Raw genomic sequence first — 70,754 nt, forward strand, 5'->3', positions numbered from 1 at the left:
TATATATATATATATATATATATATATATATATATATATATATATATATATATATATATATATATATATATATATATATATATATATATATATATATATATATATATATATATATATATATATATATATATATATATATATATATATATATATATATATATATATATATATATATATATATATATATATGAATCATATATATATATATGAATCATATATTTATATGATTGATAACATGATAACATAATAAATTGTTCAATTTGTCATTCCATTTTAGCAAATTAAATATATCTCTTCTATCGTTTACTTTCTGCCTTCTCCTATCCTCTAAGTAATGCATCTGAAACTAGCGGGACGGGTTAAAAGCCTGCGCCTACTAGTGGAAGAAACCGGTGCGCTATACGGTCTAGCGCATATCTCAAGTCACCTGAAAATCTTGAGATAACGGATAGGCTTGTAGGTCCTCACCTAGCATGTAAATGTAGATGGGCGGACGCTTGTCTGCCAGGGTGTGGTCCGATGAATTACAATTACAATTACAATTACAAAAGACCTTAGTGTACTGACAGTCTCTTTCAAGCCGGCATTCGAACAATTTTGAAAATCATTCGAATATTTTTTTTTACCAATAAAAAATATTAATCATTCTTGTTTACGGTCATATCCGATATTCATACGAATAGCTTATTTCACATGAATTCCATAATGGTATTCTCAGCTACGATTGAGCTGAATAAGAGGGCGTGGAAATAGAAATCTTCGATACTCATGTGAAAATGTAATTCTAACATAGGCAAAGATAGGGTTGATTACTCGCCATCGCACCTAGTTCTGCATCATAGCACGTTAAAATAGAACATTAAACTGGCAAACATTTTCGGATCATGAGTTTGGAAGCTTCCGGACAAAAAATTGCCTGTCTACACCGAGTAAAGAATGAACTAAGCTTTAGGGGAGTTGAACCATGAAAACCACTATTAAGTTTAACAGAAAACCTTATAGACTTTCGATGCATTAAACATAAAGTTTATTAAAAAATTATCCCTAAACAATAATATTTATAAAACAAGTAAGTATTTTAGAACTGTTTTTCATCTTTGGTATCATCAAACAGACTTGATAAGGTCCGGTTTTTCACTAATAGCACTACTCGATAAACTGCACAATCCTCCGGTTGTAGGAGCTGGAATCACGACGACCGGTCGCATTTCGGTTCCGGTTGTATTTTGAGATTTCTCCTGATTCTCAAAGTGAGCCAGACATTCACGAATCCCGTACAAGAACTGATCGGCGTTCTCTGCGCTGAATACCATTGGTGGCTTCAGTTTGATAACATTGTCATCAGGTCCATCACTGCTCACAAGAATTTTGTGCACAGTTTTCATTCTGTCGACAACGGCTTTCGCAAGTTTGGTTGCCGGTGTACGAGTCCTCCTATTCGAAACTAATTCGATTCCGATGAACAGACCCGTTCCACGTACATCTCCAACCGCGTCGTACTCATACTGCAAGGCCCAAGACTGGTCAAGAAGATATTTGCCTACGTGAAGTGCATTTTCTTGGAGTTTTTCTTCGTCAATGACGCGCATAACGGCATTTGCGATCGCACAAGAAACTGGGTTACCACCGTACTAAAAAGAGCAATTTTATTGCATGTTATCGAGAGTCCAATGTGTTCTTAAGATTACCGTATTAAAATAGCAAACTCCGGTCGAAGCGAAGCTTTCAGCGATCTCAGGTGTAGTCACGACGGCACCAACCGGATGTCCGTTACCCATTGGCTTGGCTACCGTGACAATATCTGGGACTACCTCGTGTGGCTCGAAGGCCCAGTAATGTGTACCAATACGTCCAAACCCAACTTGAACTTCATCAGCTATAGTTACACCTCCCGCACTTCGGACAAGGCTAGAAAAAAGATTAACTAAATTAGATATTTGAAACCAGTCTATTCTGTACCGCATACTCATAGACTTTTTTAAAGTAATTTTTAGGTGGGATGATTTGTCCGCCGCAGCTTTGTAGACTCTCAGCTATGAAGGCAGCGATTTTGTTTGGGTTTTGTTCGATCAACCGAGCAACTTCGTCAGCGTACAGTTGTCCCAAGTCAGCATCTTCAGGGTAATCACAATCCCGATGTTTACCACGATAGACATCTGGACAAGGTGCCTTGTGGAAAATGGAAGCAATTCATAGGTTTGTGTGGCGCTCGGTGTCATCGCACGAATTGGTAGTATGGTGGATTCGATTCATATATGATGCATTGATTCAAATATGGACAATGGAGGGAAACCGTTGAGTTCAAGTTTCGCACAACTCCAAATACTTACAACATGTACGAAGTCGGGCTTCGGATCACCTCCCGGTTGGTTGAATTTGTACGGGGATATTTCCATTACAGCAGAAACATGACCGTGATAGGCACTGCGAATGAGAACGGAAATTACGCTGATAGTGTGCTATATTGACGCGCGTAAATCGTAGAAACTCGTCCAGCATCGCAAATTGGACGCCATAAGGGGCATCAACAGTGAGACACTAATCGTGCAATCATAAAATTTCGCTACTCATATTTTATACTAAGCATGACCTGTATACCCTGGACAATCTTCTCCCAGCGCACGCGCCATTATCTGCTTTATCGTTGCGCAGTACAAACAATCTCAGCGAAAAATAGCTCGAGGATGAGGGTATGAATTATTGCTTTAACGATTGTTACGTGAAAGTAGCATTTAGATAACGCGTTATGAAAATTTGTTGTGTGTACTTACTGATCCAGAGTAATGATATCGTGCCGTTTGGTGTGTTGCCGGGCAAGTCGTAAGGCCAGATCGTTAGCCTCTGATCCCGAGTTGACGAAATAGCAGACGGAAAGACCCGAAGGCATCTTTTCTGTGAGCGTTTGGGCACACTTCACCAGCTCGTCGTGCAGAAAGCGATTGTTGGTCGATAAAGTGGCGATTTGACGCATGCCGGCTTCCACCACCGTTGGATGGCAATGGCCCACTGTTGGATGGAAATGATAATAAGTATGGTTGGATGCTGTGAAGACGCTGATCGGTTACGATTAGAAATCTTCATAATTTCAAATATTTTTTCTTTTGCATTCATGCGCACCATGAGAGTAAATTCTTTTCTTGAGAAAACGAAACGAATACTCATCTACTCATTTGGGCTAGACGATTTAAATTATTTTCTTGAATTTTCTATTATTTTTGATGTTCTTGAAGGTTCATGAGTGTTGATTTTTTTTCGTCGAAGCCTGAGCGTGTTGATGTTTACTTTTCGGTTGTTTTACTGTAAAGGATCACACAAAAACAGGCTTTACAGTATTACCATATAGTAAAGAACCATAAAATAATAATAAAAATTACGTGACGCGCTCAGGGAAAGGATTGAGGTGGGGGGTCCTTATTAATGGACGCAGTTGTGTTTTGGCTCTACAGAAAAGAAAAAAAAATATTCCGGAACAACACAAGGAAGCATTCTGGAGCGTTTACTATTTTCATGATTCATGAATTACAAGCTGAGTTGCTTGATGTTGATTGGTTGAACTCGAATATTGATATTCTATATCTTTATTGAATCTATAATTTTAAGCTGGATTGTGAAAAACATCATTTTGCCGTATGAACTAATTCGCCTGAAATAAATCAATCATTTTCCAAGTTTCTTTTAATAAATCAATGCCTTATTGTAAATCCTTGCTCCCGTTTAGGAGAGCTCAGACATCCTTTCCCTAGTCCGGTGGATGTAGCCACCGTAGAGTTCTATAGGCTCACGTAATTTTTTTGGAAGTGGAATGTTCCGCTCTCACGAATCGTATTGTGATATATTTTACTTAGATACCTACATTTCTAGTTATTGTGATGTTGCGAAGTGTATTAATGATAATGAATGTCATAGAATTTCACTTACAGTAATAAATTACTCAGAAAATTCCTTTTTCTTCTACATAACTTTACTCTCTTCTTCCCGAACTTATGTTTTTATCATTTCCATTTTTTTTTCTAACAAAATCTCTCATTCACGGTCTTGATAACTCTCTCTTCCTCTTTCTCTGAATGTCTCTATTGCTTTCTAGAGGATTAGGACCGTTTGAACAACGTCGCAAGGATATTGATCAGCACTGATCATAAACTGTTACCGAGCGCTTTTAGCTGTCCTATAGAGGGTGTACAGGGTGTTCAATAAGTTTGAACACAACCTTTAATCGTTGTATAGGTGCGCACCATGTACATTCTGTGTATTGGTATTATTGGTATAAGTTTAAGCCTAATATATGATCTAACCGACGCACATAGTGTCGACTTGCTGACATTTGTTGTTTGTTTACCGCGCACGATGAAAGAGTACCACGCGGTCGTAGTAAAGTTGTTTGCGGCACGCAGATTAAAGGTTCCTGTTTTCTGATGACAAGCTCTTTATCTTGAAACAGCCGCACAATGTTCAAAATGATCAGCTAAGGACGCTGCCTCATAAACATTCCGCGGCTCCAGAGCGCCGCGTCGGAAGGCCGTATCCAGGCGTGGAAAGCTCCCTCTGGTATTCATCGAGAAAAAACGTAAAAATGAACGCCGCGTACTATAAGGCCGATCGAGAAGGACCAGGACCACAGGCCCTTCGGGATCTCTACGGGAAGGGTCATTACGTCCTTCAACAGGATGATGGACCAGTCCATACGGTGAATATCGTCCAAGTGTGGCACATAAGACGGTCACCATATAGAGGAACGGCCGAAATTACCAAAATATGAATTTCAGAATCAGTAAGTTTTGATCACATGATTTTGAAGTTTTTGATCTGAACTTTCATAATTTCTGAATGACACCTTAATACAAGTTACCTCTCTGAGAAATGAAATTTTTTATGTGTTGGAATATAAAAATCCTACTAAAGCTGCTAAGGTATGTTTGTATACAATAAGGAGCTTGTAGTTTCCTAAAACTAGAAGAGTAATGAATTTTAATCCCACAGAGTCTGCCGTAGTAGGCAACATAGAAAACATGTCAAATTTGCATAATTTTGACTATCGAAAACATCAAATGTCAGCCCGTGTAAGCAAAGTTCCTAATAGTGTGCCTGATTGCCCCACTTGTGCCCTTCATAAATCTATGAAAAAAGTTGGCAGAAAATTTTCGTTTTTGTAGGAAGATTTGATTGGAATTTTTTCATTTTTTTTTGCAAGGTTTGAATTTTTGGTTGACTTATTCACGAAATTCATCGTGTACCTATCATGGCAATTGAAAAAAACCTACAATTAGTATTTTTATTCTTTTGTATACACTTTTTGTTTTTCGAAAAAATTAAGATTTGCCTCGGGTTACGTAGTTTATTGGCAGCCCATTGTCATTACAACAATTTTCTCATATGACCAAATCATCTACAGCAGAAAACCAACAACTTGACAGAGAAAAAACTAATTTTGACCGCAAATCTTCATTTTCCGACCATTCCCGACTATCCCAGCTCCCCGGACCTTAATCCCCTGGACTTTTATGTATAGTCGTACATGCTGGCCAAGCAGAGCAAACATAAAGTGAGAGCTATTTAAAAAGCTTATTTTCAAGATTTGGGACGAGGCATCGGCCCAACCAGGTGCATGCCGCGTGCAACTTTTTGAAAAACATCTCAAGCTCGTCATACAAAACAAAGGGCGTGTGCTCCCTGCTAATTTACGACATATTATTGATTCAGGCACGAGTATCTTGCATTTTCATTTTTAACACATTTTTAAAGTGTATTCAAAATTATTGAATACCCTGTAAAACAATGTGTTTTGTTTCTCCAAACTGTAAACCTTCGCATCTGGTTGTTCAGACCTGTGATCACTTCTGGCTTTTTGCCGATTACGTTCAGCAGCTTCTCCCAATTTTTACTCATAAATGAAAAGTATAACTAACAGCAAGTTTAAAACATACAATAAGTATTCAACTGAATATTTGTCCAGCTGCTCAAAATGCAGCATTGTATCAAAACAGCGATTTGTTCATGTTTTCCTCAATGCGTGGCACTAACACATTCGTACGTAGATAGGTCTATTGTGTTGTATTGTTCCCTTGTTGCTTCAATACAGTGTTATTGCCCACTTCGCGACCGCAACGAAACTATCAGAACCAACTACGGGCTACGTTAATCAATTCGTCACAGATTTCGTTGCAATATAATCGATCGCGTTTATCTCTTCAAGCGCAGTATGCAGTTCAAAAAGAAATTCATTTTCCTATCTCAATCCCATGTGAAAATCAGGCACTAAATTAGGCAATGAAATTTCTTCTCATGGGCAGTACGCAGCTGAAAAGAAACCATAAAGTGAAAGGGAAAACAAAGTTTACTTGGTGTGAACATTGCTGTGAAGCGAAATGTCACATTTTCTTGCGCGGAATAATGAGCACTGACATTGTTCAGGCACTGAAAAAGTCAGGCAGTTGGCTGGTCGTCTCTGTCGTCTCACACCAGATCGTCGCATTTTGGTAAACAAGTGTGTTCAAGTGTTTCACGATTATTTATTACATTATAACATTAAATTCATCAAAAATACCGGAGCATATAGGAGTATATAAGTAAGTTTTACAGATTTTAAATAAAGTTTTTGCATAATTTAATTTGGATTCTGTTTTTTTTGCAGAAAAATGGAAGCAGAGGACAGCGTACAATTCTTCGATGAAAGCAACAGCTTCAATGGTGAGGAGTATATTGTATATGAGGAATCCGTAGATTTACTAACGAATTATACAGTAGGTAGCTCCAAGGAAAAAAAAAAAAAGCAAAAGGGCTTATTCTCACCAGAAGAAAAAAACAGCTGGCCGTGGAAGTAAAAAATCGCCCACAGCTCTAGTATCTTGCCAATCGAAAGCATTATAACAATAATAATGTGAGCGTTATAACAATAATAATGTTGATATGTTAATCGTACGACACAACAAAAGGAAAAAAGCAAAAAATCATTCGCTCACTGACGTCATATATCGTTACTGTGAAGCATTCTCAGTTGTCAAAATTCAGTTTGGTAAAAAGGGCAAAATTTCATGAATCTCTTTTCTTTTCAACTGTGTACCACGCTTAAAGCTTGGTATGCAGCAAATATCTTAAAATAACAATATAGTTCACTCTCGAATTTCCCATATATTCCCGTGAAGATAGATAGGGAACACCCCCTCTCGTGGTGAAAAAGGTAACTAAACTCATTGCACAGTGGTACAGTAAGGCAATTTAGGCGGACATAAGCTTTTCGCTGCGATTTTGGTTTGCCATAGTTTTTGTAAAGAGTTGTTTCTTATACATAGTCCTCTATTTATGTGCGAATGAAAATTAGGGTGGTCCTAAAATCAACGAAATAAAAACAAACTTACTTGTTTTTATTTGCATAAATAATTGTAAACATTCTTTGGCAAACTTGTAGACCAACTAATTCTAAGTCACTTTGTGAAAAAACTTTTTTGTAGACATGAAATTTGGTTTCCAAAAACACAAATATTGTGAAGAAATACCGAAAGTTGCTTAAAATTAGTTGATCTACAACTGTACCGATGAATGTATACATTTATTCATGCAAATAAAAAGTTAGTTTTTTCATTTAGTCGATTTCAGGACCACCCTAATTTTCATTTGCACATAAAAAATAGACTAAATATAAAAAACAAGTTCTTAGAAAAAAATTTATTCTAAAACCACAAAATCGCATCGAAAAACTCATGTCCGCCTACATTGCCTTACTGTACCACTGTGCATTGTTGTTGAATTTCTGTGAGCGTGTGACATTCTCATACACGAAACTGAATTTACTCAATTTTAGATTTAGTTGACTCAATTTTATACTTTCACGAAAAAAAATGTTGCAGATTTCGTGCGTATATTGTTGGTATGTAAAACCAATGCCATTCCGGGAGTTAAATATTGATAATATAATAGATGTAGCTTATCGAGGCACGAAGATGAAATATTCAAATAATCAGGCCGCGACGTGTAAATGGTAAACTAATCCCAAGTTGCTATATACGTGGTTCCCTGTGTAACTTCACTAGCTTAGATCCATCACGGGAAGCAACTACGAAATGTGCGGCCGTCAAGCTCAAGCTCAATAAACAGGCCACGAAGTGTACAATTGAATGAATATTTCAATTACCTCGTGAAAAAGATAAAAGGAGAAATCGCACAATGGTTGTCAATAGTCGTATATGGTTGTTGTGCAACTTTTAGCTTAGATAACACTGAATGTTCTATCAATTTAACAATTTAAGTATGGATACATATGATGTTGTAATTAGTTTAAAAGCTTTATTATATTATATATGAAAGATATTTAACTAAACAAACATAATTAGTGATAACAACTGTTATGCAAAAACCATGGGCGCAACTAAGGCAAATTTCTAGGGGGGGGGCTAGTTTTCATAAACTTCATTTAAAAAAATTGGAAAAAGAGTTACAATGCGCCTATTTAAAAACGCATAAAGTAGTGTCGTAACAGAAGACAAAATCACTTCAATCGGGAATAAATCTCCGAAGATGTATTGAATATTTTGACCATCTCTTTCAGCTGACACTGATTCGATATTGAGGCGAACTAGGTTTGGTAAACGGCTGGGCAGTGCGTACCAGCAGTACACCCGTGCTAGTCGGCATAAAATAGATCCCAGTGTGGTCCAAGGCATAATGCCATATTCTTAACTCCACGTGGAACCGACTGGAATACGAGCAACCATGAGAAAATTGGGGAACCGGTGGGAACTTGGTCGTATGCTGACAGGGAAGCAGTAGTTGTTCTCTTTGGAGAGCAGCTTGTCTGAGCGTCTGTTTTTCCAGGATGGGGGCGGCTCGAACAGCGACTGATCCGAAGTGGACGGTGAACTATTAAATGCGGTGTCTCGCCTCTACACCCAAGACGGCGGCCCCGTCGCGAGACTAGGTATCGCAGCCCTAGTAAAGCAGCATGCTAAAATAAACATACTACGAACAATCAAGAATTGAAAACAAACCGGAATTACCCGCAGTGATTTAGTGACGAAATAAGGCAGACGATTAGAAGCACGGTACATGTAACAGTAGATCGCTTAACGCCTCGGATGCCGACCGGATCCTGCTGAATCAGCTAGAACTTTACCAGTTCGGCATCGTTGCGCTCCAGAAGCTTTACCGAAAAGGAGAGAAGGTACGGCGAATTTGTGGCCGCAGGGCACAATTTTACCAGAGCGGCGGCACAAACAATAAGCTGGGTACCGGTTTTATAGTGCTGGGCAGGATGCATAGTCGTGCGATCAAGTGGCAGGCGCTCAGCGACACGTTGTGTTTGTTGAGAATAAAAGGCCGGTTCTACAACTACACCATCCTCAATGCCTACTGCCCTCTCGAAGAACGTCCCGATATAGAGAAAGAAACGTTCTACGCTTAGCTGGGGAAACTCTACGATAGCTGCTCGCGTAGAGACATCAAGATCGTCATTGGGGACATGAACGCTCAGGTCGGTAGGGAAAACATATATAAGCCGGTGATTAGCCCGCACAGCCTGCACACCGTCACGAACGACAACGGCCAGGGATGCGTCAACTTCGCAGCTTACCGCAGACTGGCAGTCCGAAGAACCTGCTTTCCCCAAAAAGACATCCACGAAACCACCTGGGGATTACCTGACCAACGTACAACAAACCAAATTGACCATGTTCTCATCGACGGCTCTTTTTTCTCAGACATACAAACGTACGCACCAATTGTGGTGGATGTGTTGGCATGACCACTTCGATCGAGTCTAGTACGACGAAGTAAAAAGTTGACGATGTAGCTGATACGACCGGTAGTTCTCTACGGAATCGATACATCAACGCTTCTGGCCTCAACGCTCTTGGAGTTTTCGAACAGAAGGTGCTGCGGCCTATCTATTGTGGAGTACAGACAGACGACGGATAATGGCGATAGTGCATGAACCATGAGCTCACGTGCTGCTTGGAGAGAACCCCGTTGCACACCTAGCGAAAGTCAATAGGTTGCGGTGGGCCGGTCGCGTCGTAAGGATGCCGGACGATGATCCTGTGAAATCACTTCTCTTCAGCAACCCTGTGGACTAGGGGGCGCAGCGTGCGTGATGGCTCGACCAGATCGAAAGAGACTTGCGGGTGATGAGACGTCTGAGGAACTGGCGAAACACAGCTCGAAACCGAGCAGCATGGCAACAACTCCTTGATACAGCACGAGCCACCACGGCACTCGTCTTATTAGTAAGGTAAGTAAGAGAGCTAGGTTTGAGAATCGATCCTGGGTACAGTACTAGTTCTCAGCCAATGAATGATGACTTCTCAATTTGTGTTGATTTTGATGCTCTGATAGGAAGTATTGGATGTATTTATATTGACTACAATTATTCTCTGGGAAATTCTAGGGGGGGCTTAAAACTTGCTAGAGGGGGGGGCTGTAGCCTCCCCGTAGTTGCGCCCATGGCAAAAACTATTATTTTATGTTTAGTTTTCTTCGTTTTGAAAGTATTTTTTTTTGTTTTTTTTATCCCTCCGAATTTTTCGCTCTCGAGTTCTAATCTTCGTATTCATCACTTGCAGCTTTGCTAACCAGCATATTTCTTTATTTACTATCTGACCCGGCAAACTTCGTCCCGCCTTTTTTGTGTTTAATTTAATAATTTTCAACATTCCAAATTCTTTGATTTCTTGCGATTTTTTTATATCGTTTGAAATTATTGGTTTTATCGGAACGACAACATCCTCGACTTTTGCCTTTAATACATCACCTCTATTCCGAAAAAACTCATATTGGGTGGCATTCAGTTATTTTCGTTGTTTTTCAGAAACTAAAGTGGTCATCTTCGAATTCAAGATGGTGTCCAGGGTCAATGCTTGGCCTCTATACATTATTTCGATTACGGAAATATTCATATGCAGTAGTATTCGGCTGTTTCCCAGAAGTTGCCATCGTACAATTCAAAATGGCGTCTTAGGTCAATTTTTAGCTCCATGCATCATTCTGGGTAAATAAACACTCATATATGGTGGTATTTGGTCCCTTTAGGCTATTTTTCAGAAACCGGAAGTCACCACCCTGGATTTTAAAATGGCATTTGGAGACAATTTCTGGCCCCTGAGCGTCATTCTGGTTTAAGAAACACCAATAATAGGTGTTATTTAGCCATTTTCGGCTGTTTTACAGAAACCGGAAGTCACCATCTTAGAATTCAAAATGGTGTCTGTGGTCGATTCTAGCTCCTGTGTATCATTCTGGTATCGAAGCATCTCATAATGGATGGAAATCGGCCGGTTGAAGAAAAACCCATATTGGGTGGTATTTGGTCATTTTCGGCAGTTTCCCATTCACCGGAAGTCGTCATTTTACAATTCATAATGTTATCTGAGGTCGATTTGTAGCTTCAGTGCATCATAACAATCCCGGAAATATCCATAATGAGTGTTATTTGGTCTTTTGCCACTGTTGTTTAGGAACCGGAAGTCGCCATCTTGGATTTCAAAATGGCATTTGGAGACAATTTCTGGCCTCTGAGCATCAGTTTCCCAGTCTCCAAAAGTCGCCATTTTACTACTCAAAATGTTGTCTGAGGTCGATTTTTGGTTTCAGTGCATCATCACGATTTCGGAAATACCCATATTGGGTGGTATTTGGTCATATCTCGCTGTTTCTCAGAAACCGGAAGTCGCCATCTTGGATTTCAAAATGGTATTCAGAGACAATTTCTGGCCTCTGAGCGTCATTCTAGTTAAAGAAACATCCTTATTAGGCGGTATTTGGTCATTTTTGTCTCTTTTCCAATCGCTGGAAGTCGCCATCTTACAATTTAAAATGTTGTCTGAGGTCGATTTGTGGCTTCAGTGCATCATAACAATCGCGGAAATACCCATATTTGGTCATTTGTCGCTATTTTTCAGAAACCGGAAGACGCCATCTTGGATTTCAAACTGGCATTTGGAGACAATTTCTTGCCTCTGAGCGTCATTCTGGTTCCCATATTAGGTGGTATTTGGTCATTTTCGGCAGTTTTCCAGTCAACGGAAGTCGCCATTTTACAACTCAAAATATTGTCGGAGGTCGACGAACGTACAAACCGTGGAACACCACCCATGGATTGCCTCATACATAGGCGAACTTTATTATTATAAAATATTCGGCCGAGTCCACTTCACAATAAAATGTGCTTTTTTTCAGTGTACCCATTAGGGTAATATTATTGTCAAAAGTTACTCTTTTTCGCATGTCGTGTAGAACAAAATCAGAAGTGGCGCACCTAGCGGTCGAAAAGGTGACTAACGCTTCTGTCATTTTCAATTTGTCTTCATAATTTCACGTAAGTGAACTATATTGGTATTTAATATATTTGTATGCAGTTAAAAAAATGGGGTCAAGAAATTTCGCCCTTTTTACTAAACGGAACTCTATTCTGACAGCTAAGAATGCTTCACAGTAAGATTTTCTGTCGCCAGTGAACTCGGTTCCGCTTGGTTGCTCCTTTTTTCTCTTGCAAGTCAAAGCATCTTGAGACTGAGAGACGATCAGATGAACAAACAATTAACTTCCTGATTCTTTCTGCACCTGAATAACGCCACTGCTCATTATTTTGTACCAAGAAGGTGACATTTCGCTTCACAGCAGTATTCACACCAAGAGAAATTTATTGTCCCTTTCGGTTTCTGATTTCTTTTTAACTTCGAACCGTTCAGAAATTTCAATGCCTGATTCAGTGCCTAAATTTTACATGGGGTTGAGATAAGAAAATCATTGCACCAAATCTTTTTAACCTCACATTTTCGACAGATGTTATAACTTTGTTTACGATTTGGACTGTTTTTTTTTCTTGGTTCAATTGAGCTTCGCTCCGTTAACACGTGTTAACCCGAGTCTGAATAGCCTTGGTATCTTTTAAAAAAAAAATCAGTGGAATAGTAATATTAATCAATAGGATCGTTCATTTGAGCAGTACTGTGAGGATTACATACGAAAAGTATAGTAAAAGTACTTAGAACTTTTTTGCACGGGGGCGTAACCTCGAAGACGCCATATTGAGTGAAAAGAGGGAGACATAACCACAAAATGGACGAAAGGAAAAAACCGCCGGACCGGCGAAATTTAATAGATTCACAATCGGATGACAGCACAGATTTGAATGATAATGAATTTAAGGGAGCAGCCAGCCTTGAAGCACAAAAACGGGACATACAGCGCCAGCAGAAAAAAGATTTTGTAAAGGTGGCTTACTCAGATGTAGACACAGGCCCCTACCGAATTTTGATTGAGTTGCGGAATAACGATGGAGTGCAAAGAGTGAACAAATTCGCGGTTGGATCCACTCTAAGAAAAATGGAACATTTCAAAAACTACATAGTGGACATGAAACAAGTAGGACGGAACCGTGTAATGGTGTTTGTTAGCAATTACATGAAGGCGAACATCTTAGTCAATGAGATAAATGATTGTGCCACATGCAGCTACAGAGCATACGTACCTCTACATCTAGTTACCACTACGGGAATAGTGGATGGAGTTCCAGTTGACATATCTGAAGAAGAAATAGTGGAGACATTATGTGTGATGTTCCAATTATCAACGTTAAGCGACTCAACAGATTTGTAGATGGCGTAAAGATCCCAGCAAATCGTATCAGTATCAGGTTTAGAGCGAACACCTTACCAGATCGAATCCGATTGTTCTGTTGCTGTAGCAAAGTTAGGCCATTTACTCAAAAGCTTATAGCTTGTGGTAAATGCCTTCGTTTTAATCACCGTGAAACAGAATGCAGAGGAAACCGCAGATGCAATAAATGCCCCGGTCAACATGAAACCGAAGAGGGCTTTAACCAGTGTACAAACAAGGCAAAATGCGCCCATTGCAAGTCAGAAGACCACACAATGCAAAATGAAAATTGTCCAGAAAAGCTCAGGCAAAAAAACATTAAATTGCTAATGGCCAAATCAGCCATAACATTCGCGAAAGCCAAAGAATGTTCCCCCTTACGAACAAATAATTCATTCTTGCCACTGGAGAATATTCACGAATTTCCAACACTAGAAGAATCGTACGCATCGACGCAACATGGCGTATCATTGCGAGAGCAATGGCGACGAACGAACCAGGAAAGAGAGAAAATAAAACCGGCGATCATAACCTATTCCGATCAAAGGAAAAAGCAAGGAACAAAAAGACAACGCAAAGACGAAGAACACAATGTGACAACAAACGCAATGCAAACTACAAGAGAACGGGACCAAATTATAAGCAGTAACAAGTATCCATGGTGAGGTTGGTATGGCCTTCAGCAGCCAAGACAGTAGAACCGATAGAAAAACATGGGAAAATATGGTGAGTGAGGCACGGAATGCAGCAGAAATGAAGGCAAACAAAAACATTAAAACGAAAATGATGAGCTTTTACACAGATTTTTTGAATCAGTTGGGAAACCAAGAAGAGATCAAAAGCAAATTCAAATATTGCACACAAAAACATTTTAAACTAGCGAACTCGGTAGTAGAAGGTACAAGTGATAACTAAAAATAAAACAATAACAAAATTTAGAGAAAAAAAATCAAATTCGGAGTAGCTATGAAAGTTATATTAATATTAACAGTAACAGTGAATCCATTAAAAATTATGCAATGCAACATACAAAGTTTAGAGAAACACATAGCAGAGTTGAATCGGGCCCTTATCGAAGGGAGCTACGATATCGCTATATTGTCGGAAACATGGACAAACCCAAATTCGGAATTGAGCAATCGGTATAAACTTCCACGCTACCATTTGATAGCAACATCACGAGATGATAACTATGGAGGAGCAGCAATCATGTTGCAGAACGATTTCAACTACTTGACAATACCATTTCCAGCTACATCACATTCGACACAAGTGTGTAGAATAAAAATATGTTCTATAGACGTCATAGTAGTATCGATATATATTAGTCCGGATATTCAAACAAAAACCTTTGAAGATGATATGAACAAAATTTTAATATCCTTGAACGGACACAGAAAAGTGTTTTTAGCAGGAGATGTTAATGCACATCACTATGTGTGGGGTAACGTTAAGTGCGACCGCAAAGGTTACCTATTAATGGAAGCGATAAATAACAGCAAATTTCTCATTGTCAACGATGGATCATGTACATTCGTACCAATTCAAATGAATAAAAAGGCAACTGCCATAGACATCACATTATGTACACCGGAAGTGTACACCGACATCAAATAGAATGTTCTCGATTAAAGTGTAGGATCTCATCACATGGTAATTGAAACAGTCTTACAGTCAATTAATTCAAACAAAAACAAATACTTCTACAACAAAAAAAAAGGTTTGTGAAGCCATGTCTGAGCTCGACCCGGTAAGTAATTAGAAAAGTAGCGGATCTGATACCTGAGGTAAAGAAAACATGTAAAGCAAACAGGCAAAAAGACAGCAAAGTACCTAAACATTGGTGGACAGAAGAAGTAGAAAAGGCTTGGACAAAAAAAAACAGAAGCGAGAAGAACATTTAACAGAGTATCAAGCCAAAGCAATTTAATAGAATTCAAAAAACGAGCCGCTATATTCCAAAGGGTTAAAAGACAGGAAATTGAAAACAAGTTAAACGATTTTCAAAATCAGATCAACCCATTTGTCAATTCCAGGGAACTATGGGAAAAAATAGGTAGACTAACAGGAAAACGGATTAAAAGAAAGGAAAACAACGTGATGTTTGACGATAAAAAAGTTGCAGAGAAATTTTTAGATGCACACTTTGGACCACATGATCCCCAACAGTGGATAGAGCCTATATCGTGGACTACGGCTAATATAATGGATGAAAATAAATGGGAAAAAATACTGTCAGCGAAAAAAAAATCATCGGCTCCGGGAGAAGACCAGATCTCCTATGAAATGTTGCGAAAACTGAGCCCAGACGTTGTTCAAAATATCATAAAAGACTTGAATGAAATGTGGAAAAGAGGGTATTCAGATGACGCATTAAAATTGATAAGGATTGTGGCAATACCAAAACCCGGTCGAGACCAATCAACGCCTTCAGGAAAGAGGCCAATTAGTTTGGTTCCTACGTTAACAAAAGTAATGAATACTGCGGTTCTGGAAAGACTTCAGACGTTCATAGAGGAGAAAAACATTCTACCAGACACATCATTCGGGTTCAGGAAGGGACTCTCAACAAATACATGCCTTCACTTTATAATAAACACGATGAAAAAATTTAAACGAGAAAAAATGAAAGTAGCCTTAATATGTGTTGATTTAAGCAACGCCTTTAACGCAGTCAAAACAAACACTCTAAGCGACATGCTCGCCGATTCAAACGTTCCTGGAGATTTAAGCACATGGATAGTAAGCTTTTTACAAAACAGAAAAATAAATATGCAAATCCGAGATTCGACGATTTCAAGGACTGTACAAAACGGGCTTCCACAAGGTGACATACTTTCGCCGACTTTATTCAACCTTTACACTCTCAAGCTGCACAGAATTAATAACGATGACGTCATCTTGGTCCAGTTCGCCGATGATTTTGGTGTACTGGTAAAGGGGAAGACATTAGAGCAGTTAAACACCACAGCACAAAACTTTATGGATGAATTCGTGGAAGCAGCAAGCGCCCTAAATTTTACTATCAACGCCGAGAAAACCAAAGGGGTTTTATTTCATAATAGTGATAACCAACTAGCAATACAGATAAACGGAGTTCAGCTAGAAACAGTGAAAGTACATCGCCACCTTGGAATACAGATTGACAGCTTTTTATGTTTTGGCGCAAATACTAGAGAACTGGCAGGAAAGATTAACGACCGACTCAATATGCTTAAAATTATCAGTGGGATTACAACCAGATCACACCCTCAAACTATGGCTAACGTATATAATGCTTTGGTGAGAAGTGTTTTAGAATATGGCTGTACAGTTCAAAACAACGCCAGTAAGACCAACAAAAAGAAACTGGAAGCGGTGAACAATCAATGCCTGAGAAGAATAACAGGCTGCACTAAAAGTACCCCTCTTAACGCCCTACAAACATTGGCTGGACAACATCCGTTGAATTCAAGACAGGAATACGTAGCAAACAAAGAGATAGCTAGATCTATTAGTAGACAGAACATAATAGCCACTCAACTCAAAGATTTAGAAACTTCAAACGATTTGGAAGTATCCAAGTTTAGTTACCAGGAGAAAATATATTTGAAAAACAAAAATATATTCGATGGCATTATACCATACATCAAATTTCACCAGGTAACAGTAGAAATTTATCCCTTTCTGGAAGGATTAAACACGGCAAAAAAAGAAAATAACCCCTTTAAATTGAAACAATTGGTCCTTTTCACAATAAATAACCAATTCCGCAATCGTAAAAGCATATTTACTGACGCCTCTAAAGAAGGAACAAGATGTGCTATGGGAATTTATCTGGAATGTTGTAAAAAAAAATACTATTACAGATTAGAGCAAGAAGCGAGCATCACATCAGCGGAACTAACGGCAATCCGAAAAGCCTTAGATTTCGTCCAACAGTTGGAGATACACGATTGCGTTGTATACACAGATTAAAAATCGGCGTGTACGATGTTGGAAGACACAAAAAATGAAAAAGCTGGGCCAACAATGCTGGTCGAAATCCTTCAGATAGCTCATCGTTACAAAGTTGCTTTCCAGTGGGTTCCGAGCCACATAGGGATCCATGGAAACGATGTAGCGGACGAATTGGCCAAACTAGGCCTTTCCGATGAAGCACCAATTTACGAAAATAGATTATTTTTAAAAGATGCACTATACCGATTTAAAAATCAAACCGAGCTGAATTCCAACGTATGGTACCAAGATTACTCCAAGGAAAAAGGCAAACGATTCCACGAAATCTGTCCCGAATTTACGACAAAGCCTTGGTATTACCGAAATCAAATGAATGGACGAGACATTCGGCTAACAAACCGCCTTATGACGGGACACGATTTTTCCAAGTTTTGGCTGGCAATAATGAAAATTGTCGTTGAAAACGATTGTGATATTTGCAAAATTCCAGAGACGTCAGAACACGTAATCATCAAATGTCCGAAATACGCTTCATTACGAGTAAAGTTCGAATTTGCGAAAAAATTTAATAGCCTACTTGAAGTATACAAATCGAAAGACTTGAAACTATATAAAGAAGTAGCAGAATTCGCCAAATTAGCAAAATTAAAGTTATAAATTGACGCTGAAAACGACTAGTCGTTATTTTACCACCGGAAGAAAAAATGATGCTGGCCATATAGTCCAGAGATGCCAGATATACAGACAAATCTGTATTATACAGACTTTCTGTGTTGCGATACAGACACGCATAAGCCTACAGATTTTATACAGACATTTAGTATAATACAGATATTACACAGATATCTGATATTCTACATAATGGTTTTAACAGTATACACAAAAAAAACGAACACAAAAACCAAAAGTCACTGTAGCCGTTGCTGGAAAAAGTGAACTAGGAACTGAACACTTTGCTGATTATATTAATCTTGCGTTTTTGAGAGTGAAATCATGACAACGGGAATCGAGTCAGGCTATCGGGGTTTTTATCGGCCCCGTGGGCACTGATCTGCCTGTTTCGCCCCCAGTAACAAACAGCTTATTGTCTCGATCGATTGCCATGCAGGTTATATTGGTGAAAAGACCGTTTGTTCTATTCGGTGAAGAATTGCTTAAAATGTCCCAAACCTTGAAGGTACTATTTTTATAACCGCGAGACTCCTCCATCATGTATCAGTTTAGCTACATTACGACGAACGATGATTTTTATCACGGGAAAGACTCTTACTTCTATGTGTTACTTAGATTTAAAAAATAAATTAGTTATCGATTAATCGACCAACTATGATAGACTCGAAAAAGAACAATCAAAACAAGCAATAAAACAAAACAATCTGACAAATAATTAGGTATCAATGTATCGGTAACTTTTTTTCGCAGCGGTATACAGACATTTTTATGGATTATACAGACTTGCCAAAAAAAAGTCTGGCATCTCTGATAGTCACAGATACTGGGCCAAAACAAATGGAGCTGACAACTGACAGCTCCGACCAGAAAAAGAAGAAGAAGAAGGATAGGCTGCTCAATTAATACATGTTCTTAGTATAATGGCCCCTCACACACAACGTTTAAAGGACATTTTGGTCACAATTGAAATGATCTACTGAAATCAAGAACAAAACTGCATACCTGAAGGTAAACAAAGTTACCCGTATCTGTCAAACTTCTATCAAACTGTCACTATGCGATGGTCTGTTGCTACTTATTTGGGTACTAGTCGAGTATTGTCATGTGTTACTGTTCTTCGCTGTTATTTTATCAATAAAACTTCGCACTTTAAGAGTGCAAAAAGGAATTGAAGTCTTAGTTTCTAGTTACAAAAAAAAAACTTATGCTGCTTTTTGATCATTTACCTTTTTTTCTACCTATGGTAATGCACTAGAGTGCAAAACTGTGGTGTAAAGCACTGTTAGTAGATCTGCTCAATAAAATCGTTCAGCAGACCGGCACAACCTTGATTAAAGTAAAGCTGTTTGCTTAATTGTACCTGGTTCCTGCCAGATTACGGCTGCACCTTTGCTGTAACAGTCGAACCAGCGCGCCAACAGGTAATTTTTTTTTAATCAAACATGATTATTTAGCGGTAGTTGCAAGATTCCGCCGCAACCAGTTTGTTACCGAATGGAGAAACTTGAAAAGGTGTGGTGGTAATTGATTGCACAATTGACAAATGTGAATTCGATCCTTGCAACATATTTTCTTCGACTATCGCTCAGCAATTGCCAGATTGTGTTCAGAAAACTACGGTCAGCATGTATGTTTTTTTCTGAGCTCAGTCACGGGTTAAACGTGACATAAACCTTGCGCTTACTTGTAATCAGCACGTGCTTACCCGATGATCTAAACAAATACAAAACTTCACAATCCACGATTGCTGATAAAGTAACGTCTGTGTAGCGGGAGCGGGAATTTTGTCACGCGGCAGTCATGCGGGAAGGATTGCCTTCCCCGCGAAAGTGGCTGAGCTGAAACGTGCTGCTATGCGGCAGCCGGCTGTCAAACAGAGTTGTGACGCGCGAAGTCCCTTTTATGGGTCAAGCACTATCAACATAACCGATAAGCCGCAGTTCAGCCAAAAACCTTACACTATTTGAATACACACAGACCGTGGGGCGGGTTGAGAAAGTCAGTTTACGGCTTTGATGTTGCAAGGGGTTGTCATATATATATATATATAGAAATTTCGGTTTTGAAAAATTTTTTTTTGATGCCAAATGACTTGAAAACGTATGAAACGTCGAGAATTGGTGTCATCTGAAAAATTTTTTTTTGCAAAAATTTCAAAAAAAAATTTCGAAAACCGAAATTTCACGTACCCCCCCCCCTTGGGTGATTTTTCGGTTTTCAAAAAAGCCAAACTTCAATCGCTTCGCGCCACCCCATTTTAAGTCCGATTGAGCTGAAATTTTGCACAGGGTGTTTTTTCGAGCAGGTGAACATTTTGTATAGGGTTTTTTTTTTAAATTTTCTGGTCACTTTTTTTCCATACGATGATTGGCGCCCTAATCCGCAATCATTGATAGTTTTTTGACAGGTTTTCTAAGAGATAGTTGAAATTGTAATAACACCATCATTTTCTCATGAACTTTTATCCCGAGACAAACCTAAGTTTGGCAATAGCACAACAAATAATATTCAGGAAATAATCATTGTTTTGTAAATTGTGTAACTGCTTGTTGTTTTTGTACCAAAGGTGAACTAATCAACCAAATGTTGCTCAGATAAACCGGTACCTGCCCGATTTAAATAGGCCGGCGAGGGAAAAGTCCATCGCGACCATAGAGTGCAAAAACCAATAATCTCTTGCTGTTATCGCCACCAAGCTTACCACACCGATGGTGGTTCGGAAATTGAAACAACATTTACTAGCGTCAACGGGAGTCACTGTATCCCTGTGGAAGCTTAATGATTACAAGCAAATCGGTAGAAATAAACAATGAATATCGTTTTTTCCTTTCAAATAGGTGTGATTACGAGTCTGACCCTATCGGTCAATTCACCAGACGTTGGAATGTAACTTGGGTTGGAGTGCTAAGAGCCAGTATTGTAGCATACAGCACAAAGTGGAACGAAATTCTGAGACATTTGCTCTCTGGCAGAAATCATGGTTAAAATTAAAAACAAGAACATTGCCATAAATTTCTGCAAACAATATCAGGTAATACCCGAGTCATTTCCTGTCTTTTTTTGTGAACTTGAAAAGACGCATCAAGGCTGGTGTCGCTCGCTTTATACACTCTTGGCAGCTGTTAAATTCAGCTGCGCCGTGTTGCATGCTAAAATCATTTTGTTATCCACCCATTTGATATGCACAGCAGATGACTAGAAATCGAAAGTCCTAGACAGCTTGGCTGTCGCGTGCCACATGATCGAGGTATTTTTGTGGTTGTTTATTTCAAGGATTATTTCAACAGCTGTTTGTATCTAGGAAGAATGATTGTTTCTAGCATAACAATTGAAAAAGTAGTAAAATTTTCAGCATCTCACTTACCGTGGGCGACATTATTGATGCAGTCCAAATAGCGCGTACCTTCCTCGTCGTACATGTATTGTCCCTCGCCACGGATAATTTTCAGCGGATCGGTTTTGTAGAACAACTGACAGGATTTGCTGTAACAAACGAGGAATATATACGGAGGTGTTATATTTTGATAACATAAGCCAAACAAATGCACGTAGCGTTCACAATTCACTTAATCTATTATTTATCTTTAACATGAAGATGCTCCGAAGAGGCAGATAAACGCCCACCCGGTCTTGCATAACGATATCGGTAATATTCTGCAAATTAAACAAAACACCCACCCGATGTGCTTATTTCGCAACTTGATAGTGTCTATTTTCGGCATATTTTCTTTGATGTCTACGTTACTCTGCATTTTTCTTAATTTAACTTTTTCCAACAAAAATATTTAAATGATAAAGTAAACAATCTGCCACTATTTCAGTGTGAAAAGATATAATAACCAGACACAGAACTATCCACAACTGTTGCAAAATTAATTCTTAAAAGCCATCACTCCACACTACTTCTCGCTGCGATGATAACACAAAACTGAGCCGAAACTTGGAGGCCTGCCAGTATTTGTACTCTGTTCTCTTGTGTTGCCTCCTTTGAAAGCGAACAGTTGTTATTTTGCAGGCGCGGCCCTAGTTCAGAAGGAAATCTGTAAAAAAAGCGCAGAGCAAAGCGAATGATGAGAACAGTCCAGCTGTACCTATAGTTAGAGATTTTCTTGAGAGAGAGAACAACACAGCAGACAAAGTTTAATCGCTGTTTTTCGCTGTTGTTATCAGAGGGTTGAAGAACAGCTGCTTTCGTCGCAAATGACGCGGGATGTCGCAAACAAGGCTCATACAAGCGAAATATAATTTTGTTTTGTGTTTTTAACTTTCGTTACTAACCGAGAGGACAACCGGGAGGTCCAGCATAAATATGCTATCAACAGACGGCCTATTCTTCAACAGTTACGAAAAGTAAGGACAAACTTTGCGTTATGCCTCAAAAAAATAGTACTGGATCAGAAACCTGGATGCGGCTGGATACAGGATGACAACACAACGTTTCGCTTGGTCTAATTTGTAAACCTTTTGTCGCTAAGGGGTGAGATAGCTTTTAAAAAAGTTGAAATTTATCAATTTTTGATGGCCTACAAATAAAAACGAAAGATGTGAGATCAATTTAAAAAAACACATAAATATCATTGTTTCGCCGATCAGAAAGAAAAAACAAAAATGTAACAGAAGCTGTTAGTTTGTTACGGGAAAAACCTAACAAGCTGTGTTTTCAATTCGATCCCGTTAGGTGTTAAAATAACAGAAATGATTCTACTAGTATCAAACACATATCAAAATTTATTACTAATGTATTTCGAAAGTCAAATATTCTACAAGTAATCAAAAATAAGCAAAAATAAACACTAAAACGTATACAGCCTTAGAGGAGATATGGAATGCAGACGCAGGATTAAACACTGTAGATACAGTCACTTTAAAATTTTTAGTCAGTGAACATGTCGTCTAAAAGATCGAAAATAAATTTAAAATCGGAAAACTATCAATGTTTTACTGTATCTTTTTAGGTTCTAATGTGTTCTTTCAATCGGCAATCACTAAAGGGGCCATCCACATACCACGTGGGCAGCTTTGGGGAGGGGGGGGGGTTGTTAATGTCCACGGTCCATACATTTTTTTTAGAATTCATATGGGCAGTTGTCCACGGAGGGGGAGGGGGTTCAAAATCGTTAAAAATCTGTCCACGTGGTATGTGGATGGCCCCAAAGACAAATATTACTAACATAGCCAAAGATTCAATTCATGAGTAACTTTTGACATTCAAAATCATTTTGTCATGGGCGCAACTAAGGAAAATTTCTAGGGGGGCTAGTTTTTATATATGTCATTTAAAATAAGAGAGAGAAGAATTTAAATGAATTTAATGCTTTTTTAATAACGCATAAAATAGAGCCGGAACAGTAGAAGAAATCAGTTGAATCGGGATTGAATCTCTTGACCACAGCGTCAACGTCAACCTTTTTCAGCAACACTGATTCGATATTGAGGAGAGCTAGGCTTGGTAAACGAATGGGCAGTGCTTTCTAGCAGTACACCCGTACTAGTTGGCATAAAATAGACCCCAGTGTGTTCCAAGGCATAGTACCTTATCTCTACCTCCACGTTGTACCGACTGGGAACTGGGATACGAGCGACCAAGTGAAGATCGGTGAACCGGTGGGAGCTTGGTCGTATGCTGACAGGGAAGGGGTAGTTGTTCTCCTTGAAGAGCAGCTTGTCTGAGCGTCTGTTGCTTAGGTTAGGGGCGGCTCAAACAGCGACTGATCCGTTGAACTATGTGTGGTGACCGGCGGCGGACACGGAAGCAGTGTCATCCGTCACCCCTCCGCCATCGTCCATCACCGTCCGAGCGTGGCAACTGTAGAACGCCGGCCGCGTTATATTCGGCTTTCTCACTGCAGCCACAACCTCCACAAGCAGTCCGCTTGAAGTCCGCAAATGGCAAGCCGTCCAGTCCTAAAAGCTGCCTCCTTCTGATGGTCCTCCAGAACCGGCCGACTCGCCTATTGCAGTCTTCCTACTGCCTTCCTGGTAGTCCACTCCAAGTAGTTGTCGTCTCCAACGTATCCGAAAGAATGAGCTCTCTGTACCATGCGCACCTTTATTTATATGCATTCGCATACAGTGTAGGCTGGGAAAATTTCACTTACCCTACCGCGCTGTTAAGGCGGCTGAGAAAGGGGCGGAAACCTTTACAGGTTACGTTTGTTTGTTAAGGTAATGTTGCTAATTCACAACTTGATTGAAATTACTAGAGTTTTATTATTATTCTCTCTATCACTACACTATGAAATGCGGTTGCTCGCCAGCTCCCTCAAGACGGCAGCCCGCGGCAGACAACTAGGCATCGCAGTCCTAGTAAGGCAGCATGCTAAAATAAACATACTACGAAGAATTAAGAATTCAAAACGAGGTAATGATCTGCCAACAAAATTAGAACTATGATTAGAAGCTCGGTACATGTAACAGTAGATCGCTGAATGCCCCGGGTGCCGACCGGGTTCTGCTGGATCAGCTAGAACCCCACCACTTCGCCATCGTTGCGCTCCAGGAGCTTTGCCGGAAAGGAGAGAAGGTACGGTGAATTTATGTCCGCAGGGCACAGTACCTCCAAAGCGGCGGCACAACCTATGAGTTGGGAACCGGCTTTATAGTGCTGGGTAGGATACAGAGTCGTGTGATCAAATGGCAGGCGATTGAGTTCACCTGACAAACGTACCTGACGACGCATGAAGTTGACCCTTCGCTGTACAAAACCCTGATATAACCGGTAGTCCTTTATGGAATCGATATAACGACGCATTTTGCGGAAGTTCTTAATGCTCTTGGAGTTTTCGAGCGGAAGGCGCTGCTGACTATCTACGGTGGAGTACCGACAGACGACGGATAATGGCGCCAGCGCATGAGCCATGAGCAAGCGCTGCTAGGAGAGAACCCCATTGCACACCAGGTGAAAGTCAATTGGTTGCGGAGGGCCGGTCACGTCGTAAGGATGCCGTACGACAACTCTCTGAAATCACATCGCGCAGCGTGAACGATGGCTCGTCCAGATCGAAAGAGACTTGCGGGTGATGAGACGTTCGGGGAACTGGCAAAACAGCCCAAAACCGAGCAACATGGCGATAATTTCTTGATACTAAAGCATGGAATTTATTTATATTGAATACAATCATTCTCTGGGAAATTCTAGGAGGGGCCTAAGAACTTTCTAGAGGGGCTAAGAACTTTCTAGGGGGGGGCTAAGAACTTTCTAGGGGGGGGGGGGGCTTAAGCCCCCCTTAGCCCCCCCGTAGTTGCGCCCATGATTTTACTACAGTTATATTCTTTTGAAGCATCAAAATAAAAATTAAAAAAATATGTCAAAATTTGGGTTTTCCATCATTTTTTAAAATGGAATGAATCAGGGTTTTAGGGCTGTTAAACTTAGTTTTCTACCGCAACCCGTACAAGGGAACCAGGGGAAGATCCACGGGATAATCCAGCGAAATCCCTAACGACCAAGTATTTGAAGAACGCCTAGACTTGCCACTTTGTAACAAGTATTAATAATTTTCTTTTTTATTAATTTGCAGGAACAAGACCGACTCGATTGATAGATGGAATAGAACTGACGCTCGATCGCGCAGTTCGTGTTTTATTAATTCTTTTCTTTGACAGTGCTGATCGATCTCGATCAGCACGCTAATTTGTATCTATTCAATATTAGATAGAATTGGAGTATCGAAATCGATACTTGTATACAACAGCTCTTCCTCTTTTAGTTTCAACATATTGGAATAAATTAACAAAATATATTAATTATCTTATCTGTTATAAATTCTGAATTTTTAATAAAAAGTTTAATTTTATACAAAACTAATTGATATCTTATAGAAAGGTTTTAAAAAGATGTAACAATGGTCATTAGTTCTACAACATTATTCTGAGCTTTTTAACTGTATACAAAATTCTGATCGGTCTTAGCGACCTTTTTTCTTTTCGATCTCCTAATAGGAGAGTTGGAAGTAACTTTTCTTTTCCGCGAGCGCGCAGAAAACTCCTCCGGGACCCCCCTGAAGCCGTCAGTCTCCTCCTCGTGTTTCCTTCCAGCATCCGTCGATTCCGCCTCTTGTTTCCCTCCAGCATTCGTCGGCTCCGTCATCCCGACAGAGAAACGCACGTTCGGTTCAACGCGCGAGCTTGGAGTGGCGATCCTTATTTGGCCCCTATGTGCGTTTACTGGAACGTTTCCAATTCCCACCTGAAAGGCATTTTTTGAAAGCTGTCTTAGATAAGTTGCCTTAATCCATCGGGCATGGCTACGAGTGTCGTGGTTTTGTAGCACACCTCGTCTCCAGCCATCAGGTTTTCCAATGGATTCGCTACATCTATAGCGTCCTTATCCTTTGCCTTAACCTCATCATTTGGTTGCATAGGTGGGTCATGCGTTGTTAGCGGTGTTAAATATTGTTTATATTTTTTTTTGGATGGGTTAGGTCTATTAGTGTCTTAGGTGTAAAAGAGAAGATTTTTTCTGATGGAAATTGTCCATCAATTGTCGAACTATTACGATAGTTTATTAAATTAAATTAATCTGATCCTCCAAATTCAATTCAGCTACTTCTGGATCTAGTAGAAATTTCTTTAGTACCTCTTTTACTGTTCTTACTAATCTCTCCGCCTGACCATTACTGGCAGGATTGTATGGAGGACTCTTAAAGACTTTAATTCCTCGTCTTTCTATAAAATCTACAAAAGCTTATGAATTAAATGGAGGACCACCTTCCGAAACTAGAACATCAGGCAAACCAAATCGAGCAAAATATGCAACGAGCTTTTTCAATGTATTGCCTGTGTCCGTACCTCTCTTCATCCACTCTATTTCCACCCACTTTGAGAAACTATCCACGATAATTAGAAAAGTGTGGTTTTGAAAAGGAAGAAATCTATATGTACTCGACTAAAAGCTCTAGTAGTAGGGATCCATTAAGATTTGATATGAGATTTTGGGACTATCGCCATACCGTTGCATGCATCGCAACTAGCGACAAAATTTTCTATGTCTTTGTTTATCCCAAACCAATATATGTATCGCCTTGCCAATTGCTTCATTTTAACCATTCCCCCGTGATTGGCATGTAAAAGTCTTAAAACATCGCTTTGCATTGCCTCTGGTATATTCACCCTGTCTTTAAAGAGCAAGCAATCGTCAAAAAGTTCCAAGTCCTGCTGACTCGAAAATATATCTGCAAAACGCTTGTCAATACGTTTAGGCCAACCACGTTTCATATAGGTCACTATCTGTTGCAGAAATTTATCATTCTTTGTTCCTGAAGCAACCTGTTTATAGTCAATTGGCAAATTTTGACTAAAATTAATACTTTTGACATATTCTTTATCAAATTCAGCTGGCACCACCTGCTCCAATGGAAACCTGGAACAAAAATCCGCGTTTCCCATTTGAGCAGAGGGCCTATACTTTATTTCAAAATTATAAATTGAAAGTTCTAAAATATATCGCTGTAATCTAGTCACATATATTGAATGTTTACCCTCTTTCCCAAAGATTCCTACTAAAGGCTTATGATCGGTATATACATAAAAAAATTTCCCATATAAATATTTGTGAAACTTCTTGATAGTCGAAACTATCGCCAAAGCTTCAAGATGAAGAATAGGATAATTTTGTTGCGCTGTATTGAGAGAAAATTATGTGAAACAAATGGGTTTCTCAACCCCATCAATAATATGAATAATTACTCCTCCCAAACCGTAACCGGAAGCATCCGAAATGATCGCAATAGGTTTATTTGAGTCATAAAATTCCAAAATATTTGAATTCAGCAAAGCCTTTTTACTTTCCTCAAAAACTTTGTTACATTCATCAGTCCATATAAACTTAACGTCATTCTTCAAAAGTTTGTATAAATGATACAACTTTAAAGACAAATGAGGAATAAATTTATTGTAATAATTTATCAAACCCAAAAAAGATTTGAGTTCTGTTACGTTCTTTGGTATTTTTGCTTGCTGAATTGTAGAGATTTTGTCTGGGCAAGGCATCAGCCCTTTCTGGCTAATAATGTGCCCCAAATATGGAAGAACCGTTACAAAAAATTTGCATTTCTCGAAATTGATTTTTATATTTGCTTTGCTGAGTCTTTTTAAAACTTCAAAAAGCCTCTGTTTACAATCTTCCAAATTAGTCCCTGCTATAAGAACATCATCTAAATAGCAATAAACAAAATCTAAACCCTTTGAAACCTGATCCATCACTTGCTGGAAAATTGATGCACTAGATGATGCACCTTGTGGCAATCGATTATAGGTGAATAAGCCCTTAATAGTATTTATCACCATAAATTTTCTTGAACGTTTAGAAAGAGCTAACTGGGTGTATGCGCCTTCTAAATCTAGCGCACAAAAAATTTTGCACCCAGCCAAACCAGCAAAAAGATCTTGAGCTGTTGGTAACGGGTAAGTATTTGGAATGATAACTTTATTAATAGAGACCTTGCAATCAATTACAAGTCTAATTTCATCGTTTTTTTTTTTCGCTACTGCGATCACTGGAGAAGCCCATTCACTAGTTTGAATAGGAGTAATTACTCTCTCTCGCTCCAGCTTGTCCAAATACAGTACAACTTTATCCCTCAAACGATAGGGAACGTTATAAGCTTTCTTGAAAATTGGTCTATCTGTAATCAGTTCTAAATCCGCCTCAAAACCATTGATTGGCGAAGAAAAGTCTTTTTTGAATAACTGTCAAATTTCTGTTTAATTTCAAAGACAATTGAACCACTGCTGTCTCCAAAAATATTATTTATTTCCAAAAAATTAGAGAAAAACTTTCTCTAATTTGGAATAAAAGCATCCAACCATGGCCTGCCAAAAAGAGGAATGAATTTATTCTCACAGTTCAGTACTAAAAGTTTCAAAATCTCCGTTTTTCCCCTGAAAGAAACTAAAACTTGAACTTCTCCCTCAATTACCAATTTAGCACCATTGACAACTATCAATTGCTTTAAGGATTTCTGTAAAGGTTTTTCAAAAAGTGAGAAATACTGTGTTTTACTAATAACGGAAACAGAGGAACCACAGTCAACCTCCATTTCCAACTGTTTTCCTTCTACCTGTACATGCACCAAACATGGTTCATTAACCTTATCTATAGACGTCACACTCATGCATTCCAGAATACCTTCATCCGAGTCACTATCTGAATCCTCAGTTCTCATTCGCTCCATTAAAGCCGGTAGAATTTGCGTACCAGAGGGTCCTGGTTTCATTTGATCCACCAGGTTTATCGCTCCTCTTTTGAAATCTTTCCGCTTGAAGCAACGCCGCTTCAAGTGTCCTCTTACTCCACAAAAATCGCAAACTCTATTGTCTTTGACCCTATTTGGAAACTGTTGATTTTCCCTAAAACCTGCCGGTTTAAAGTTTGTCGAGTTCCAACGCCTATTTTGGAAACGATTGTGATTTCCAAAAGAAGATTGTTTTTTATAATTTGGTTTAGATCCAAGTCTATCTTTAACCGATTTGTTTCGTAATTCTTGTTGTCTAGATTTAGCATTAATTGAAAATAAATTGTTTATGGATACTGGCCCTGGTGCCAAACTTTGTATATTACTTTTGGCCGCCTCCCATGTTTGAATAACTTTTTCAGCTGACTCAAGAGTTTGGTCAGCCTCACCAAGAATTTTTTGCTTGAGAGAAACTTCCCTCAAACCTGCTAAAAGACGGTCACGAATGGCCGTATCCTTAAATACACCATACGCACAGAGTTCTGCCTGTAACTTTAAAGCTAAAAGAAAATCTTCAGCAGATTCATCTGCCCTCTGACTACGCTGATTAAACGATATCCTTTGACAAATTCCCGATGCCGTTTTGTCAATTCTCATTTTCAACTTTTCTACCATCGTCGGGAACGGAATATCCGTTATATTAGTTGTAGGAAACAATAGTTTTATTTCTGAATAGATATATGGTCCGCTAAGCGTCACAAAATGCGCTTTACGCTCGTTATCAGGAACTTTATTGGCAATGAAAAAAAAATTCAAGCCTCTCTACCCAATGTGAAAAGGAAGTACCTTTTCTAAAAGGTTCTATTGTTGTAGAGAATTGGGACATGGTTTTGAAAGTTTCAATATAAATCCAAAAAAAATTATTTTATACAAAAAAAATTCAGAAAGTTTCTACTGAGGGTAATAATAATCTTCTTCGCACTGATATTGGGATTATATAATATATAACAGTTTATAATGGGCAAAACACAATGTATAAAATATGAAAAAAAATATCAGTTAGCCCAAAATGTAGGAAAGAGAAAAAAACTCAACGACTCACCGAATCCTTCCTAAGCAAAAGGGTATTTTATTTCGTCTCTTGAATTGTTTTAAAATCTCCTTTGCGTCTTTGGCGAATAAATTTCTTATAACTGCATATGCCGGTATGCCAACCAGCCAGTCCTCGGGTCAGTCGATGTGGTTCCGAATACTATCCACTGGTCGGAGAAAGCGTCCCGAACCAGCGTTGAAGTCCGTTTTCCGTCACACAACAAAGAAACAAAGCAAAAAGAAATTACTATTGTTGTAAGAACAATAAGCTTTTGTCTTTTAGGACAACGAAACAAAGAATTTACGCCACTAGAATTTTGCAAAATGGTTTTTGTCACTCACGCTTTTGTCTAAATGAATTTCCGTGAAATTCACACTTTTTGCCTTGTAAATTTGCCTTTTATGCACTGTTAGGAGTTACGGGAAAGCTATTTTTTAATAAAATATAGTGCTAAACTAGCCGAAAAACTTTCCGGTTGCGTTTTAGCAAAGCACGCTACAGTAAAAAAACTAACCTCAATTTTTTTTTCTTACCTTTAACCTCGTCGCCACTGTTAAACTTAGTTTTCTACCGCAACCCGTACAAGGGAACCAGGGGAAGATCCACGGGATAATCCAGCGAAATCCCTAACGACCAAGTATTTGAAGAACGCCTAGACTTGCCACTTTGTAACAACTATTAATAATTTTCTTTTTCTTTACTTTGCAGGAACAAGACCGACTCGATTGATAGGTGGAATAGAACTGACGCTCGATCGCGCAGTTCGTGTTTTATTAATTCTTTTCTTTGACAGTGCTGATCGATCTCGATCAGCACGCTAATTTGTATCTATTCAATATTAGATAGAATTGGAGTATCGAAATCGATACTTGTATACAACAAGAGCGTTTTTCGCAAAAACTTGCAACGTTAATACGTTGGCATTTTGAATGTTGATGTCGTCTGAAAAATCGATTTCAACGGCTAGAAATTTATTTATTTATTTATTATAATCGCGAATTTTATCCCGAATAAATAAATAAAATAAATAAGTAATAAATAGCACAGATCTGGTCCCACAAAACACACTGCATTACCTTCGCAGCGTGTATATTCGGCCGAGTCGACGACGTAGAAGCTTGACTGGCAGTCCATTCTTACTCACATCAGCAGTCTAGAGCCGTGGTGGCTCGCACCGTAACAAGAATTTTCCTCCACTCTCCTCGGTTCTGGGCTACTCGTCGCCAATTTCGTAGGCGTCTCGACATATGTAGATTCGCTTCAACCTGGTCAAGCTGCCTAGAGCGTTGGGCCCTCTGTTTCTGGTGCCGGTGAAGTCCCTGAAGAGAACCGATTTTACCGCACTGGCGTCCGGTATCTTCGCGACCTGTTCGGCTTATCGCAGCCTCCCGACCTTCGTCAGGTGCACAATTGGAATCTCCAAGTAGTGCCTGCAACTCGTGATTCATACGTCTGCGCCTCTTCCCACTTTCGGTTTTTACTCCACCAAATATCCGCAATAATTTTCGTTCAAATACGGCTAGTGCGCGTATGTCCTTCATGAGCAGTGTAACGGTCCTTAGAGTACTACTGGTTTAATGAGAGTTTTGTACATCGTCAGTTTCGTGCGGTGTCGTATGTCCCTGGATTGAATGGTTCTGCGAAGACCGATGTAGGACCGATGTTAAGCTTGAATACGTCTTTGGATCTCCTTACTTGTGTTATAAACGGCGAATTGAAACGTGGCGCGATACCATAGGGGTGAATGCGTTTGTTGATTTCCCTCGAGCTTCTCCCTTTCAGTGGATTACATTCTGAAGAGCAATGTTGAACAACGAGCAGGATAGTCTATCTCCTTGTCTAAACCCTCTGCGCGCTTCGAAGGAATTCGAGATTTTCCTCGATACGTGCGTTCAAAGGTAACTTTAATAAGTCGTGTCAGTTCATCCGGAAAACCGTAATCGTGCATTATTCACCATAGCTGGTTTCGACCGACTGTATCATGCGCTGTGTTGAGGTCCACGAAGACGTGATGTGTGGGCACGTTGTGCTCTCGGCATTTTTTGAGGAACGTCCCGAGGATGAAGATTTGATCCGAAGTAGCGCGTGCTTGGGCAGTCTCTAGGACTTTCGTTTCTTTGAGTTTACTGTAAGGAATTTATTTTTTATCACCCGTTACAATGCGATGAAAGAAACTCTTCCTTTTCTGCCACCGGACCAGTTGTGTTCTCCATCGTATTGGGCACTGGGATAACGGTAAGTGGTATATGCTGCAGAACATGGCATAGTTGAAAACGAAGATAATGGGCTTCGTGATTTATTTTTACCAATAAGCCGAGTCAAATAAATGCACTAAATAAAAAAAAAAGTGGATTTTCTCAATCTTCTACTTCAATCGGTAAACCAGTTTATTTTCCTTTTTTTTTATTTTTCAATATTTTCCTATAATCCACGCACTGTATTGCGTAACTTTGCCAGATAAAGAGGGAGGGCTATACTTTTTTCCATCATGCATAGTTGTTTATTCATGGTTAGCTTAATCACAAAAAAAAACTTTTTCTCACGAAACATTCATGATCATTGAGCTTGCTTAGCACACTACCCAGCAAAATTTCGTAATTCAGTTCGTTGAAAATCTTTCTTGATTTTTATTTTGCAATTATTTCCTTTTCGATTATGTCTTAATATTGTAGGTTAAGTTTATGTTCATTTATTATTACTCCATATAATTATGTTAAAAACTCGCAGACTTACATCTTCAAATATATATTGTAATATTTTTTTTGCTTTTTTTTCTTTCAATATATAGATGTAAGTGTATGTGTAATGTGTGTATATATATTTTATTTTTCTGTGTATATATTGAACTTTTAAATATGTATTTTCTTAAATATTATTTAATCTAATTATGTTCTGATTCATTCTCTAAATCGTGTAAAATAATATTTGTGTGAAGGTGTAAATTGATTTTTTTACTTGGATTAATCAAAACGAAAATCTCGATAAGCATTCCAGGTGCGCAACCTAAATCTGGTAACACAACGAGACAGTGTGAATTATTTTCAAAAACTAATGCTAATGTAGGGATTAAAAAGCAATTAAACGTACAGTCACAGATCGAATCGATTATGTATATGTGTAAAAGTGTTTTTTTATAATGGTTAGCAACAGCGCTTTCAAAAGTTAGTCCTGATGTTTTTGTGTTACTAATAAATATTCGCTCTGAGTTTCATAATAGTGCTGTGTTAATAACTGGTTTATGACGGTTTATTGCAATGGATGATTCGTTACGGCAACTCGAGCGTACAATTTATAAGCTTCGTGCACTAGTGGAAGCAGTGGGCTTGCCAAAAATAACCCACCCTCCATCGTTCTATGTAAAGATGTTGAGAGTTGGAAGTCTTATATCTTACCGCCTTAATGTAAATAATAGAGTTACTATTTTTCGACATTTTACTAAATAGAGGTATATTTCAGTTTTTCTCTTATGTAGACTTTATAGTGTTCCAGTGCTTAGCTGAACAGTGACAACTAAATGCTTGTAGATGTGCGTGTGTCAATGAAAATGAGCTTTAGTTTAGTACCTTTCTTGCGTAGCATGAACAGGAGAAATTCTTTGAAAATGATATGCCTTCTAAGAATGAAACGAAATGTTTCCCAGCAGGCATATTGACTCAGAAAACGATAGCTGGAGATGAATCGTACCCAATTAATTTAAACAGAAAATCAACACAAACCAAAAACCAATGACATTAATGAGTGGATTATCATCTGTCAAACAAAATATTTACCACTATCTACCAACACAACAAACAATCAGTCTGTCATTAGTTTGGCTAAATTAATTTTCAATAGAACACGTAACATTACAAATTGTTATAGCACTTCACTTTCAAACAAATAAATTATTAGGTAACAGTGGAAGTTTGTGTTCCACATGCTTTTTCTAGTTCAAAGTATTTTTTTATTGAAAACTGTACAACGCAACGCAGTAAAAAAAGAATAATCAGAGATCGTCAGTTTAGTCAAAAGTATTGAATTCGTCAGTCGTACTGCTATGACATCCTAGTAAGACTGCTGAGAAGTTCGGTTCGGCGGAATGTTCGGTATGATTACTTTGCTGCGAACGAAAGAAAAATAAAATGTTTGGAACTTGTCTTACGTTTTGACACATTGATAATTTTACATTATACTTTAAACAGGGGTTTCGTTATTTTTTATGTCGCTACTAAATTTTAAGACACGTGATCATGTTTTCTGCTTCGATCGCAACGCTATTTACAAAGTAAGTTTTGCTTTTTCTTTACAATAGAACACAAAAATCCGATTATGCTTATTTATTTTTCCTGTAGAATGATAATTTAAGAGAGGGTTTTGGATATTTAGATTCTCGCTGAATATCTACTCTTTAAAAGACACTTTCTGCAATATTCTGTATCGTTTTCTTAGCGTTATTATGTATTTACTGTAAGGATATTTGCAAACTTCGATTTTTGTTCAAATTTTTCGTGTTCTTGAGTGTTATTGGATAAAATTTTAGTCTTTATACCTCAACATTTCGCTATCAGTAGACAACAAAAATGTGTTTAGCAGTTAGCAACTTTTGCAAATGAGATCGTTACATTGAAATCAAAAAGATTTCCGTACAGTTAATTAATAAGGAGCTAGGTATTATCGAGTTATTATGCACTCCTAATTGAATAACTAGAAAAATATTAAATATTCTGCTTTCTCTTTTATGGGTACAGCATAAGATACAATTGTGTTGCATGTTCCGTTTTATTTTACTCCAGAAAACTTTCACTACAAAACACCTACATTTAGAGTCACTTAAAATTACACATCTATAAAGAATTTAAAATGTGTGCTCTTCTCGCTTGCTTCTAATACAATACGCTATCCATTATGTATGACGAGTGATACTGACAAATATCTCTCTGGATATTCTGCTTGCCCTAGAAAAAGAAGGTTTTAGTTTATACTTGTTTTTTTTTATAGATTTCAAAGATCGTTCTGTTCTATAAGAGAAACTGCCGTTCCAGTTAAACTATATACGCTACTAAGATAGAAAATGACTTAAAATTATCAATTCACTTAAATTGTAAGCGAAAAATACAATCACAGATCAAACGAAAAATAATTCACACATGTTCAATAATCGTTGTTAGAACCGATACCTATCGAAACATTTCATTTTGATTTATGGTGTATGAATGTGTGTGCCATAAAGCAATTCATTGCTAACTTAAAAGGGATCTAATCGTGATGAACTTTGATGCTAAGTGAACACAATTACGAAAATTATCAATAAACGAAGGTTTAATATATGAGGCACATACTTTAGAACAGAAGACTCATCCAATAATTCGGAAATTTTAATACACATTAGTTGATGACAAAGAATGCGGCAATGCTACAGTAGAAAACGATTTGGAAAATGGTTATCAAATTTTCAGTTTATAAGCTACGAAAGTGCAAAAATCAATCCGCGATACGTAACGCAAAACGAGCCTTCTATTCTGTGAATGTGTTCTGCTATGTGAATTTTCAAAAATATATTTAGAGGTGAGTCACACCGTTGAGTAGGTATATGAAATTTCGAAAATTAAAACTTATTTAAAGAAGCATTGTATCTATTCGCACTAAAATATGAAGAATTAAAATAATTTTTCTACTTAAATAGAGATTGGAACCTTTGTTTATCTAAGATGAAGATAAAAAACATCACCAGCAGGAGAAGAAGAAATACAAATTGGCTGCATCTTAGGTTTCACAAGGTTTTTAAGCCTCTTTGAAAACTATGCTGTATTGGCCACACGAACAATACTTATACAAAATTTTAGATGAAAATCGAAAAATAACCAGCATCGAAACTCAACTTCGATTTTTGAGAAAAAAGTTTTGATGCTGTTTTTAAAAAACGGAAAAAAGATTCAAAAAATCTACAATTGGCATTTTATATTGCAAGTTGACCATTTTAAATTACGCTTCAATTTTAAAGGCGTTCAGCAAAGTTCGAGAAACCTATTATAAACAGCAATGACAAATAGAGCCTTCATTTAAAATTATTTATCGAATTGGTGCAAGGTCTTCGGGAAAGTTGAAGATATGAGTGGAATTTTCAAGAAAAATTGTAAAGCATGATATCATATTAGATTTTAACCATTTTAACTGGATCGAATATCTACGCTAAGAAAGCAAAGTAAACGCAGTAGAACATGCTACCATCGCGACAGACTTTGTGGTTTGTGAACAAGACAATTGCGAAGTTAGCGCTACTATCCTTTTGACATTACCTGTCGGTATTCGAATGACGGCTTGTTTTATTAGACCAGTATCGTACTTTAAGTCCCAGAGGATCCAAGGATCCCACGAAACAGTATAGTTAAAAAAATTCGCTGGCGATATTCTTCATCGTCACACAGTTCACCTACAGTTGGAATAAAATCAAACTAAAAGTATAGTCTAAACTTCAAGAGATTAATTCGCTTCTACTTGTTCAACTAACACACCAACCGGTCCGCAGAAATGTTTTGTTCCAGTTTACTTCAGCCTTCCGCCAATGCCAGGGGGCAGGGATGGTCCCGTCGGACCTATCGGAACGGTACTGTGATTGACCGGATGATGCTGTTGGTTTTCTTGCCCTAACTGAACACAGTTGACGGTCATGTTGGAAAAGTCCACCACGATTGGTGCGGAGATCACGTGATGGTTCACGTTTAAGTTGATATTCTGTTGATGGTGATGGTGTGGCAGCGTCGTTGGTGGATTACTGACCGCTAGCGTTAGCATTGCCGCTGCCTGGTGGTGGTGATGATGATGATGGTGATAGTTTGGAGGTCCCGATGCCCCCATAGGTCCAACGGCAGGTGCAACGGTTGATGAGACCCCCGTTGGCGGTATATGGTGAAAAGAAGGGGGCGGTGGTCCCGATGGTCCAGGAGCATGCGGATGCGCATTTGGAGGGCCACCGGGGGCCGGATGAGATGATAAAATGCTTGATTGCTGTTGCTGAGGAGTAGCTTGAACTAAAGTTCGAGATAGTGGTGGTGGCTGATGATGAAATTGCTGCTGTTGTATTTGCTGATGCTGTTGGGACGCAAGATTGCTGTTGTTGATACTTCTGTGATTACCTGCCGTGTTGTGACCTAAATGTTTCATACTGGCTAGGGTACCTGTGGCCGCAGCTACTGCAGCAACCGAAATTGCCGCCGAAGCTGACGGTGGCAAGGCAGCAACGGCGGTAGTCGAGGTTGACGAAGCGGATGCTGAAGAAGCTAATGCAGAAAGTTTATTTGTTGTCCCATCATCCGGAGCTGTTCGGTTGGTTATGGTAACCATAGCTGCACCGGTGGTTGTTTGCTGTCTAGACGTCACTCCAGACGACGATGCAGTCCCCGATGATGTTAGAATGGGTGATGTTGTCGAGCTCGTCGCTACAGGCGCTGTAGATGTAGTTGCCATAGATGAATGAGAAATGTGGCCGGTAGCCGAAGAAATGTTGTTCAGTTCGGAACCGATCGAATCTAGTCTTTGTCATTTGGAATTAAGGGCCGCGTTGATTTGAGTCCATAGTTCTTTTTTGCATGATTTCGACCTACAAGCCAAATAAAAACAAATTAGCTTCAAAAGCGGAAGCTTCACTAAAAGAAGAAGGTATTACCGTTTGATCGACTGTAACCAATCCTTAAACTGCGCGGTTCCCTCTGGGGTGATTTGGAAAGCATTCCGTGCTGACAGAATAGTACTGGTGAATTCTTCGTAATCGGCAACCGTCAGATGATACAGTTTTTGATGAATGCACTGTATGTACCTGTAAAAAGTTATTATTTCAGTCGAATTGTTTACGCACGGAATAAAGTATTCACTCACATTTGCTGGCACTTTTGCATAAGTGGTGCAAGTGGCGTGCGCAGATGCTGCATAACCAAGCCGGGATTGTTTCGAGACAAATAATGCGCCGACTCGATGGCCACCTCATGGAGTACGAATGGCGAAACGATCGAGTTAACAGCACATACGCAAAACTGATGTAGGTATTGTGTACCGAGACGCTTGGAAATGCGTAGTAACCATTTGACGTCCTCGCCGTATGGTGGATTACGGGCATACTTAGCCTGTGGTCGATCGTCGTGCACCCGACGCGCTAGGGTTTCCAGTGCTAACATACCGGCGTTGTAGGCCGCTAACAAATAGCGTAACTGAGTAGGTGTAAACTGATGAGGATGTCGTGGAGGGCGAACGGGAGGAGTAGCGGGCGGAATAGCAGCATACGGCGGATAGCCACCGTGACCAGGCTGAGGTCGCGGATGTGGAGGAGGTTGTTGCGGTTGTGGTGGAGGCTGCTGTTGCTGCATGGGGACTCCTTGAGGACCACCGTAGTACTGCATGTTCTGTTGTAACTGTTGCTGTTGAGTTGGTGGTGGAGGTGGAACTTGTACCGGCACCTGACCTGGATACTGCTGAGGACTATAACCTTGTGTTGGTACAACCGGCGGATGCGGTTGCATTGGTTGATAGCCTCCACTTAAAGGAGGCTGATATCCACCTGGCTGTTGCTGAGGTGGATTATTGTGTGGCGGTGGTGGTGGATACTGGAATTGTGGGGGAGTGGAAATATACATCTGCATCTGATTGGCATGGTAAGGTATATTCTGATGGTAGATTCCTTGACAGGGAAAACTGTATGGTCCATATGGGGCCAGCCCGATAGGAGCAAGAGTTGTAACAGTTTGTTGATATGGTTGAGGTGGTGTCGCGCTTACCACAACCGATGGATTCGCCGGTGGCGGAGGTTGAGCTTGTTGCATTTCACTGGAATCCATTAGCGACATGAGATTCACACTGAAATATTCATGCTGCTCATTTAGTTCCATTTCGCCCCCGGGTGTATTACGCAAGTACAGCTCATACCAGTAGCGAGCCACTTGGAAAAGTACTTCAGGATAGACACCTCCCCCCTTTGCAGCATTTTCAACTGTTAAGCAGGCTCGTTCTAGCATTCTATCGCTTTGTTCCTTGCATTGTAGAATGGCACGTTGGATTTCGTTGGGATTGAGTGCAGCTGCGTGAGGTAATACAGATAGAGCCAGCTCAGCTGCTGGATTAACCATGTTACTATCCCATCCACGAGAAGAGGCGCGATCGGCCATTCCTGCTGCTTCTGGAGGTGTCAAATGTCCTTCCCACGTGTCTATTAGAAAAGATATTGCCGGCGCTCCGATATCCATCGCTTGACCGATAATCCAGGACACGTGTGACGAGTATGTTCTCGATAGCCAGTTTGGACTGACACAGTTATGTAGGCCAAGAGCATATAGCCCGAGCTGGAAAGCGCACATATGCAAACCTCGATGAGGACCTTGGTGGTTCTGGCTGGTGGACGCTTGTGTAAACAGAGAAGTCGACGAAGTTCCGCCAGCCTTGGTGAGAACGTTTTTGGCTAACTCAAACATAAAGTGCGCACTCGCTTCCGATGGTTGATTGGGAATCGATGGATAAGCTCGTTTACCTTTGTATCGCGAATCCTTAGAGCGGGTAGTCGTTGTCGATACGGGTCCAGTGACAGGATTAGTAGGTGGTCCACTACCGGGCAAAATTGATTGGGCGTTTCCAGAAGGTCCTGGTGCAGCCGGTCCAGCTGGCATAGGTTGCGCTTGACTCAAACTAAGTGCACTAATTCCCATTTCCATTTCAGCACTAGTGCTGCTTTGGGGACGGCTGTTTACCATGAAGTCATTTTGCTGTTGAGGTAATCCAGGGTGATGTGGCTGCTGCTGGAGCTCTCCACTGTACAACTGCTGTTGTTGGCTGCTCGATTCATACTCCTCCAGTCGCAGTTGGGAAGTTTGACTACGGGTTGGTGGATTGTTGGAATAATAAGATGGTAAAAGTGGAGTTTTGATCAGTGAATGTATTTCACGATCCAGCAGTTTTTCCATCACGCGACATATTTTTCGTGGATCATCTTTGTAGTATGACAGCAAAGTAAGTGCCAGATCTCCCCTCTGACGGCGTGTTCCTTCGCATAGTAACGGATGTTCAGCTTCGGAAACATTAGCTTTTAGACCAAGAGCAGCTACAGCTGCTTCGAAGCCAAGATTTTCATCTGTTGGAAGTCGGAACGATTGACTCATCACTTTCATTCGGTTTTCCTTTCCAACGATGCTGGGCATTACCAGAGCATCAAATATAAAACTTGCCAACATAATAGGCAGCAATGCTTCGCCTCGTGACTTCAACGTTCCATCTCGAAGAGCTTCAGCTCTGTCTCGAATAATTTTCAACTCTGCGTGGCCCAACGGAATACGCTTCAGAAGTGCCAATAGATCCGATTCCTGATTGGCTAGTTTTACCTCCAAAGGCTTAGTGCTCGCTGGTGGTCGTGACATTTCCAGTCCATACAGACACACTCGAAAGGCTAAGTGATAGTGCTCGGAATTTTCCGCCAACACTGTACATAGAAATGCACACTTAGCCAACGTTGCTGACGCAAGCACGCTTAGCTGATGAGAAATTGGGTTGATGTTATGTTTTTTGCCTTTCTTCTTTGGCGGTGGGGGTAGCTCGATCATCAAATTAGGAGGATTTGCTAGCATCTCTTCTGCCAAGCGTACACCCAAGATGCAAGCTTCCCTTCCATGTCCATGCGCGTGAAGACCTTCAGCACGAGCAAACAAAATGTCCCACGCGTCCTCTGTAGGCTTTAGATTGGAAAAAACTTGCTGCGGAGGTTGTTGCTGTTTCGCTTCCTGCGGTTGACGTTGTCGCTGTTGTTGTTCCTGCTGTTGCTGAGCTTGTGCTTGTTTCGAGTCGTAGTAGTACATGTTATATTCGTCTATATTTTGGGCGCTATCAGAACTGGACAGGCTTTCGTCTTTCGATAGTCTTCGTTGGTTTCGTTCTGATTCAGGCGAAGCGTCTTTTACGGCTGAATATTGTTTACTAGAGTTATCGTACGGTTGCCTCACAGGACTTGCCCGGTTCAATTCGGTCGTAACAATTTTGGTTGCTGTTGTTGCTGTGGAAGGAGATGACGTACATGTTGAACTAGAAGTTCCTGGCAGCAGGTCTTGATTGTATATTTCAAACAACTTTATATTGCCTGAAATTTCGTAGTTATTCATGTCGTTCAGAATGCTATTCGCATCGCTACTGTCTGATGGCTCATTTTGTGATTTCGCGGCACTATCATCCATACTAGACGAAGAACTATTCGATGAGTCGCTGATGCTTTCGTCCTTCTTGTTTACCTCCACTGTTGCAGCAACTGCTGGCAAATCATCAACTACATTAACATCGTCGTCGTTCTCACAGAATCCTTCACTACTAACACTGGATCTGTTTCCACCTCCGGTATTATTGCTATTTGTGGTAGCCGTCACTACTGCCGACAAATGATGTTCCATTTTTAGGGAGCTTCCAGTAGTTGCCTCCTTGAAACGATCAGGAACACTGTCACTACTGCTGTTACTTGATCCGTAACAGCGATCACGGTGACGATAATCACGCCTATGGTGGGACTTAACCCCACCAGCAGAACTGTTGTTACCACTGGGTATGACGGACATACCATTGCCACTTGAACTGCCACCTACTTGTGCCCCACTTCCTATTGATACTCCTCCACCACCGACACCTGAACTGGATGAAGTTGAAGTGACGCCTGTACCACCATGATGTGCACCTTGGCCATGACCACTATGGTGATGATGGCTAAAATGATGATGATGATGATGGTGTGGCATCTGCTGGAACTGCTTTACATTATTCTGCAGTATTGCTTGGCTCGAATTCACCAAACCTGGACAGGATTCGGCTTTCGATTCACTGTTTTGTTTGAAACATGTAAAGGGACAATGATACATTGGGTTTGTATCCTGTGTGTGCGTAATGCCCTCGATTGGATAATCCTCCCAGTCCAAATAGCACGCCTCGATTGCTGGCTTGAAACCTGCGAATAGTTCAGCATCGTTTCTCAAGTTCTGTTGCTGTTTGCTACTGTGCGATGAGGATGCAACCATATTTTTTGCAACTCTGTCTAATATTTTTAAATGCCATGATGTAAACTGGGCATGAAGCATATCTCGCTCATCGGGTGCCAATCCTGGATTCAGTGATGCCAACCTCCATAGAACCACGATCTCATCACATAGTGAAGCACACGCATGTTGAGTGGCATTGGAATTGGAATGGGTATTACTATGTTTACCCCCGCCATGACCATTTGATCCAACCAGCAGAGCAAGTTTGATGTTGAACCACCAAACTAGAATTTGATCGCAAGCCATCACTTCTTCCGTTATAACTTCTAGCAATCGCACAGCATTTCTATCGCAACGCCGGTACATTTCACGCACTATAGACAACAGGTTCCACATACCCTCTGGTTCTCTTCCTCGCAGTGGGCGTAACAACGAACTCCATTCAGCAGCGGCCGGGGGTGCAGAGTTAGTTAAATAATTTACATCACTGAATACCATTGGTGTGGGCAAACAGAACTTGATTAATATCTTTTTGATGTTGTCGTGTAATGTCTTGTCATCTAGATACCAGTTGGTTTGATCGTTCACGGAAGCACCGGCTGTAGGATCTGGGGCTCCACACACGGTGTTGATGGTAGTCGGTTGTGAACTAAGCAGCTCATCAAGCAAGCGTTGAGCGATTGGTAGAATTTGCTGCGAAAGCTCGCTTATAAGATACTGAGCAAATTTTTGCAGTTGATCTCGCTGTAATCTAGATAGTGATTCCGATACAGGCGCACGTAAGCTAACCTTTGTTGGCTGTTAATAAAACGAGAGTAAGAATTAAATAACCATAATGACAGAAGTGCACTGATACTCACGCAATGGATTCTGTGGAGACACACAGCAACAACGTGCGAGCACCAGTATGCCGCTGGTACGCAAGTGCAACTGCACGACGAAATCCTTCGCCTGTCGAATGTTACGGCTACATTGAATTGGTTTCTTGGCTGCGTCACTACCACTGTAGCCGACAGGTGGAATCCGATCTGAAGCGGATCCTTGACGGCACGATTCTTGAACAGTTGCTCTCCGCGATGAAATTCATCGGCCGAACTGTTCGCCAGGCAAGAGTACAACCGTATATCTTCCTCGTTGTCCGGAAAGCTCCAGAAAGCAATCCGCAGCTGCAGCTGCTCCGGAACAGGCGGATATACATGCTCCACTAGCTCGAAGGGTATGTACGAAGCGACACAGCGAGCCGCTAGCTCTGTAAGTGTTGTTACTTCTGTGAAAGAAAGTAGAAAAGTCTTCGTTAAATATGTAAGTATGAAAGGATGTAAAATTGATGGGGACAATACTTTTAAAATTTCACGAAACAGCTCTGCTTTATTTTTTACGAAACGCTACAGTTGATAGCTTCTTCGCATGGTTTTTTATGGATCTCATATAAAATAAACTTTCCAGAGTTTTATCTTTTTTACCTCAATGTGAATCTCCGATGACGAAAGCTAAACGCAAATTGAAAACATTATAAAAGTTTTGAATGAAGTGTGGAAAAAAGGATTCCCAAAAGACGCATTGAAATTTATAAGGATTGTGGTCGAGGCCAAACAACGCCTTCAGGAGAGAGACCCATTAGTTTGGTAACCAACGATAACAAAACTAATGAATACGGCGTCTTCGACAGACTTCAGACGTTCATAGAAGAAATAAACATACTACGAGCTACATCATTCAGTTTCAGGAAGGGACTCACAAAACCTGGACGAACACATGGCTTCATTTTATGATAAACGCGATGAAAGAATTTGCACGAGAAAATGCCCTAATATGTGTCGATTAAGTAACACCCTTAATGCGGTCAAAACAAAAACACTAAATGACATTCTCGCGGATTTGAACGTTCCTGGAGATATTAGTACATGGACACATAGAACTAGCAATACGGATAAACGAAGTCCAACAAAAAACCGTAATAGTACATCGCTACCTAGGGATATATCCCCAGTACACTAAAGTCGCTTTTTTCGCGGGGGATACGTGCCGCGTAAAAAAAAACGCGTAAATTCCGGAATTTGCGTAAAAAAACGCGTAAATTCCGGAATTTGCGTAAAAAAACGCGTAAATTCCGGAATCCGCGTAAAAAAACCATCGTTAATTCTGCATTTCGAGTGAAGGGAAACCGAAATCCGCGCAAAAAAAATACCGCGTAAATTCCGGAATCCGCGTAAATTCCGGAATCCGCGAGAAAAAAAAAACCGCGTAAATTCCGGAATCCGCGTGAAAAAAGCCACGTAAATTACGGAATCCGCGTAAAAAACGCGTAAATTCCGGAATTTGCGTAAAAAAAACGCGTAAATTTCGGAATCCGCGTAAAAAAAAACCATCGTTAATTTGCATTCCGAGTGAAGGGAAACCGAAATCCGGGCAAAAAAATACCGCGTAAATGACGGAATCCGCTTAAAAATTCGCGTGCCGAATCGGAATGTAGCACCAAGGCTTTGCTTCACATAACGGTTGCTTAAGTTCGATTATAATCAAATGAAATGGGAACGTATAGGGCAGCCAAACTGTGAAACCACGTGTTCAATCATAACTCATCAGATAACACTTAACTAGCTCGTTCATCTGATAATAATTTTGATCAAATCGGTTCTGTAGTTTCTGAGATAGTGAAGTTTCGTGATTTTCACATTTCGGTACATAACGAACGAAGTTACAGTTCGATTACAGTAAAATTCAATAGGGTGTTATGAGGCAGCTAGACTTTTCATTTGACACTAATTTTGTGGAAATCGGGTCAGCCATCTCTGAGAAAAGTGAGTGAGTTCAAGTAGTCTTCGGAATATGTTCCTTTTCATAGCCGGATTTCACATTTTTAAACATAACAGGCAAAGTAATAGTCCGATTGCAAAACAAATCAATATGGTCTTATGAGGCAATTAGACCTTCCATTTGACACTGATTTTATGAAAATCGGTCCAGCCATCTCTGAGAAACATGAGTGAGATTAAACAGTCTCCAGAACACATCTCTTTTCATAACTTTTGAACCACGAGTTCAATCTTTATAAAATTCAAAAGTTACGGGTTTTTCAGGGAGCCCGTTCATTTGAAAACAATTTTGTTCAAATCGGTTGTTTAGTTTTCAATATAATGATGTTTCATGATTTTTACATTTTGATACATAACCTCTAAACTAAAAATCCGATTACAATAAAATTGAATTGGGTCTTATGGGACAACAAGACCTTTCATTTGCAATTAATTTCATGAAAATCGGTCCAGCCATCTCTGAGAAAAGTGAGCGAGGATAAAAAGTTGCACATACACACACACATACACACACATACAGAAGATGCTTTGCTCGTCGAGCTGAGTCGGGTGATATATGCCATTTGGCCCTTTGGAGCATTTTTATACTTTTGGTTTTGCAAGTGATTGCTATACCTTTCTGGGAGAAAGGCAAAAAAATATATATATATTCGATGGCATTATACCAGACTCTGAGTGCCAACAAGATACTTCTAGAAGGATTAAATGCCGCAAAAAAAACAACCTCTATAAATTAAAACAGCTGGTCCTTTCCACAATAAATAACCAATTCCGAAATCGAAAAAGTATATTTACTGATGACTCCAAAGAAGGAACAAGGGGATATGGGAATTTACCTGGAATGTTACAGAAGAAAATATTCCTGAAGATTAAAACAAGAAAGGAGCATTACAGAAGCGGAACTAACGGCAATCCACAAAGCCTTAGCTGTCGTTCAACAGTTGAAGATTCAAAATCGGCGTGTATGACATTGAAAGACACAAAAAACGAAAAAATCGGGGCTGAAATTGCTCGTCAAAGTTCTTTAGCTATAGATCATCGTTACAGAGTCGCTTTTAGGTGGGTTCCAAGCCAAATTAGGAACAGAATTATTCTTGAAAGATGCACTACAGTAATCACCCGATTATATCAGTACCCGATTTTATCTGCCCCCGATTTTATCACATTTTTCACCCGATTTTATCATCATAAAACATTTCATTAAAAAATGTCAGGGTGAACTGATTTTCTATCACGCTTCAATATTTAAGATATTTTTCATAATTCTGTGTATCATTCTGGATGTAGTTTACATTAGAAATTCAACCGATGCACAATGTTACATTTTGCTGTTTTCGTGCGAATAATTAAATAGTGATTGTATATGTTCATTATAACCGTATAATATGTTCGGAGAAGTTTCAAAATATTTGAAAACGCATCTTTTGATGTAGAAAGCTGGGTGATCAATCCTCCTAAAAGTGAGATAGAATATTTACTTTTTTATTCGATAAAGATAGACGCTTGGTGTCTTAGGCAAAGTATTAGGTGATCTCAAAACAAGAAACTTTACAGAAGACATCATGTTTCTATCTCTTACATATTGCAAGCAACATAAAGTTTGCTATGGGAAGGCATTAAAAATCGTTATTCACATTTTAAGATTTTTCTGGTTGCAATATGTGAGAGATATCAGCAAGCTGTCTTCGGCAAAGTTTAGTGTTGTGAGAACATCTAATATTCTGCTGATGGTACTGCGCTACAAAAAAGCATGTAATTCATTTCACCAATTCAAACAAAAACATGAACGAATAAAAAACCTAATTGTAATTTATTTGCAACTTTACATCGATTTTTTTAGGTTTGTTCAGAAAAGTTTTAGGCAACTGGATTATCTATCTAAAAAAAATGTTTTAAAAAAATAGTGATGATCGATTTTTTATAGTCACTTTTTGTTTTTGATTTTTTTTTTTCAGTACAGGATCTCAAATTGAATTTTTTAAATATTTTTTATACAAGCTCAGACAGTTCTCTCAAATTCATCCCTTGACAACTTTTCTCTATCTTTTGTCATTATTCAGATATATCGATTTATAAACAACTGCAGCTTTTTTCATATGTTTGTAAAGATAAATTTTCCAACAAAAATCAAAGTGAGGAAGTGAAAAAATCACTGATTTTACGTATTTAGTTATTGATTTAACATCTTCAATAAAAAGAAATAAAATTTAAAAAATTTCCCGATTTTATCACGCCAAAAATCATCAGGGTGTGATATAATCGGGTAATCACTGTATATCGTTTTAAAATACAAACCGAGCAGGGTTTCAACAATTGATACCATCTTAATTGGCTCCGTAAAACATTAATTTGTATTGTGCCGTGTCAAATGAATGTTGTATGAACAAAAAAAAAAAAAAAACAATTGATACCAAGATTTCTCAATGGAAAAGGTAGGTGGTTCAAGGAACTCTGGTCAGAATTTTCGACGGAGCCATGGTTTTATTACCGAAATCAAATGAATTGACGAAACATTCGGTTAAGAAACTATTTGATGAAGGGGGCAAGGTTTCTCTAAGTTTTGGCTGGCAAAAATGAATATTGTCGATAAACTTGATTGTTGTGATATTTGTAAAATTTCAGAGACGTCAGAACGCGCAGTAATTAAATTTTCTAATTATGCTCTACTACGAGCAAAATTCAAATTCGCGAACAATTTTAACAGCATGCTTGAAGTGTCGAATCCAAAAACATGCAACTATACAGAGAGAATTGCTTTCTACTCTACCACCGTCGGGAACATAATTGTGGCCTGGATTGTGGCGTTCTGGGCCAAAACAAAAGAAAGCCTGACTAGAAAAAGAAGAAGGAGAATGTCTTCGAAGTCCTTCAATGACACAGAATAATCCGACTTTGGCAGCTGTTTTGTTACTCAACATAAGGGTTCGAACAGATCCAAAATCAACTAAGAATTGCTTTTAATATGGGACAGTATCCATGTCTAGCCGTGTCACAGAAAGCCTTAATACTAGACATGAAAAAAAAAACAATTGAAAAAAAAAACCATAAGGCTTAAGGCGCGAATAGTTGCTTGAAATCCAAACACGCTCGAAGGTTAGTCGTACTCATAACGCACATATACGTCGTCGTCATCATAACGCACACATACAGGGTTTTAGTGACTTTTTTTAATTAAACAGTAACTTAATAGTGACCAAAAAGTGAATAATATAGGGCTTTGAATTTCATTTGCATTTAGAACATAGTAGGAATACGGAATGATTGGCTCTTGTAAAAAAAATCGGAGTAAAAATCGTAAAAATAAATGCATATAACTATTTTATTGTTAGATTTAAAATGTTTAAATGTTCGAATTGAGGCCCAAGCACGAAGATACTTAATAAAGGGCCCTATTACAGAAGTCGAACTGACTCGACTTGCTCATGTATTTTAAATGAGACGAGTTGCTTGCCTAAGCTTCTGTAATACGACCTTCGACCTTCATAATTTCGATTTTTTCACTATTTTTCAATGAAGAAAAACAGGAGAGTACAGTCGATTCAAGACAAGGAAATCAAACGTAATTCCACGCACAACACTTATTAAAGACGCGGGCAGTTTTAAGAATAAACTTTTCCATTGCTAGTTATTAGACAGTTGCACTGATCACTAATGAGAGAATGTTCTCTTTCTCTTTCATGATGGAAAAGTCAACGAAAAAGCCTCACGAACCAAACTGTCCAAATATTCGGGAAATGAGCACTCTTTTTTTCTTTTCCTCATTCAAAGCTAAAACAATCACTTTAGTAACCATTTCATTGTTAAATAGTGAGTTTTGTAATATTTTGGCGTGAATAGTGATTTTTTAGTGACCAGGACCAAATAAGTGACTCGTTAGCCCTGTCTATACTATGCACTTCAAACTTCCATTGCTCATTTCGAGGAATTTCATGTGTTTACATACAAAAGAAATGTTTTTCGGTATTTAGTTTAGTGTATTTGAGAATAAAGGAAATAACAGAATAAAAAACAATAAATAATTGGGATGAGCAATAGAATAAACGTAAATGGAATGTGATAGGATTACAGATTTTGGAAGGGTATCGTCTTCCCAGTAGTTTAATTTGATAGAACAGTATGCCGGAGACATGGAGAATGTGGGTTTGAGCCCCGATTGGATGCGGTATATTTTTCCAGGTCTGTATCATATTTTCCAGTTCGCTCATTTTTCGTTTCGCAAACTGCACGCACTGTCTGCTTTAATGTAAATAAAAAACTGATGAACTAAAACTAAGCGCTCATATACAATAAATGCAATGTAACCGAGCTTGCAATTCATCTTCTTCATAATCCAATAGCGATGAGTATATAGTTTCTAAAGGGCCATCCACATTCCACGTGGACAGATTTTTAATGAATTTGGCCAACCCCCCTCCCCTTCTGTGGACAACTGCCCATATAAATTCTAAAATATTTGTATGGACCGTGGACATTACACAGACCCCCCTCCCCCCCATAGCTGACCACGTGGAATGTGGATGGCCCCTAAGACATTTTGCATCTTCTCATGATCCCTACTCTCTATGTACATCTAAGCAATCATCCCATGATCTCCTCTTCATGCCAGTATTTTGTTGTTTATGGATGCTCAGTTCTGTTCAAAATAGCGACGTAACAGTAAGTGCACAAAAATTTTGGCAAAAAGTTCATTGCAAACCATTCTGATAGCGAAAATCTTTTAATTTCGATAATGTAATTTCCTGAAAACCTCAACCATTATCCGCCAGGAAGGTAGTGTATGACCGGCCAGAGTATTGGACAAAAAAGGACTTTTCATTTTTGTGTAAATCATGGATTGAGCTTTGTGTCATCACATAACATCAAAACACAACCGCTCCTGAACAACCACTCGACTCCATTTGTACTCCAAATGCACAACCCAACAAATCTACCTCAGGCTACTGACATACAGAGGCGTCAAATGAAGCGAAGCGTTGAGCGTTTGAGAAGCGGAATAAACAGAAGCGTTGGGTGAAGCTTCCTATGACATACTGGAGCGAGCGTCGCAAATGCGTTGTGTTGTCATATTCCTAGATTCCAATAGCGGTTTTGTTTAAAGGAAATATGAATTCGTCCAATGAAGATTTTTTTGCTTCTTAAAGCACGGTAATTTACGTTTTTAGTAAACAGAGATTTTTTTATGAAATAAAATAATATTACTGAAGTGAGTTGCGCTACAGACGTAGTAAAAAAAATAAGAAATTATCCTAAATTTTAAACCCGTTGACCCCGAGCAACGTTCAACTAGTTTATAATATCTGTTAGGATTTGAATGACCAATGAGAGCACAGCTAGTTACTCAGCGGCTTGCATTTTCGCGACCAAAGAAGTTTAACATGCTAGATTTCTGGCCATTCAAATCAAAACTCAACAATATCAATCAATAATATCAGTGCTATTTTCCCGACGACCTGAAAATTTTTCCCGATAGTATCTTCTATCCTACTTTTTTTCTTTTTTAAGATTTAAGACCAAAATAAAGCAAATATTAAGTACCTGGCGATATCAGGTTTAGTCTGAACATGGATTTACTGCACAACCCTCTTCTAAACATTTTAACATTTTCTAAACGAAAATGTATTTATTTGCTTTTTCCAATTACCAAACCAAAACAAAGCAAATATAAAGCACCTGGCGATAAAAGATTTAGTCTGAATATGGTATTACCGCGTACATATACGCGCGTCAAAACACTACTCGTTCTGTTTCGCCGCCTCTATCGACGCGTCTTTGCCGCTCCAGTATGACCGGTTCGAGCGTTTCATATAGACGTTCGAAGAAGTAGCTCTGACGCTTTTGCGACGCTTTTTGCTTCGCTTCATTTGACGCCTCAATATGTCATTAGCCTCAGTGTCGCCCAATGATTTTGAGTTCCTTAAAGTAGCAAAAAAAAAGGAGAGCAAGAAACAGTTAATGGGTAGAATCATACCGTAAAACGACAAAGCTTTGTCGAACAGCCGATGCTGGGCCTTTCTCAAATATTCATTTTTTTTATAACAATGTATGTATCTTCGACTGGAATGAATCAATTTTGTTCTAGTACATCTAATTTTTTGATAGCATAAGAAAAAAACTTCAAAATTTTAGTTATCACCTGTTAATTTTAGTACTATACACTCGAGATTTGAAACAAGTCAAACAAGTGTCTAAGGGGCTATCCACATACCACGTGGACAGCTTTGTGGGAAGGGGGGGGGGGGTTTGGCTAATGTCCACGGTCCATACAATTTTTTTAGAATTTATTTGGACAGTTGTCCACGGAGGGGGAGGGGGGTCAAAATCGTTGAAAATCTGTCCACGTATGTGGATGGCCCCTAATAGTAAATGTTTGGAGAATTCACTAAGTTGATTATTGGCCACTCTTATATAGAGATTTTTTCGCCACTAGCAATTCTTCGTTTACCGTCAAACGGGGCGTATAGAAATAGTCTCCGATATACTTTGCAGTATGAAAAACATACCGTTATGGCTAGAACGAATGTAAAAGCTTAAAAACAGGGTGTAACTACGTTTGCGATAAATAAATAATCTATTATTTTATTGAAATAAATGTTGCATGTTTCTATTCTATATAGAAACACTCATCAGTCGACTGCGTATTTCTTGTTCTGATGAGAGATTTGAATTTTACTCTGGAGAAAAAAGAACAATTACATCATCTTTATTGACATGAAATGCAAAAAAAAAAGTTAAAATGTATATAAATAGCTGAAATGTTCGGTTTATCTCTTCATACATGTCATATTTTCGTATTATGGAACCTTCATTAGGAACGGAAGGATTCGGGGTTCGGTCAAGCATTTCTTTCGATTCAGGTTCCTCTGGTGCTTCGTCCAGAAACGGCGTCCAGTAACACTTTGTGCTGGTAGAACTGGAGTCATGCTCCGTTTCTTCCGGCTTGTTGTTGTCTTTGTCAATTCATGTCAGGCATCACTTAGCAAATTAATCAGACTTTTGTGAAGTTTTTTGGGTAATGGCTTGGTTGTCTGCTGGATTGGCTTCTGATGGTAATTGAGAAAGTTGATTTCATATTTCATGGGAGCTTGACGAAGAGACAGTTTTTTCTACATGACATTCTTGCGGCTTGCATCAGACGGAGTGGATCCGGTTTTTTGTTCCGTTTTTGGACCTTTTTTTCGTAAGTCGTGACCAAAACAGGCAGAGAATGTACAAAACATTTTTCAGGCATAATTTTACATGAAAATGTGACTTCATTTCTCAAATCTCTTTGTTTTTGTGTAAAAATATTCGCTGACGTTGTTTATATTCGCCCCGTGAATTTGCGAACCGGGAGTATTCCAAGAAACATAAGTAAAAGGTTGATAAATACCTTAGGGCAATCCTTAAATTCACTATGAAAACTTTAAATGCTTTACTATTGATCGACCCAGTACAGTACACGAACAAGTTCGGAGTGAAACAAAATGGTTTCATAGGCAAAGTTTCTTGGTACCTGGAAACGCTCTGAACTCGAGCCTCCATTTGGTAATTTTTTTAACATACTGACAGTAGTGCTTTTGACCCATAAATGAGTTAGGAGGACTTGTTTTCTATTGAATGTTATCAAAGACTTTTATTAACATTTTTCAAGATTAAAAGTTTTGTTTCTATTCGCCCTGCAGTTTCTATTCAACCCGTTTGACGGTATCATTATTGAGTAGGTACTTCTTTTTTCGTTCCTAGTTGTTTTTGAATATTGCTCGAATTATAAGAATTAATATGAAGAAATAATAGAGCAAATTTAGTCCCGATGTTGTTTCTGTTAATATCTTATTTTGAAAAATGGCGCATGGTACGGTTTTGTTGCATTCCGACTATATACAGGATGTTAGGAAGCTCACTTCGTTGCGATTGAAATTCAATTAAGGAACGAATTCTAAAGTTTAAAATATAATAAAATTATTATGAGAATTTTTTTTGCTCTGTTTTTTAATGAAATTTCATTTTGTTTGCACTAAAACGGGTTTTAGGTGTTTTATTCATTTTTTTATATGACTTATGTTTTTATTTTTAATCAGATCAATTTGTTTATTGGAGCTTTTTCACCTAATTGTTTCAATATACGTGGATTTTTTTAAGGCGGTACTATCGACCATTAACTTTCTGCCTAGTCGTTTTTCAAAGTATTTGGATTAATCTATTATTGGTATTAACTTGCAGAGAATAATCCTCACACTATTTAATCATATTTCTTTCAAAAATATGCACATAAAATGGCATAATTATTTGTTTATTTGGTTTATTTTGCAGCCGCATCTGAGAAAAACGAGGAAGAACGTTGGGTATTGCTTTCACTAATACATATGTACGCATTTACTAGAATATGAAAATGATTAACTAAAACTTAATCTACACTCGATGGCGTTATTTGGTGGTTTCAACTTGGAAAACGTTATTATAGTGATTGCTATACCTTTCTGGGAGAAAAAGCGATAATGGTATAAAAATGTATATGGGTCTTATCATATGCTACTACAAATTGAAATTTCAAAATCTAAAATTTGTGATCATAACTTTGAAAAAAGTCGGATAAATAAAATTCAAATATAATAGCAAAACACAATAACTGGTAACTTACCACCATCGGAAGCTTTTCGATTCCCGTTGGCACCAAAAGTGTTTAACGTTCCGGCTGGTTTCTTCCATCCTCGCCAGTTGTTACAAACACTCTCTGGCTCAGAGCTCCAACTACACAAGGAGTCCTCCTCAAAGCGGTCCGAATCTTCGAAACTAAACCGGTCACACTCCTCATTGTTGTTCACGTTTGCGTTCTGGTTCTGAGGATTGTTGTTGCTATTTCCGTTGGTGTTATTGCTGTTGTTTGCGCCGGGGCTGTTATTCCACTCCTGAGGACCACAGACCACAGCTTCTGGTCCGGAACCATTCTGATTGTTGGCTCTAGTGCCGCCACCACCAGCAACACCTGCAGCTTCCTGATTGTTATTTGGCTGTTCCTGTTGTTGCGCTTGCTCCCCTCGCTGTGGTGGCCTCTCAGGGCCACCCCCAGCAGCGCTCGAGTCGTTTGCCAGCTTCGACTACACTGATCGATAACTTTTCAACTACCACCAAAAGGAATAGTCAGCTTCAATCTTGCACACCGAAGGGAGACACACACAATCGATTTCACCTTTCTAAAGATTAAGGAACTTTTCAGATCTTCACCGCTCTGCTCTTTCGCTCTTTGCTTTAGAGCGATGTTTCACTTTTTCACTTGCTTTTCAACACTAGTTTTACTGTGAGACTTAAAATATTTTGCTCGATTAGGAAACAATTTACTTTCAATGGGTGAGCAGCCACACGGACCGAGTTTAACACTGCACGGCTAAAATTTAACAATGTTTTTTTTAAATATTACAACTAGACACAAGTAATTTAAACAGGGCATTGTTAGGATTTTCGTGAACACTCTCAATAGAGGCCTCCACATCTACACCATACCCGAATTAGCAACCAATGAGAAAGAACCAGCGCTGCTAGTTCACCTACTGAAATTATTGTTGCGTAAGAGCTATGAACCAGTTTGGAACACTTTTCATTTCAGATAACTAGTTAGAAGCCACAATAAAGGTCAATTTATTTCAAACAAAGAAAAATAAGATGTATTTACTAAACTTTAAAAAAAAAGTGTTTATCTTTAATGAATTCACTAGAGATTATTCTACAAATAGTTAAAACAAACTTTTTATTCAAATAAATCTGGCAGCGCTGCTCATCACCATATTTTTTTCGATGTAAAGAAAATTGACCCTTTGGTGAAGGTACATTTCTTTCATTACTAAAAACAAGCTTTGCACTGGCCATGTTGGACTATAAATCATCTCGAATATTACCGTTTTAACAGATGCACCGATTTCTAACAATTAGAAGGCAAATGTCATTGACAAAAATGCCTAATTTTGACTCGATTCACCACCGTTAGCAAAACCCTAGCGCAAGAAAACGACGATACGCGACAACAATAATGGCCGAGCGAACGAAACGAATTCAACGAACCAGTAGCCAAAGCCAGTCGTCTTTCCTTTGTCAATGAAATTTCACCCCCTCTCGTGTTGCCCCCTGCACAAAATATATAACCAATCATTGAGTCACGTCAACAAAGGTAAAAGCTTCACCGCGCGAGGTGACAGATAGTTATGCTTTTCCCTGTCAGTTTGAATGAAATGGGAAATTTCATTTCTTTGTTCTTGTATGCTCAAGAAAATGAAAAGAAACTATACATATGAGTGAGGAGCTCTATCTTATCCGTTGATAAAAAGTTAGCACTTCTATCAGCTTGATTATGAGCATCCAGGGAATGGACAGCCGTATTTCAGTCAGCTGCTCTAACGTGAATCAACGAAAGGGTGTATGTACAAAAAAGATTGTCAGTACAGGAATTTTCGTCGGTAAATTTTACAAATCAAGCCCTATTTAGAGTTCCAAGCGAAGTGAAAATCTCATATAAAATGTTAATTTTTTCACGCTCGTGAAAAATGCAACCTGCAAAAATTTCACTTCGCTTGGAACTGTAAACAAATTTGATCCAGCGAAATCGAAGGATGTGGACCTCATCTTTTTCACTGGGGTTTACTTTTTTCACGCATGCAAACGGTAGTGAAAAAAGCAGCAGCAAGCGAAAACTTACGTGCGTTCATATTCTGTCAGTAGCAGCCAGCGTTGCCATTTTGCCAGATAAATCTGGATTTTGCCAGATTTTTGTTTGCGCGCCAGACAAACAGATAAACCTCAGAATCTGCCAGATATTTGTAAATGAGCCAGATATTTGCCAGATTTCATCCGCGTCGTCTTGCAATAAGGTCATTACTGCGAGATGGGCCGTGCCTGGCCTTTACCTACCTACACTCGGCGAGAGCAAAAAAAAAAGGTCATCACTTTCAATTCTGCCAGGAATTTTTTCCAAAAATGAGTGACAGATTTTTGCCAGACTTTTTATTTTCGTTTTGCCAGATTTTATTCGAAACATAGTGGCAACATTGGTGGCAGCCAATTTTCATTTCGCTCGGAGTGTAAACTCGTGAATTTCGCTTCACTTAAACTGTAAACTGCAGGCTGGTGAAATACCTGCGTGTTCCACAAACGGTTTTTCACGACAGATTTCGCAAGCGAAAATTTACGCTTTTTCACTTGTCAAATTTTTCACTTCGCTTGGAACTGTAAACTATGCTTCAACCTTGTTAATCTAGCGTGAATTATTTTTATGACATAATATAAAATTGACCAGATATCGCCAGATGATACAGGATATCGACTCGAGTGTTCACACTACAGTGAGCAGATATGATTTGACATTTGCTTTGGTAATTGAAAAGAGAAGAAAACAAAAACAGGACAAAGCTAAAACAAGACAATAAGAACGCACGAATCGCCTGATATCAGGTAATATGCGGTGTAGTGTGAACTGTAGTGATATTTTATAGCTGTGTGAAGGATGGCCATTCAAGATACTATACACTCAAAATATTTTTCACATTATTGTTACGCTAAATTTCCTATACTTGTTCGTTTTCTGTCATTTTGCATGATTTATGTGACAAACATAACATCTACGTGAAAATCACATGCATACTATGTTTTATCAAGTAGCATCTACGTCAACTTAGCAACGTCAAACAGAATGAAGTATCGCGTGAACTCTCCGTGCGAAAAGCCACGGAAATCAAAATGGCAAAGCTGTTGCCAGATTCAGTCTTTGAATATGAAAAAGAATTTCTCAATGACTTGCCAATTAGTGAGCTTCAGAAAAACCATTAGAATCCGACTTCGAGTCTTGAGCTCACAGATTTTACACAGATTCAGTTCAAATGGCAAGGAATTACCTGAACATGAACAGTTGTAGCTAACAGTAATTATCGCCGGTGAATGTCGCAATATCATTTTGTCATTTTGTATGTCGATTCGTTAACGAATTGGCGATTTTGCATGCCCGTGCGACTTATAAAGCAACATATTTGGATAATTTCTAATAACTATTTCCAGTCTCTCAAAAATTTGGTAAATCACAATTAAAACTTACACGTTGTATAAAACGTGGTAGCTATCAGGCAATCAAATGCTTTTCACTTTATCGGTAGTTGATTTCTACGTGAAACTTACATAAAATGCATATGTCTGCTGAATAAGATTCACAGGATAAATCATATCACCAGTTCATGATGAACTCAAATAACAATCACGTAAAATTTACGTGAAAATGACAGTGGAAAATATTCACATAACTTTTCTGGTAATTATAACATGAAAAATATTTTGAGTGTAGAATTATTTTTTCAGTGTACACCGAGACAAAATGACTATTGAATTCCATAAGAATTACTTATGATTCTGCGCCACAAGTATCTTTTATTTAGATATCATAAGTTTTAAGTATGTCTCAGAGGGGAAAATTGAAATTCGGTAAAAATGATTTTCATAACTTACACTTATGAAATTGATCAACCTGAGTTATGCATGCTATACATTCATGAATATATGAATCACATAAAACTGTTTTATGTTATATAAATTTTTATAGAGAATAGCACTGATTTTCTAATTTGTTTTTATTTGTTATTTTTTTAATGTTCGGTTTGAAATAAGATTTTTGTTATCGTATCTTTATAATAATTTATAATTACATTAACACAAGATGGTGACCGAGAGTAATATAAATGGCCCTTGTAGTGGAAACACGGTGTATTTCCTATTGCAGACCCTAGCATTTTGCTTGTATAAGTATTTCTGCTAGACAGCTTGTAGTCTTGGTTTTACAACATGCTTCCTGAAAACTTAGAAACTAAATTGGTCACCTACAACTCGAAGCGATGAAAAATTATTACAAATACTTCCGATTTTCTTCCAATTCGTACCACTCGTTTTGTTGATGCGGTCTTGGTCTGCCATTTTGAATCATTAATTTTACAAGAAAAGGTTATGAAATTTCCACAATAATTACATATATAAAAATCATAAGTCATATCTATGGATCTCGTATGTCATTCCTAGGAAAATCATACTTAAGCGTATGTAATGCGTGAACGATTTATACGTTGTGCACGTCTATAATCCTAAACTTATGAAATTTTTAAGCGTATTTGCGTCAGTGTACACTGAAAAAACTGTGCACGCTCCATCAAAGTGTTTCAACAATAGACCATTTTACGAGCTGACAGGTGTCACGGATTCTGCTGATATTGATTTTGCTTTTACATGCGTTATGTCAGTGGTCCCGAGCTTTCTGTCAAAATTTCATTCATGATTTTAGTTCAGAAACGTCTCGTAAAATAATCTATAGAGCTTTTCGACAGCTTAGTCACGCTGTGACCCTTGCTCAACTCTACCGGGGTTTAGAAAATCGTCACATCAGTCACTTCACGGTGAAATATATTCCACTCTCACGCTCACTTCACTTTTTTAGACCTATTCCCGATTCCACCTCAAGTGAGGTGACAAAAATCACCCCCGTGGAGTGAGATTGACAGTGAAGTGAAATTGAGAATAGGACAAGTGAAATGAGATTGTTGCCCAGCTCAAAAATATCCAAGTTCCAGAAAGTCGTTTTTTCTCGTTTATGTTAGATACCACCAGATCTTGACGTTTTCTGCATGTCTAAGACATTCGGCATCAAAAAAAAAAATGTTTTTTTCGGTATCGAAAATTTCCTGAACTAGTTTGCATTTTTTTCATCGGGCAAAAAAATTAAAAATTGACCGCTTTAAGGCACGGATCAAACTCTGATTCGCTTCGTAACTGAAGAATAAATCCAATATTTACCATTAGATCACAAATCAATCAACTTTAAGACTTATGGCAGCTTCGTGGAATCATTTCACCGTTCAAAATGGCCGTGAAATAATTCCACGCGAAACGCCGCTTTTTCCGTTCTCACTTCACTGATATGACACTCATAATAACCCCGACGTTTTTCTCACTAACGTGAGTCCCGTAATAGGATTTTGTTCACTTCACTCTGATTTCACCGTGAAGTGACTCCCGTAATAAGCACCGTAGACTTTTTTGAGTTGCTAGGTATTGGAAATCAAATATTCATTTTGTAAGATACTATCCGTAAGCAAATCACAAAACCCGCGCAGGAATGAATTAACTTTCAAGTCAGCGGAAGAAAATAAAAATTGCGCAGTCAATGCACTTACATCTATGAGCCACACTTCATTTACGTATGATATTAACATCTTTTTTTGGCACGGCACGATACAATTTTATGTTTAACTGAGCCAAGTACACTTTTTATTAATTCTAGATTAGCAGGAAAAGGAAGGAGGCACTTTATTTTATTTCTCTCGGCCGACTACGAGCTAGTGGGGATTAAAGGTTAGAAGAGGAAAAATACAATTCTTGCTTAAAACTAATTAAGATATATGATCTATTTGTGTTTCGATTGGTGTTCTTTTTGTTTTTCAAACATAGATGTAGGCTCTTCGTGTTTGTTTCTCCAGCGTCGTATACGGGTATTCTGATAGAGACAAAAGAATTTTAAATTTTGATGTCAGCATTTTTCAAATAAGAGTACAGTTGTGTCATGTACTGGAGATCACCGCTTCCCGGGATGTCTCTAACTTGAACGTTCGGTTGTTTTCCTCGGGCCCGGAGGGAATCAATGAGCTCGGACCTAACACCACAGAATTCGGCACACGACCAAACAACATGCTCGATGTCTTGGTAGCCATCGCCACAAACGCAGTGATTACTGTCTACAAGCCCTATACGAAAGAGGTGCGTGTTTAACGTGTAATAATTGGACATGAGTCTGGACATCACGCGAATGAAGTCTCGACCTACATCCAACTCCTTGAACCATACTTTCGTCGATACCTTATAGGAAAAATGGAATGTAGCCACCGTCCCAGTTCATCTGAATTCCATGATAATTGCCAACTATGGAGTGTTCTCTGACGCAAAATACTATAAAATTCATCGTAAGCAATTGGTCTATCATAAATATCGCCATCAATCGCACCCACCTTAGCTAAAGAGTCAGCCTCCTCATTGCCCGGAATGGAATAATGAGAAGGTACCCACGCTAAGGTAACCTGATAATTTTTATCTGTTAAAGCACTAAAAATGATATTAACATCTATTTCAAGTGAATTGCGCTTGAATCTGCCCCACTGTTTCATCACAGTGATTATCATGTGCGAAACACTTTCAGTTGATTTGTATTGTTTTTATATGTCAAATGAAGTGCCGTTTGTGCTGAAAAGTAGAAAAAAGTATGAGGAAGGTGGTATCAAAGACACGACCGCATGACGTAGGACTACGGTATTTTTCTATATTATTTTTCTAACAGTGCATTTTTATTTGCTGAGACATTAGATCGCTTTGAACAATAATTATTTTAAATAAAATATGTGAATACAACCTTATTTATATTGGCATCTCTACTTCGCAGATGTTCGAATTAGAAAAGCATTTTTTCGTAGCTTGTAATGACAAGACAAACATTTGAACTAGCGAATTCGGTAGATTCGCCCTTTCTCAGTAAACAGCAAATGCGAACCTACGTGCAAAAATAAACACTAAGAAAAATATGCTTATTTGCAAGGCTTTCCCCATTATCAGCAACGTTTTGTTAAAGAGAAAACTCAACTATCCACCTCAATTACAACACTATGAGGCACCAAAACGTGCCAGTTGCCGATGATTCTTGTTCTCTGATTATTACGGTCAGAATTCCAGCCATTTTAATACTTTTGCAGTAGCCATGTACTAATAACAGCGCTCAAAACCTGACCACTTTGCCCTGGTTTTCCCTTGTTGAATTACTAGATTTTCCAATTTAGGTACCTTACTTCCAGATAGACGTAGTCCTACGTCAGAATGGCGACAGATGAAAAGTCAGCGAGTGTTATACGGCTTAGATTCAAAATCCAAACACTTTATGTCTACATGTCATAACACGAGAGTTGAAAGTGTTTTCCTTTTGAAAATGAGGTGTTGCACGATAAATAATTCCAAAGTGTTTCGCATATGAATTCTATATGTTTTGACCCCAAGTATGATGACAGTTCTACAAGGTATGCTACATTTTTGTCTATCCACGCACACAAACAAATCTCGTTATGAACGATTTCGCGTTTTGTATGTAATTCAGAACATTTTTGGAAATTTCTCGTTTTATGTTGTTTTATATCTGATTTTTTTTGGTTGGAGAGTGAATCTCCAGTTGAAACACACTAGAAATTAATATTAATTTTGATTTAGTGTGAAAAATTGCGACAATATGTCGAAATAAAATATATAAAAATGCTATATTTCTAATAGTTGGAGCATTATCTTAGTCATTGTCATAGCTCATGACTTTTGTTACTGTATGAAACATAAGCGACTCTATTTAGAAGCGCTATTAGAGTACAGGAAAAAAACGAAAAGTGCAAAAAGGTTACCGGCAAATTGATGAAAACTAGCATATTTTACCTAAACCGCAGCATGTTTATGTATTCCCCACAAATAAAACATGTTTCAACATCATTTCTATAACTTTTCAGGAAAGTATGTTCTAGAAGTTTAGTTTAAAATGCAAAATCATTTCAAATTTCATACAAAATTGGAAAAAGTTCATAACGATCACTAATACTAATGCATTGACGTGAATAGCATACCTTGTAGAACTGTCATCATACTTGGGTTTTGACCAGTGGGCGAATTCAAGTGCACACTTTATAATGTCGTGTCGATTTCTTTCAGTGATAGTTGTACCTGATAATTTCATTGCTTTGCCCATTTGAATTGTTAGTCAAGGAATTTTGTCAATCGCTGCGCCCTCTGGTTGTGTTATCTGGCTGTCATTTTTTGCATGGTAAAGAGGAAGGAAATGTTTTCTTCAGTGGTGCTGGCGTTAAACTGAAAATCTAAAAATTGAATTTGCAGAGTAATCAAAAAAATAATACAGCAACAAAATATTTGGTTAGATTTCCAAAGTTATTGTTGTGTATACCAAATTTTGAAAAATGCTTGGCAGGTCGGGTTCCGTTGCCCGAACCCAAAATGCATCAAGCATATCTCGGTCATCCGGCAGTAGTGCTACGGCCGCCATTATGCCAAGTGCTCCGGTGAAAAATTACCAAACTACTGATGATGGAATCGGTGGTGCACTAGTTGAAGGCGAGTGGAGTTCTTTGAACCCAAGTTTGTACCAAAACATGTCCAATGACCAGGTAGACTGGGCTGCATTGGCTCAGCAATGGATTCAAATGAAAGAGACACTTCCGGCTAGTATGGTTCCAGCAGCTCCACCTCCTCCTATTATTTCCAGTAGTTATGTATCGAACACCAGAGAATCATTCTCTGATTGTATGCATTCTGGAACGATTGAAGAACAGGGCGAAGCACCCATGGAAGTGGAGCGCGACGAAGAAAATTTGTCTGCTGTTGCCCAACATCAAAGCCAGATTTGGGACAACAGTGCATCTAATTGGCAGTATTCCACTGGTAGTGAATGGCGGAATCCCACATGGCAAACCAATTGGTCTGAAGAGCTACCATCAGTAAATGATGCGGCAGGAAAGTCGAGTTTCGACACCGTCACTGTTAACCCAAGTGCTTCTATTGCCGTTGCTAATTGGCAGGCAAAAATGGCAAGAATTTACAAAATTGGAGAAAGCAATAATTCAGATGAGATAGCGAGTCCAACCCAACCGATGGGGAATCAACGCGTACATCAACAACACCCACTTCCACCACAGCAGAGTATTGCCGCGAAGCGAATTCCTGGGTTAATGGATCAGGTAATAAAGCTCGACCAGAGTCAAGCTGATCAGGAAGATAGTGCAGAGGTTGCACAGGGGCTTAACGATGCCAAACGTAAATTGCTCCCGGCTTGGATTCGTGAGGGTCTAGAAAAGATGGAACGAGAAAAGCAGCGCCAAGAGGAGAAAGAAAAGGAACAACGGCTTCGCGAGGAAATGCTCGAACAACGGAGACAGGCTGAGTTGGAAGCGTTGACTGAGCTGGAGAATGCAAGAAAGAGAAGCAAATTTGTAACATTTATCTAATAAGTAATCGGTTTCATAGATGCGCATTAATTCTATAACTTTTTCAGGATTCGGATTCCGAAGAGGAAGAGTCCGAGAATGTAGACAAACATGAGGAAAATCAGAACAATGAGAGCAGTCCACTACTACACCGGTCACGTGAAGAAGTGCTTCAAGAATTGGTATCCTTTGCTGGCACAGTAATGAAAAACAAAAAATATTATTAAATTCGTTTTAGATGGTCGCTGTTCGTAGGAACTTAACCGAAATTCTACTTGAGGTTACGAATGAAGAGATAGCTTCGATAGCCAAAGAAACTGTTGCAAAAACTCGTCGAAAAGGTAGTTTGCCTCTTAGCTGAATAAAGCGATTCTCTTGATTTCTTTCTAGCTCCGACAGGCGTCTGTAGTTTCTAGCCATGACACTGTTTTTGCAGCTGTCTTCAAATAACGAACAAAACAATCCAAGTCCATTCGATCTGTTATATTTTGGAAAGACTATTGATCTACGCATTGATCTATTTTCTTCCATATTAATTGATTTATGATTTTGTAGAAAACAAACAATTTTATTATTTAATATGCCTTTCTCATTTTTTTGTTGTGCTAAAAAAACAATCAAAATTAAGCACCAACAGCTCAAGCTCTTCGTAAGACCGGCCTCGCGTCGCTCACTGGGGGACTCGGTAAGTTGATGTTTTGTTTTTTTTTCTTTGAAAACTAAAAAAATAAATATCTTTGAACATTGTTATGCCATCGATTGATATATCAATTTCGATTGGAAAAGTGCGGTCAATGTTCTGTTTTAAAAACAGACCCACGGTCTGCTATTGTTGCGGCCAATAATCGTTGATATGTTTGCTTGTAGGTCTCGGTATTTATGGTGACAGTGATGAGGACGATGAGAGTGGATCTGACCAAGAACGCAATGAGTTCAATGGAAGTGATGATGATGATGAGGAGACGGACCGAAATCTGAGGGTATTGGAAGAAAATTGTTTGTCTCACTGTTGTTTGTTTTAATCTCTGGAATATCTCATTCTAAAGAATATTATCAAACAACGCCAGAAGGAGTTCGAAAGGACAGCTCGCGAGATCGAGGAACAGTTGGCTCAGGATGAAGCACGTGAGGAACGTCGACGACGTGAATACGAGCAAGCTACGAGTAAACAGGAACCGCAACAGGTCGTACATAGCGACGAAGAGGACAATGCAACAGTTGGGGGCAGTCGCGCGGGTCTAGGTCATTCGCAACCCCTATCGCAGTCGGCATCGGGCCCCGCTACCGGTAAGGTACACGGGGGGAAATTTGGACCAAGAGATGGTGAGACCCAGCCAGTTAATGATAAATTATATGCCTACAAACTGGGTAAGTCGATTTTATTTGAGTTAGTTTTTATATGTGCGAGGGTTTAGTTGTCTTCTCGGATAAAGCATCGAATTTGGGAAGTTTTCTTTTGCGGAATTTAATTTGGGAAGAGAAAAAAATGTTTAGAGTTACAAGAGGCATTTTAAAAATGTTATATGCTGGACGCTTTTTCATTTAGAGAATTGTGAAACTCTTTAATTGGTCCGAAAATGTTTTTTTAACGTATTTGAAGATACAAAGATTGCATGACTGGTCGCTAAACTTTTTTGGTAATCGTTTCATAATAGCTTTGTTGATCAAATCAAAAATATAAAAAAGTGTCAGCGTGCAAAACTAATTGGAACATAAGATGAAGAAACAATAATACTATCAGAACGATACAGAATAGAGTATATTTTGAGTTCCTGCTTGTGTTACATTGGCAGTATGTTTCCGGTTACTAGCGAACTCTATTGTAAAGCTAGTGGTAATTTCCAAAAATGCTTCAGGTAGACGAAGTTTTCTTGTCACTTTTGTTTCACCATTGAGTACTGCTTTGAGACAGGGTGAAAATGGTTTCATCATGCTTTGGTAATTCGTGAAGAACTGCGTCGAGTGCAACAATAATTATTAACTTAACAATATATCGTCATATTTTTCTTGACAGGTCGATCACGTGACAAGCGGATTTCCCGATTCAGTGACCCTAAGGATACGGTTCGACAGACTCATATAACTCACGTTGCTATTGTTAACCATAAACCGGGTGAAGTCATAGCTACGATGCCTGCGGCCAAGGCAACTGCACCAGTTCAGTCAGCGAATGTTAGCGGAACGACGCCCTCGGTGGCCAGTACAACAGCAGTTCCATTATTTCCTGCTGCAATAGCTGCAGCAATGCATTTAGAACAATATCGTCGTGAAAACAGTGTTACTTCCGAAACTCCGTCAAACGCATCAGGTAGTCGAGCTTCTTCATCACACCGAAGTGTTCGAGATGGCAGTAGTAGCAAATCGACGCATAAGTCTCACAAAAGCAAGAAGCACAAGCGATCGCGCTACAGTCGGAGTGATGACGAAGAAGACTACTATGATAATGGCGACTACGAAGATGATCGATTCTCACAGCACTCACGTCGATCGCATAGTTCCGAACGTAGCGGGCATTCGCGTCGTCGAAGGTCTTATTCCCGAGACTCTCGTGACGACGGACGAAACCGGAAATATTCGTACAGATCACGAGACCGCTCTCGATCACGTGATCGGTATCGATCTTCCAGGCGATCACGAAGCCGTTCTCGGTCATCTTCAAGACGAAGACACTAAAAAATATGCTCTACGATTCTAATGGTAACCAATCGCAGAAAATGAGTAGTAATTTTGTGCGTTACTGCTGGTAGCTATGAAAAATTTTTGGTTATAATTTTCTTTTGTTTAATCTGCAGTTATATACCGTGTAAACTAGCGAAGTTTGCAGTTGTACAAGTTGCACTCACTTAATTAAGCAGATTAGCGTACTTGTTCTATTCTAACAAACATGTGCTTTAAACGGTTCTTTGTACGTTCGTAGATGTTCTGGAAAGTTGGAAGTACAGCAAGTATGGTGTATAAGGAAACAAACAAACAACTTTCATAGAGTAACGGGAATGAGAAAACAGTGTATAAATAAAACAAATCTTCAATAGCAGTGCAGCACAGAATGGCATACAATGTGTTAAAAACTAGAGTTCGGAGAAGAAAAGTAATTTCAAAAAATAAGCAATTCACACATGGGACGCATGACAGATCGAATCACTAGTCAAAGCACATTTTCAACTTCAAAAAGATGAACTAATGTTCATAGATTAAATTGAATGAGTATTTGTTCAGTAAGTTGGAAGTGATAATTTGATTTTGATTATTGATTTGATAAACCTGAATCGCGAACGCTCTTATTGCACCACATACATCTTAATCGAATCAATGAATACAGTACTTTTCTCGATCCAGCAAGCGTTAAAAAGTAGCTCGTTTATCTACAAAAAAGTTAAATGTTTGTCATGTTCTTCCGAATTCCTTGCCACTGGCCAATTTATTATTCCAGACGTCTCCGCCAACCAGGCTTGCGGTCAAGATAAACCAGACTTTTTTTAGTTCCATGTTGTATGGAGTCGATTTTAAAATAGGACGTCCGCGCGTCCTATTTTAAAATCGACTCCATACAACATGGACAAAAAACATGGACAAAAAAACAAAAAACCGAGACGATCCAAAACCCACAATTCCGACATTTGATATGACCAATTATTGTAATCATTTGTAGCAGCACATAAACAAATTAGTTGAAAAGTAGATTCAAACAAATAGTAGGTATGTTAAGAAAACATTTCAGTTTTTTGAAAATTGAAATTGAACATTTTCTGTGGAAAAACATGTATGTAGCGTGGATGAAGGTTGGAAATAGTTAAGCTGTTTCTTTTAGTTTTCTCAAATTCAAAATAAAAAACTTCAAAATTTCAAAATCATGTTTTGAAAACTAATGAATAAATTTAAAAAACGAAACAGGTCTAAGTGTCACATTTAGGAAAATATTTTAAAGGCAATGGTGCTCGAAAATTGGTACATTCGGGAAAAGTTCCAGAAAAAAAGCTGATTAAAAGCAGATGGAAAATTAAAAAAGTACATGTATTAATCCTTTGAGGCCAGTACATTCCATAAACATTTCAAGGGCCGCACTCTTTAAGACGCTTACAATAGCCCGACGCCCCAGTGCATAGACCAGCATGTGGAGAAAACCACACTCTTGGAGTACATAATGACGTCTAACACAATGCTGCACAGTATAATTTATTTTCCCATCGGCTTGAACCATTTGGGCATTTTCACATCACTCGATGCCGATTGCACGGATGATGCTCTAAAATTTGTATGAGGCATCCGTTGGCTAGCGTTGCCTTCCGATTCCGATGGTTGCGGCTCACGTTCACTTTCTGGTTCAGTGTCCATTGGAGTATCAGTGGATTCGGTCGAATCAGCCAGTAAATTTCCTCGAGAACGTGCAGCCACAGCTGTTGCCCCTGTGGCATTCGAAAGCTGTTCATATAGTGCCGTCTTCAATAGTTTCCCTGTGGAATGCTCTTTTTCGCAACCGAAATGGAGTAACACTTGTGGCACGCACTTAGCTTCCACTAATGTGCTATCGGGGGACACAATGATCTTCGGTGGTGTGGTATCTACAAGTTGTAAACCAATTTATGAATATATGTTTGATTTTGTGGAAATGACTATTATATTTACACAAGTGAAACTCAATTGTGGGATCAGACAAATGGTTGCGTACAAATGCCACCACATCTGCAACCAGCTCGTGCGGTTTAAATATTGCCTGAAGTACGTATCGATCGACGAACTGTACCCGAACGATAGTAACCTTGTATAGGGCCAGTTGATTTAGAACTCGTTTATTATCCTCCAGTTGACGAAGTTCATTCGTCATTAGCGGCGCCTCCTCAATTTCTTTTACTTGCTTTCTCAAATCAGCGTACATTTTTCGTACATCCGAAACGGTCACCTCATAGAATGAATCAGGTAACTCGAAGGAACTTCGCTCGGCGCTTTCTAGATGAAAAAGTACAGCTTCTCTATCACCTATGATGTTGATAACTGGTTCTTGCTTGGGTTTTTTCTCTACAACTTTTGAAAAATTGGTTTCAGTTTTTACTGGCTTTGATTTACTGCATGACGGTTCTTCTTCTGGACTAATATCACTAAATTTCGATTTTTGAAACGCGTTCGGCGATGCTGGTTTATCTATGGGCTCAGCAGAATCAATGGTCATTTGTTTTGGCTGTTTTTCTACCGTATCAGCAATAGATTTGTTTTCTTGTTCCTGGACTAACTCATCGGTATCGATAGCTTTTTCTTTTATAGGCAAAGGAGCTGATACGTTAGCCTGCGTTTTCAACTCTTCAGGTTTCCTTTGAAGAAGCCTTATTATAGCTCGTCCACCAGTTAGTCCTAAGCTTTTCAAAGTAGTCGATTCCATCGACTCCCACAGTACTTCCTTACGCATGTAAATCATGACTGGATTTGCTCCGGCGTCAGCTTTATCATTACATAGTTGCTTAAGCACGTCCAACAAACTGGCAGAAGGCTTGAACGTACCCTCAAGACGACTTCCATCTTCCGTTTGAACAACCAGCGTCACATCCGATTCGGTTCTCACTTTTGAGGTCGGTGCCATTTCTAGTAATGCATTGTTCGGCAAGCCAGAAAATCGAAACATTGCAGAGAGGTCCAAAACTTTGTTGTGATGTTTAAGATCATATTCGTTTACATTGAAATTGTGCTTCTTACAAACTTGCTCTAATATCTGAGAACATTAACGAATTTCTCCATCAGCTGACGTCATAAATGCAAGTTGACTTACCTCTAGAATAGTGATATTAGGCTCAACTTTTATTTGCTGCCGGCGACCGTTTACAGTAAGTACTGTTACCGTACGATTTGCCATATCATCAGTATAGTATGAAGCGATGGTTCTTTACGAAACAGGTTACAGGCTGCAATGAATAGGGAAAATCTGCCGGTTTCATCAAATTAGAAGAAATTCAAAACATGACTTGACAGTTTGTGATGTTTGTGACAATTACTTTGTAATTGTCATAATCAGCGTTGCCAAGTTAATTTCCTCAATATCTGATAAAAGGGGTAAAACGGGTAAAAGTAAAATAAAATTTGAAAAAATGGGGTACGCAACATTTGCAGTGAAAAAATTGCAAAAATTTGCACTAACTTGGAAGGATGGCCTATTTGCGAGACAAAAAAAATAAAATCTGGAAAAAATCTGTGTCATTTATGAAAAATTGGGAAAATTGGACATCAGACCTGCCCAGCGATACCCAGAGGAGGAGATAGGCGGAGAGAAAAATGTGAGCCAAATAAACAAGAAAGGTAACACCACAGACAAACAGACGTGTCACTCGATGACGATTTCGTCGACCAGAAAAATAACGATTATTTTGAAAATTTGCTTAGTGGGCAATAATGCCGCTAGTGTCGCCATAAGCAAGCGTGCACATCCATTAGCAAAGACAAAAACCGTTTTACGAGAGTAAGTTAGTGGGCAATAAGCTCTCATGGTGGCGCATGAGTGTAACGTTTAATTTTTCTTCGAAGAGGCACGTCTGTTTGTCTGTGGTAACACCTCATTGAGAGGTATTTCCGTTAGGTGAAAAAAAGGACATGTTGACTTATAAACGATTTTCTTTATCAATTGCTTCACAATAAATTAGAAATGCTTAAGAATTGCATTAACGCAGTGATTTTTAAACAACCATTTTGTATGGTTAAAACGAGAAAAACATTAATTAATTTGATGCCTAAAAGAAAAGCAAATGAAAGTCTTCAAACGTAATCCTTATGGTTCATTTCATGCATTCGTTCGTTGTTGTTTCGAACGCCGCTGAAGTACGTGAATGAGCAGAAAATACCAGTTTTCAAGAATCACCGCTCATTTTGGCACTTTGGCACGAAAAAAAATAAAAGCTATCTCCAAATGCATTCAAGCATTGCATCTTAGCGTTTACGGTAGCACCACAGACAAACAGAAGTGCCTCTTCAAATCCTGAAAAATCATTGCCCTTATGAAACATTACACTCATGCGCCACCATGTGAGCTTATTGCCTACTAACTTATTATCGTAAAACGGTTTTTGTATTTGCTGATGGGTGCGCACGCTTGCTTAAATCAACACAAGCGGCATTCCTAATGGTTTTTGTCTTTGATAATGAAAAGGCATACTTGCTTATAGCGTCACTAGCGGCACTATTGTCCACTAATCAAAAATTTAAAATAATCGTTATTTTTCTGGTCGATCGTCGAACCGACCAGAAGTTGAAAATCACTATGATGCAGCAATTTTGGAGCATTCTCAATTCATTGTTTAGCAATAGAACATGAAAAACGTGTAAAGAAAAATATATCCTTTATTGTAACTGATTGCAATACCTTTCAATGTGTTACCTTTCTTGTTCGTTTGGCTCAGATTTTGACATGTTCGTTTGGCTCGCAACATTCTCTTCGCATATCTCTCCCTCTGAGTATTGCTGCTCTTCATGTATTTCGCAAGGAAAACAATAAATCTGGCAGTATTAGTGTTGCCAATTTTTCATCGAAATCACGA

General features: G+C 38.9%; 5 protein-coding genes across 11 annotated transcripts; 1 reads left to right on the plus strand and 4 right to left on the minus strand.

The window, feature by feature from the left end:
• Positions 1-1,004: 1,004 nt before the first annotated feature.
• On the minus strand, positions 1,005-31,184 carry LOC129729837 (alanine--glyoxylate aminotransferase 2-like). 3 transcript variants are annotated; one of them, XM_055688699.1, is made up of 9 exons: positions 30,993-31,184; positions 30,469-30,625; positions 21,557-21,675; positions 13,454-13,507; positions 2,772-3,006; positions 2,331-2,424; positions 1,967-2,169; positions 1,689-1,908; positions 1,005-1,631 (listed from the first exon to the last, which is right to left on the minus strand). In XM_055688699.1, exons 3-9 carry the CDS (start codon positions 21,609-21,611, stop codon positions 1,107-1,109), a joined length of 1,386 nt encoding a protein of 461 aa, XP_055544674.1. In that variant the 5' UTR covers positions 21,612-21,675; positions 30,469-30,625; positions 30,993-31,184; the 3' UTR covers positions 1,005-1,106. The 3 variants fall into 3 exon arrangements, with proteins under 3 accessions (XP_055544674.1, XP_055544658.1, XP_055544666.1); XM_055688683.1 differs by lacking the exons at positions 30,469-30,625; positions 30,993-31,184 and adding an exon at positions 21,871-22,141; XM_055688691.1 differs by lacking the exons at positions 13,454-13,507; positions 30,469-30,625; positions 30,993-31,184 and adding an exon at positions 21,871-22,134.
• Positions 31,185-33,262: 2,078 nt separating this feature from the next.
• Positions 33,263-37,971, minus strand: LOC129719168 (pair-rule protein odd-paired-like). The gene is made up of 2 exons (XM_055670629.1): positions 36,934-37,971; positions 33,263-36,868 (listed from the first exon to the last, which is right to left on the minus strand). The coding sequence occupies exon 1, from the start codon at positions 37,900-37,902 to the stop codon at positions 36,982-36,984; it is 921 nt and encodes a 306-aa protein (XP_055526604.1). The 5' UTR covers positions 37,903-37,971; the 3' UTR covers positions 33,263-36,868; positions 36,934-36,981.
• LOC129719163 (zinc finger SWIM domain-containing protein 8 homolog) lies at positions 33,263-54,307 on the minus strand. Of its 3 annotated transcripts, none has more exons than XR_008727135.1 (6): positions 53,856-54,307; positions 43,283-43,689; positions 38,311-43,220; positions 38,102-38,251; positions 36,955-38,035; positions 33,263-35,393 (listed from the first exon to the last, which is right to left on the minus strand). XR_008727135.1 is itself a non-coding variant. In XM_055670605.1 (5 exons), the coding sequence occupies exons 3-5, from the start codon at positions 42,918-42,920 to the stop codon at positions 37,975-37,977; spliced, it is 4,821 nt and encodes a 1,606-aa protein (XP_055526580.1). In that variant the 5' UTR covers positions 42,921-43,220; positions 43,283-43,689; positions 53,856-54,307; the 3' UTR covers positions 33,263-37,974. The 3 variants fall into 3 exon arrangements, 1 of the variants encoding a protein (XP_055526580.1); XR_008727134.1 differs by having other exon boundaries at positions 36,735-38,035; XM_055670605.1 differs by having other exon boundaries at positions 33,263-38,035.
• A 7,738-nt stretch (positions 54,308-62,045) lies between these two features.
• LOC129729477 (arginine/serine-rich protein PNISR-like) lies at positions 62,046-66,574 on the plus strand. Of its 3 annotated transcripts, XR_008728678.1 has the most exons (8): positions 62,046-63,249; positions 63,312-63,425; positions 63,482-63,584; positions 63,872-63,928; positions 64,111-64,223; positions 64,290-64,611; positions 65,258-65,972; positions 66,036-66,574. XR_008728678.1 is itself a non-coding variant. In XM_055688076.1 (7 exons), exons 1-7 carry the CDS (start codon positions 62,221-62,223, stop codon positions 65,914-65,916), a joined length of 2,397 nt encoding a protein of 798 aa, XP_055544051.1. In that variant the 5' UTR covers positions 62,046-62,220; the 3' UTR covers positions 65,917-66,574. The 3 variants fall into 3 exon arrangements, 2 of the variants coding, with proteins under 2 accessions (XP_055544051.1, XP_055544065.1); XM_055688076.1 differs by having other exon boundaries at positions 65,258-66,574; XM_055688090.1 differs by having other exon boundaries at positions 63,881-63,928; positions 65,258-66,574.
• A 661-nt stretch (positions 66,575-67,235) lies between these two features.
• LOC129729490 (tether containing UBX domain for GLUT4) lies at positions 67,236-69,207 on the minus strand. The gene is made up of 3 exons (XM_055688101.1): positions 68,999-69,207; positions 67,867-68,941; positions 67,236-67,802 (listed from the first exon to the last, which is right to left on the minus strand). The coding sequence occupies exons 1-3, from the start codon at positions 69,080-69,082 to the stop codon at positions 67,417-67,419; spliced, it is 1,545 nt and encodes a 514-aa protein (XP_055544076.1). The 5' UTR covers positions 69,083-69,207; the 3' UTR covers positions 67,236-67,416.
• Between the last annotated feature and the right edge of the window lie 1,547 nt (positions 69,208-70,754).

This window comes from Wyeomyia smithii, chromosome 1, assembly GCF_029784165.1.
Source record: "Wyeomyia smithii strain HCP4-BCI-WySm-NY-G18 chromosome 1, ASM2978416v1, whole genome shotgun sequence".
Lineage (NCBI taxonomy): Eukaryota > Metazoa > Arthropoda > Insecta > Diptera > Culicidae > Wyeomyia > Wyeomyia smithii.

What these genes read in the sequence shown, in the direction of transcription:
- LOC129729837 (XM_055688683.1), bottom strand. Translation starts at nt 21,944, where the DNA reads ATGCAGAGTAACGTAGACATCAAAGAAAATATGCCGAAAATAGACACT. An exon ending in CATCAATAATGTCGCCCACG is followed by an intron (nt 13,508 to 21,556) that starts GTAAGTGAGATG and finishes TTTCTTCTTCAG; the next exon opens with ATATGTCAACTGGAACTCCA. An exon ending in GATATCATTACTCTGGATCA is followed by an intron (nt 2,425 to 2,771) that starts GTAAGTACACAC and finishes TCTCATTCGCAG; the next exon opens with TGCCTATCACGGTCATGTTT.
- LOC129719168 (XM_055670629.1), bottom strand. Translation starts at nt 37,902, where the DNA reads ATGGCAACTACATCTACAGCGCCTGTAGCGACGAGCTCGACAACATCA.
- LOC129719163 (XM_055670605.1), bottom strand. Translation starts at nt 42,920, where the DNA reads ATGGTATTCAGTGATGTAAATTATTTAACTAACTCTGCACCCCCGGCC. An exon ending in ATGCAAAAGTGCCAGCAAAT is followed by an intron (nt 38,252 to 38,310) that starts GTGAGTGAATAC and finishes AACTTTTTACAG; the next exon opens with GTACATACAGTGCATTCATC. An exon ending in TGGTTACAGTCGATCAAACG is followed by an intron (nt 38,036 to 38,101) that starts GTAATACCTTCT and finishes TTTGGCTTGTAG; the next exon opens with GTCGAAATCATGCAAAAAAG.
- LOC129729477 (XM_055688076.1), top strand. Translation starts at nt 62,221, where the DNA reads ATGCTTGGCAGGTCGGGTTCCGTTGCCCGAACCCAAAATGCATCAAGC. An exon ending in AAGAAGTGCTTCAAGAATTG is followed by an intron (nt 63,426 to 63,481) that starts GTATCCTTTGCT and finishes AATTCGTTTTAG; the next exon opens with ATGGTCGCTGTTCGTAGGAA. An exon ending in GTCGCTCACTGGGGGACTCG is followed by an intron (nt 63,929 to 64,110) that starts GTAAGTTGATGT and finishes GTTTGCTTGTAG; the next exon opens with GTCTCGGTATTTATGGTGAC.
- LOC129729490 (XM_055688101.1), bottom strand. Translation starts at nt 69,082, where the DNA reads ATGGCAAATCGTACGGTAACAGTACTTACTGTAAACGGTCGCCGGCAG. An exon ending in CTAATATCACTATTCTAGAG is followed by an intron (nt 68,942 to 68,998) that starts GTAAGTCAACTT and finishes TAATGTTCTCAG; the next exon opens with ATATTAGAGCAAGTTTGTAA. An exon ending in CACAATTGAGTTTCACTTGT is followed by an intron (nt 67,803 to 67,866) that starts GTAAATATAATA and finishes TACAACTTGTAG; the next exon opens with ATACCACACCACCGAAGATC.